Below are 60,948 nucleotides of genomic sequence, written 5' to 3' on the forward strand. Positions count from 1 at the left end.
TGGATGGGAACTAGGGGTTGAATTCACTCTAATTTTTACTGTGTATTCTCCTATAGAAAGTTAAACACAACTATGGTATTATTTCCAAAGCACTAATTGTCTTTCTACAGCACAACTAGTCAAGGGATTATGAATTCAGCTTGAGTTGCAGCTTATCAGCAGCTCATGATCCTAACTACAAAGTATACATGGCATACATTGTGAAAGTGAGGTGATGATGAGCTAAGTTCAAGTTTTTCCTAAACTTGTTTAGCTTTCTAGAGCAATGTGGTCATATACTACACAACAAGACATTAGTGATTCATCAAGTCCCTAGCAAGGTGATTTAGAACATGACAAATATTATACTAAACATGGCATTCACAGTGACACAACAATGAGTCTAACTAACAACAGGAGCATCACACATTAACATTAACAGTGCATTAACAAGAGCACATTTAACAGTAACAAGAGAGTCTAACATGAACACACACAAACAAACATTTAACAATGGCAAACTAACATGACAAAAATGCAATTAAGGGTGAAAATGCAACTAACTGTTGAAACTGAAATTTAACAGGACAATTAACAGTGCAAGAACAATTGAAATTAGGCTAACCCAAATTGGGTGGAAACTTGGCTAGTCCAAGAACAAGTTTTACATCTCATACATCAGTTCTATTTATACCCAAATTAGCAAATTAGGGTTTACACCCATTTTCCCCAAATCAAACACAGTACAATTAGGGTTTAAATTATTACCCAAAATTTAGCTTCCAAACTCCAAAATTTGCTCGACCCATGCTTCTTGATGTCCCTCTGATGCTCTCCTGCTCCTATTGTCCCCTAATTTCTAGCTATTTTACTCACCCCAAAACCTAGGGTTTCAGAGGTTGTGAGATGAAGAAAATAGCTAGGCTAGGGTGTTGGGGATGGGTAGTGGCAGTGATGGAACTGGTGGTGGTGGCAGAACTGTGGAGGTGATGGTGGTGTAAGCGACAGCGGCATGGCAGAGAGGGAGGTGGTGTTGCAGAGCTCTGCAATTTTTTTTGGGAAGAAGGGGAAGAAGAGCTCGATGGGATTAGGATTAGGGGTTGTTTGGTTGGGAATAGGGTATGTGTTGCTATGGTGTGAGGCGGAGACCTCAAATTTAGATGTTGGCGAATCTGAGATGTTGGATCATTGGATCTGAGTGGAATCGAACGGATAGATGGAAGGGTGTGTGAAGCGACCGTCGGATTCTTAGGTGCAACGAAGTTAACGGCACCAGATGGAGTTAGGTGCTGTAGTGTAAGGCGGAGATATCAAACTTTGATGCACAGCAAGGGATCGACCGTTGGATTCAACTACCATCTAATCTGAAGGCTTGGAATTTCAGCGCTGTGGTGCTTGGCAGAGACTTCCGATTTTGATGCTCTATGAAGGAGCGACCGTCGGATGCTTCTGAGAACTGATCTGATGGCTGAGAACGGAGGCGCTTTTGTGTGTAGAAAATGAGGTTGTGCGCACCATTCTTCGCGGCTTCCTTGCGTAATTTCTCCCGGCTTTTCACTACTTTTCTGCTTTTCGCTCCACGACTCATCCGAACTTTATTTATTACCTAAAAATGCAAAATTAATTAAAAAATATTTATTCTTGAAAACAATGAAAATACAGAATATGGGATAAAATGTAGAATTAATGCGCAAAAGATGAGTTAAAATGCCAACAAAAAGGGATAAATATATACAATATTTGGCACTCATCAAATACCCCCAAACCTGAATTTTACTTGTCCTCAAGTAAAACAGAACTAAGGAAATCCTAACTATACCACTGTCGCTGGTCTCTCGAATGCATTTAGCGTATGCACTAAGCCTTTTAAACCACTAAGTGTCCCTAGTGGACGAGTTGAAGTCTCGTGAAGGTTTACCAGAGGTGTGCCTACAAAACCTAAGGACAAAATATAAGCTCATATTCCATCAAACGTGACATGTGCAAAACAGTTTAAGCTCACAGCAAAATGGAGATGTCAATCTAGCTATCAAGGCACAATCCTAGCACTGATAACAAATAAGGACATGTGATAAGAGTGTAAAGTGTATCTACACATGTGTAAAGAAAGATCTGAAGTTATGACTACTAATCACCAAGAGATAGTTTCTCAGGCTAAGAACTGAGGTCGAAATCTAGCTAGCTGTCCGGACTTTACGAGAATTGTGAATGAGTTGGAGGTATTTCACAATTTCTCGCGTTGTACATCAATGGCATACACCCTCCTTGCTTATTACAAGAAACAACAAAATGACTATTTACATGACTCTTATTTACATTGACAAATCTCTTTTTATTTTTGGAACAAGAGATGATGGAATTGATAAATACTTGATTTTTTTTTTTTTTTTTTTTTTTTGATATTTTTTTTTTTCTGAATATATACATCGTTTTTTTTTTTTTTTTTTTTTTTTTTTTGAACTTGAAATTGATTTTTACATAGGTACTCTTTTGATACATAACAAAAGAAACAAAAAATTACATGACACTTTGCAAGAGGTAGCCCTTTTTGATGCACCCAGTTAAATTCGATGGTTGTTTTCTTAATGTAACCTCCATCTTCTATCCCAACCAACCAAAGAACAAGCTAGTCAAGTTTCGTTCAGTATTCTAAAGTGATTGGCAATCGTAACTTCCTATCAACACCTTGAAGATCGAGGCCATACATGTATTGGTAGATCGTGCGCGTGCAAATTTCTTATCACTATGTGAATTGTGCTAGAATCAGGGTGCCTAAATATCTAGACTAAGACTCCTAATAAAAATACATATTTGCACAAGAGTCAACATTTCAAGGTAAATGAGCTCCATTTTTATGATTTTTTTTTTTAATTTTTTTGAATTTTGATTTTTTAATTTTTTTTGAAATTTTTCAATTTTTTCAAAAAGAAGAAGGAGTTCGTTTTCAATTATAGCATATTATCGTGGCATCTACTCTATACCCCCAAACCTAAACTAAACATTGTCCTCAATGTTTCAAAATATGGAAAGAATTAAAATGCAACATATGGAAATGACATGCTGAGTAGAGTAGAAAAGGAGAGAGAATACCCGATTTCGGCGAAAGCAGAATTAAAACTCCGTTATTCAAGGCAAAAATCCAACATATTTCAACCGAGATCATATTGGATTAGCAAAATATATACAAAAGGAACAAAAGGGTTTTTAAAATTTTATCTACTGGATTATATACAAAAAATTCACCATACACTAACAATCTAAAGAGTTGAGGATCAACCCAAAAGACGAAGTGTAGACATTTCAACAGCTTCACACAATAATAACAGGAAAGAAACGCAAGTGAAACTGTGAAACAAAATGAGCTACCCCCAAACCTGGATTTTACAGAAGATATAATTTTGAAAACAAAATCGCGCAGTTTGGGGGTTCATCATGCACAAGGTCTAGCTCAAAATGAACTGTGCTAGGGACGGGCAAACATGCTATTTCCAACTGTGGTTCCTCAAATGTATTATATTTGGAAGCAAAATAGTCCAAGAGGACTTGGGAAGCACACAGTTCCAAACCTAGGTTGGGCATTCTCAGAGAAATTGGTTTTATAATATTGGTACAAACCAAATCTAGGTTGGGTGGAAGGCCATCAGATTGTGACTTAGGTAGAAGAATAGGCATATCATTATCAATCAAATCAAAATCTTCTAACTCATCTACACATGTCACATCATGCTCACAATCATCACTCACATTGGCAAGTTCACACTTAGAATCATCAACATCATCAACAGATTCATTCTCATGCATCGGCAAATCAGGAGAAATATCACAATGTGACCTAGGTAGAGAATCAGACACATCAAATATATTTTCATTCATATTAGTGTCTACAGAAGATTCAACTATTCCTATGTCATGCTCATCTTCACAGAATAATTGTACGAATCCCATGTCAATATCAAAATCATATGAATTACAATGAGTATTAGAAAAAACAACATTCATGAAGGTCGAGGGCGAGAAGCCATATGTTATTGAACCAACAGGTTCCACAATATTTTCATGTTCTTCTAACACATCATCATAATCATCATAATCATCATCATGGTAGCATGCATATTGGTCCTCATTAACAGTGGTGGTGTCGTTAGTCAATTCATGTTCCTCTAAATTAGGTTCATATTCAACATCATTTACATGAATGGGACTAGACACTTCATTAGGGACAACATACATTTCCTCATGAATTTCCTCCTTTTGTAGGTGAAGCAAAATCTGATCTAAATATGCCTGAATTCGTGATGTAGATCTATCGAAGTTTTGCTCACTAAGTCTTAAAGCTTCTGTGGTGGAGTCTAAATTCATGGGAGTACAAAATTCTTCATGTTCAAATTGTGGTGAATGGTACATGTATGCATGGTCATTAGGGTCTACAAAATATTGATCGCAACCCTCAAAGGATTGATTATGGTCCCAATGACTACCATTCTCACAATTTATGGGCATTTCATACCTTGAATTTTCTCTAGATTGCCTAAAATTATGCAAAATATGACAATGCTCAACAGGGTGGTCTAAACTACCACATGCGGGACATGCATAGATTTCAGGTTGCCTAAGAAAATTAGATGTGACAGATTCCTCATGTGATTGCATTTCTAAAGCTGCGATTCGAGCTTCTAATTGATCCATAAGTGATGATTGTGTGAGTGAGGCACTAGCAAAATGTTCATTTTCACGTTGTGGCGAATGATGCATGTATGAATAGTCATTAGGGTTCATGTATTGCGGCTCGGGACTTTGAAAATGTCCATAATAATTCCTATGACTATTGACATCATGGTCCGTGGGAGGTTCATAACGTGAAGTTTGTCCATACGCAAGTTCTCTAAGGGATTTATTGTATTCCCCAACTGTAGAAAAAGATCTATACATGATTGGGCTCAAAAGCTAAGTAACTATGTTACAAAGCCCAAAATTTGGTTTTTAATGGGTTTGGATTTTTGGGAAAAATTTGGTTTTTATGGGTAACATTTGGTTTTTTGTCGGGTTTGAAAAGAAATTTGGTTTTTAATGTTGGGAGCAAGATAAAATTTGGTTTTAAAAGCTGGGAGCAAGTAAAATTTGGTTTTTTTTTTTTTTTTTTTTTTTTTTTTTTTTATTTTTTAAAAAAAAAATAAAATTTGGTTTTTGAATGGGAGCAAGCCCACTGTTTGTTTTGTATCTGCTTTGGCTCCGCTTGGTTGAAAACTTTTGGTGGAACTGAGTCCAAAATCTCGGCCTAGAATTTGGGTACTCGGCCCACTAACGAGTTCAACTAGCGTGATCGGTTACAAGCTCAGCTGGGTTTAAACCCAGAGTCCAAAATACAAGTCCAATGAAAGAATTTAAACAAGCCCACAAATTAAACAAATACAAGCCCACAAATTAAACAACAAGCCCAAAAATAAATTATTACAAACCCAAAATAGAAAAATAAAAAGCCCAAAAAAATTGGGTTAATTATTACAAGCCCACAATAAAAAAATTGGAAGCCCACAGGTTGGGTTCTCTCAATTGAATGGGTTTAGGCTTACCTTTTTAGCACAGCCCAGCTGCTCTGATATTGTTGCAAAAACCCAGTTGGGTTTTGGTTCTTTTCCTTGGTGGCGTCCCAGCAGAGGAAAAACAGGTTCAGAATCAGCAGGTCCAACCGCAAATGAAATGAAGCAGATGCAGATGCAAATGCTATGAAATGAAATACAAAATAGCTAAAGAAAAACACAGATAAAACACAGCACCAATCCCCGGCAACGGCGCCAAAAACTTGGCAGGTCCGGACTAGTGTATAAAAATGATGCGATGAAAACGGGCCTACAGTAATACCGCAAGTGCACGGTTGTCGGTTGTAGCTCGTGCAAGTACGGGTCGATCCACAGAGATTGGGTGTGTTTCGGAAGTGTTTTAGCTAATTGGGTTCCTAGATTTGCTTTGGGCTTAGAAGCCTTTTGGCTTAAATTGGGCTTTGAGTACTAATGGGTTTGAATGCCCTTTGAATGAATTGGGCTTAGTGGGTTTGTTAAAAATAGAATGAACTGAGCTTGGGCTCAGTTTGTCTTTGAAATGCAAATGGGCTTTGGCCTTAAACTTAAGCTTTTGATTAAGCCCACAGTTTGTTGGATTGGGCCTTAACAATGAATTTGACTTGGGCCTTAATGAACTGGGCTTTGGTTTTGGTCTTTACAGGTGGGCTCAAATTGTGCCCTGGGCTTTTGGAAGTGAGCTTTGGAGAGCAAAGCAATCAGCAGCAATGCAACAGCCACAGAAGTGGATTGGCAGCAGCAGCAATGCAACAGCCACAGAAGTGGATTGGCAGCAGCAGCAATGCAACAACCACAGGAGGCAACAGCAGCTACAGGGCAAGGAGTGGCAGCAGCTTGGCAGGGCAGCTGCACAAGCAGTGCAAAGAAAGAAGTCTGCAGCACACAAAACAAGCAGCAACAGCAAGACTGCACAAGCAGTTCAGCAGCTACAGCAACAGTGCAGCAGAAGTGGCAGCAGGGGAAGCAGAAATGCAGTAGAAGAAAATGCAGACAAGCAACAGAGTTGCAGGGCATGGAAGAAACAATCAAGGCAAAAGCAAAACAAAGCAAGAACAAAGCTAAACTAAACAGTTGAAGAATGAATTGTGGTTGAGAATGAAGTAGATTATGGATGGGAACTAGGGGTTGAATTCACTCTAATTTTTACTGTGTATTCTCCTATAGAAAGTTAAACACAACTATGGTATTATTTCCAAAGCACTAATTGTCTTTCTACAGCACAACTAGTCAAGGGATTATGAATTCAGCTTGAGTTGCAGCTTATCAGCAGCTCATGATCCTAACTACAAAGTATACATGGCATACATTGTGAAAGTGAGGTGATGATGAGCTAAGTTCAAGTTTTTCCTAAACTTGTTTAGCTTTCTAGAGCAATGTGGTCAATATACTACACAACAAGACATTAGTGATTCATCAAGTCCCTAGCAAGGTGATTTAGAACATGACAAATATTATACTAAACATGGCATTCACAGTGACACAACAATGAGTCTAACTAACAACAGGAGCATCACACATTAACATTAACAGTGCATTAACAAGAGCACATTTAACAGTAACAAGAGAGTCTAACATGAATACACACAAACAAACATTTAACAATGGCAAACTAACATGACAACAAATGCAATTAAGGGTGAAAATGCAACTAACTGTTGAAACTGAAATTTAACAGGACAATTAACAGTGCAAGAACAATTGAAATTAGGCTAACCCAAATTGGGTGGAAACTTGGCTAGTCCAAGAACAAGTTTTACATCTCATACATCAGTTCTATTTATACCCAAATTAGCAAATTAGGGTTTACACCCATTTTCCCCAAAAATATCAATACACAGTACAATTAGGGTTTAAATTATTACCCAAAATTTAGCTTCCAAACTCCAAAATTTGCTCGACCCATGCTTCTTGATGTCCCTCTGATGCTCTCCCTGCTCCTATTGTCCCCTAATTTCTAGCTATTTTACTCACCCCAAAACCTAGGGTTTCAGAGGTTGTGAGATGAAGAAAATAGCTAGGCTAGGGTGTTGGGGATGGTAGTGGCAGTGATGGAACTGGTGGTGGTGGCAGAACTGTGGAGGTGATGGTGGTGTAAGCGACAGCGGCATGGCAGAGAGGGGAGGTGGTGTTGCAGAGCTCTGCAATTTTTTTTGGGAAGAAGGGGAAGAAGAGCTCGATGGGATTAGGATTAGGGGTTGTTTGGTTGGGAATAGGGTATGTGTTGCTATGGTGTGAGGCGGAGACCTCAAATTTAGATGTTGGCGAATCTGAGATGTTGGATCATTGGATCTGAGTGGAATCGAACGGATAGATGGAAGGGTGTGTGAAGCGACCGTCGGATTCTTAGGTGCAACGAAGTTAACGGCACCAGATGGAGTTAGGTGCTGTAGTGTAAGGCGGAGATATCAAACTTTGATGCACAGCAAGGGATCGACCGTTGGATTCAACTACCATCTAATCTGAAGGCTTGGAATTTCAGCGCTGTGGTGCTTGGCAGAGACTTCCGATTTTGATGCTCTATGAAGGAGCGACCGTCGGATGCTTCTGAGAACTGATCTGATGGCTGAGAACGGAGGCACTTTTGTGTGTAGAAAATGAGGTTGTGCGCACCATTCTTCGCGGCTTCCTTGCGTAATTTCTCCCGGCTTTTCACTACTTTTCTGCTCTTTCCGCTCCACGACTCATCCGAACTTTATTTATTACCTAAAAATGCAAAATTAATTAATAAAAATATTTATTCTTGAAAACAATGAAAATACAGAATATGGGATAAAATGTAGAATTAATGCGCAAAAGATGAGTTAAAATGCCAACAAAAAGGGATAAATATATACAATATTTGGCACTCATCAGTGCTCTAACAATCTCCCTCTTTCTCAATTTTAGTGACAAAACTATCAATACATATGGAATACAAAAATAAATGAATAAACTTTTGTAGCTCCTATTCCACATGCCTAATCTTCAACATTACTCGAAATCTTCGTCACTTCCAAGTACTCCAATGATCCCAAAGGTTGTAAGTTCAACATCATCGTTGTTGAAAATCCGTAGCTATAACAATGAGAAAACAAGAATTCTCAATCATTGTTATACAGTGTCACAGTATCATTATACAGCATCAAAATTCAATTGTATCACAACTTTGACAACAATACTATGGTGATATGTATCACTCCCCCTTAGTCAATACTTCATCTCACATGGAAACCGCTCCCCCTTACATAATGATCCGAAAATCATATGTATATGTAGTGTGAACTACATATTAATTCTCTCCCTTTTTGTCAATAAAATTGGCAAAGGTACGAAAACGGGATCCTAATGAAATTTCCAAAAGAGACATTTTATGACCAAAACAAAGCACATATCAACTTATTTAGATGCAATCATATAGCCGAAGCTAAATGCTTTCATCAAGGAGTTTATAAAGATACAAGATAACCCCTATAATATTCCACAACCGCACTCCCACAAAGATTTGGCAATTAAGCACAAGTTCAATTAAGAACTCTCCCCCATAATATGTCATTCCCGAAAGAACAACAAGAGCGACCTTAATTTCAAAAGAAAAGAACGATTTCTTTTGACATAACAAATCACATACGAGTATGAATTTGAATCCAAAAATACTCAATTAGATTAATCACAAGAGAACCCATAATTAATAAAATCAAAAATATACAATCAAATAAACCACAAAAAGTGATGAATTTAATTGGTCATGCTCGACATAAGAGAACTTACGGAGCCTCACAGTATAAACATAAAAATATGGATCAGGGAAGATCAATACTGCGGAATACACAAGGATTCATTATATTTTCCATCACTATTTGCACAATGACATACAATAGACATAATCCTTGTAAACAAAATATTTTAACCTATCTTCCATCAATAAATGACATAATAGGATTAACTTTGGTAATGTCAAAAGCTCATTCATTCTTTTATCAATACATGCATATCGACATATGAAGGACTTAACTTTTGACAAGGTATGGGACAATCATAGTTTACGGATGCAAACATACATATCCCATAATAAATTGCAATATATAAAACCATAAAGATTAATACTGCAAAAATCATCTTCCAAACTATTTCAGAATTTAAACAAATAAACCTAAAAACATGAAGATGGAAACGTTGGACATAGATATGTGTAATCACAATAATGGCTATTCCAAACTCTAGTTATTCTTCTAAACAAAATAAGAAAATAAAATTCTTATCCGAATATTTACTAGATGTTAAGACCTTTGAAGAATTCTTTATCGTCCACGAACTCCTTGTCGTCAACAGCCATTGGAACATAAGGTTCATGAAGATAGGAGTTAATATCAATAAACCTTCTTGGCTGATGTCGAACCAGGGCCTTCTGAATCTCATGAGTCTTAAACACAAAAGCCTTTATTTGTTGAATCTCCTTTTGCATCTCCTTCAACACTTCAAGAACATCAGAAAACTTCTGAGAATTTGAAGGAACAACTCTAGGCTTCCTCACATTCCTTCTTTTTCTTTTCAATGTCGGAGCTAACAGAGATTTCTCTTTTTCCTTCATGATTGATGGCTTGATAATCATATTAACATCTTTTCCATCAGAAGACATGATACTTGGAGTATCCATAAACGTATGGGTTTGTGAGAGGAAATCACAATCTCAACAAGCGGTCTTAAGATAAAAAGAGGTTTCAAGGAAGGAAAAAAGGAATGTAGGGTTAACCTTTAACAGGTTCGTCCACGCACAATTCTGAACACTAAAGAGAGTAGAATTGTCGAGAATAACCCTCCTTTATTGATAGACAGGGATTCCAAAACCAAAACTAAGAAAAGAAGAGAGCAACCTTTTTATAAAGCTTGAAAGGTACATAATCTTGTCTCTTTTGATCAGGCATATGAGACAAGATTTACAAATCAACACAATCAAGTTGCGTTGCGGTGAACAACAATTTGTCCACCATTTTCCTCTTGAGAGGAATCCACAGACCTCTGCCTATCAAAACGATTTGACCATACTTTCTTCTTTAATGGTATTGTTTTATCCTTGTCAACTAACTTCTTAGACGAAGATAAAATCGTACATACCTCAGCGGTCTTCTAAGCAAGTTTAAGCTTATTTGCTAATCGATTTGCTCTTCGTTGAAGTTTGTTGACATGCCTAAATTTGTGTTTGTACTTGTAACACTTTGATAGTTCATGACCCTTTAGAGAAAAATATGAGAATGTCAATCTTGGATAAAATTCGGGCATGTGAGATGTGCAAGCAGCTAGACACATAGTGGAACCTGAAACATCACATATAGAGTTTTCAAAGATGGGGTCAATTTTTTCTTCCAGATTGGTTGAGTTTTCTTCTGAAATAATATCAAGATTGATGTATGTATTGCTACAATTATCAAACTCAATATTTTCACCAAGAAGTGCAACACTTGATTTCTCATCTTCATTAGAATCATAGCTGTCAGACATTTCATCAAGAGTTGCAGCAAGACCTTTGTTCCCAGTGTATTTTCTACGATTTGGGCACTCGTTTGCAAAATGACCAAATCCCTTACACTTAAAGCACCGAGGAATATCCTCGTCATCAGTTTCATAAGTGTCCCTGTTTTTAGGAGGAATACGATTATGAGGTTTGACTGATGCTTTAGGCTTATCTCTGGAGAACCGTTTACTTCTCTTCAACAGAAGATTCCTGAACTGTTTTGTGATCATCGAGACCGAATTGTCAAGATATTCATCTGATGAATCAGTCTCAGAGTGATTGTCTTCAGAGATATACAATTTTTTTACTTTTATCAAGTAATTTTGTGTCTTTTAGTTCTTTGAACACAACATCCTTAGATTTGGATGAATGCTCATGATCAAAGATCTTAAGCTTCCCAACCAGCGTATTTCTGGAGAGATTATCAAGGTTATTTCCCTCAACGATGGCATGCTTCCTAGAGTCGTATCTAGATGGCAGCGATCTGAGAATTTTCATCACAATGTCCTTTTCAGGAATAGTCCTACCCAATGCAAAATATGCATTAACAATTTAAGACACTTCGTGATTAAACTAACACTACACCAAATTTAGTGATTAGCAACGGTAGGTGGCAGTTGCAAAGTGGGGTCGCAACAGTTCCTCTCCGTCGGAATTTTGCTTTGCAACAAGTATCTCGGCAGGGCTGTATTCACCAATGTTCTTGGGAACGTTTACATTTCCTACTGCCATAAAGGGAGCATCGTAGCCATTAACTACATATACCCATGATTGAAAATCACGTGCTTGAAGAAAAAGTCGCATAGCAATTTTCCACCATAGGTAATTAGAGCCATCAAAGACTGGTGGTACGTTAATAGCAATGTACCTGATGTATAATGACAAGGTTGGGTGATAAACTGAGGATAAACCTCTCTGAGTTCAAAAGAACACAGCCTAAGAACAAAGTTCTGATTAATAATTTGCTTAAGGGTTTCATTACACAGACTTGAGAATATATAACTCACTCACTCTCTCTCTCAATATCCGACGACCACCAACGATCCAGGTGGGCTAATCTAAACCACTCATTACAACTAAATAAATACTACTAAATACCTACACATATATGATATGGGCACTCCCCTCCAATACCGGGTACATGACATTCCTTTCCCCTTCAAAACATCCTTGTCCTCAAGGATGAGAGTTAATTGAACCACTGCGAAAATTGGAGAGTCACGCATCATAAAACCAGAACGTCACTCTTCCAATGCCACTGAAAATCCATATGAGGCCCATAGACACCTGCATAACAAGCCCAACACCCCCCCTCCTTGCAGACTACTTGGATCGCTGACATATTGCAACGACTCAAACAAGAATCGACACTGGTGCCGAACTACATGCCATACCCACCTGCTAACTGACGCAAAGAACTCTTCATAAGGTTCGAGACTGTGATGACATCTCCATAGTATGTTCTCACTGGCACGCCAATAAGAACCAGTCGATATCATGCCACTAAATACCCATACACAGATGCCAGCAGAAATACCTTTTGCATCTGCTATCAACCAGCTGGATGATGTTGAAGGCTCCTCATCAATAAATAATTTTATGATTGATTCTTTATGAGTCAATAGTATATGAAGCTAGGAGGAAATAATCGTTACAGAATAGTTATTAATGACAAAATTTTCATCGAGCGATGTAAATTCAACCACCAGTGGTCAACTCTATCTTTGGCAGTATAATCTCGATGGAGACTCGGTTGCTAGACGCTTTTCCCATAGTCTTCCAGGCTACCTGGCGTGGAAAATGAGAAATATACCTCCCTATAATCATGGGCCTAACAAGGGCCTGCTAATTTAGGTCCTATAGGATTTATCTGGGGATTAGCATTTTCTTCTGCCAACTTATATAAAGGGCTATGGGGTGTCTAATTTGGGAAATAAGACTAATCTACCCTCAAATTAACCATAATTCTAAATCATATAAATATAAATCATTTCTATTTTCATCTAAACAGCAAAAAACCTAAACTTCTAAAACAAACCTTTCTGTATTCTTCTAATCTTTACCAAATCTATAAACCCTAATTAAAATTCTTTTTAATATCTTTGTCCAACTATCAAGGATCCAAGAAAGTAAGGTAAATCCCCATCAAACCCGTTCTATTATTACGATTTATTCATTGATTTACATATTTAAAACGCATTTTTGGAAAACTAAAATCTCTGATTTCCACCCAGAATTGGTTTCCATGGATCCATTGTATTCACCGATTCTGGGTCATGTTCTTCATCTCGTGAAAAACATGCAAACGAATCTGTTTATAAGATGATTATCATCGACCGATTCTGAGAAGAAATCAGAATTTATACAGACATGACCTGAATCGGTTTATAAGTGCATGAACATAAACCGATTCTGAGTACTATTTTTTTTTGAATTTTGTACTCTTACAATAGGTTTTATATACACGGTTCATCTACTAATTATGTAACTTATCTTTTAATATTCCCATATCAGAATCAGGGTAATATTTATATGTCTTATCCACCATTCGTAGGGTTTCCTAGGATTATATATATTATCTTATGCACCGATTGTCTAAATAGATTTTCGTTTTGATTAAAACACCCGATTTCGCTCGTGTTCTTACTTTTTCTAGTTATCAACTTCAGTTAGTTGATCTTTTTGATCGAGATCTCCAACAAGAGGATGTTGACAGGAAACCAGTGTGTACAAGTTCGCCTTTAGCAAGGAGACCAAATTGGAGTAGGCATTGGAACTGGCTGACAAGCTTGCATATGAAGAGATCATCAGATTTTCCAAAAAAAGGAAGGATGCAATTGCAAGTCAGAGGGCACAAGACAAAGAGATGAATATTTTGTATATAGAAATGGATGAAGCTTTAGCAGAAGCTGCTACCACTGCCCGCTGATGGTGTTGCTGCTCCAAATGCTGGTGCTCCAAATATTGCAGCTCCCTGATGTTGATGTTCCCTGGTGCTTAGTGATGCTAGTTAATTATAAGTTTAAGTTCTTAAGACTTTTAATAGTTTGTAATTATCGGAAGACTTGTTTGGATGATGGTTTTCTTTAATTATGGAACAATGAACTTATGGGTTTTAATTATAATTATTGTATGTAATGGGTTTATGGTACAATGAGTTTATGCATGCTTCAAACTATGTTTTATAAATACAAGTACACAATCAGGCTATATGACTATACCTATGAACCGATTCTTTAAGTTTCATCCTTTAACTGATTTATATAGGTATTCGTGTAATCCGATTCTTCAACCCTTAGAAATGTTAGTTTTCTACATTTTTTCTAGTTAGATCGGATTACGTGTGCAACAATATGAACCGATTATGGTCGGTGAAAAGTGTAATTTTTTTGTTGATTTTTAGAGTTACAGTCGGTGAACGTTGACAACTATAAGGACCGATTCTATTTGGCATCAATCAATAGTCGGTTTTCATGGGCATTCACAAGGGCCGATTGTGCTCAATTATTTCACTTTTTTCGAAAAACCTAGTCGTTGGGGTCTTTCTCTATATAAAGAGACCTCATTCCCATACCAAATTTTCCTCAAACTTGCATATTCAGTTCACTCCTACTCCATCCACTACTCAAACAATACACGCCTACTTTTAAATACTCCACAAGCATGGTATCATTTGATTCAAATGAAGACTTTGCCATCATCAAAACATGGTACGCCGAAAGTCGAGTTGTAGATGTCTCTCCAGTAAATGTAGATCCCGAAACCTTTTGGTCGAAGATATATATAAAATTTTTGCGACAGTATGGGAATCACTAGTACAAATCTTCACATTGGCCACACTATCACCGTGTCCATAGGCTTTTGGTCATGGATTTTTTTCACTCCAAAAATGTGGCATCAGGTGCCGAGACAAAAAGGCATCCCTATGGCTACATAAACTTTGAGTGGCTATAAAATATGATTTACCATGGCCATAACTCTAAAACCGTGTCTATATGGTACTTAATATTTTTTTTGTAGTTAAGCATTTTTACTATCACCATGGCCATAGGATCCTTATAGACACACAATTTAATTATATATGGCTAAAGTTTACCTTAAAGTCACGTGAATTTTATTATAGCCGTGGCCTTTGTCATCAATTGGACACGCAAAATTCATTTTATCATGGCCAATTCATGAGTTGCAGTCACACTAATTTTTCTCAACCATGGTCATCTCTATCATTTGGACACACGAAAAATAATTTAACATGGCTAATACATGATTTGTAGTCACGTTTAATCTATGGTACCATGGCCATTCATATTTTTGGACACATGATAAACATTTTACATGGCCAATTAATAAGTTATGACTACTAAAAATTTGTAGCACCGTGGCTAAATTTTTTCGAAAGACACATCAAGTGTTTTGAATGTAGCTATTGTTCACCTTTTGGACACATCAAGTGTTTTCAATGTAGCTATTGTTCACCTTTTGGACACATAGGATACCACAAACCATGGCGATAACCTTTATAAAATGACATAAAACGTATTCAACGTGGCAAATATTAGTTTTTAGTCACTCGAAAAAATTGCAATTTTTATCGCCCAATTTATCTTCACGGACCTATTGGCCCCCTCTTTTATCATTTGTAGCAAAATTCACCTAAATAGCCATCCATAAAAAATTAATCAAGACTACAATTAGAATTGAACCAGTCTAAGATCTCAACAGTTATCGAATCTTAAAATATACCAGCATTCATTAAAATGTAAACCATTAAAATGTGACAGTATTCCAACACTTGAGCTCTTGAAATTTTCTCCTTTATTAGGGTGTAACAAAATAAGACCAGATTTGTACAATGATAAATTAAAAAGAAAATCCAGTCAATAACCTAGATAAGCATTCAGGTAGTTGACCTTCCACCTGCACCTTGCGGATGTTTTGTATAGACAGCACACTTCAGAACTGACCACTCAAAGGAGCAAGCAAGTGATCTGCAGCTGACAATTGACAGTTTCAGCTTGAACCAGGGATTCATCCTTGTCCTTGTTGATCTTCTTTAGACCTGCAGAATTCAAATTACTTGTTTTTTAGCTTAACAAATTGAAAGAAAATTATATCATATGAAGCTATATGCGCTCTAATTTTTTATTTCAAAATTAACGATGAGAGATAAAGAGTAAGTTGTGTTGGCATGTATATGCACAATTAATTTAAGTTAGGTGATTATCATGTAAGAGGGTAAAATCTAAGTTAGGTGATTATCATGTAAGAGGATAAATAAAGATATAAAGTTACACTTAGTTTTGTTCGAACCAAAGCTTAATATTATCTTAGTGTGACCGACAGTATGACACCATGATGGAGATCACCCTTGATTGGCAAGCAACTTAGCCTGGCATGGACAACCTTCCAAACAACAGAACATGCATATGTTATGTTTCTGAATTCCTGACCAATTCTGTATAACAAAGATAACTGGTCTAGGTAAATAAAACTCAAGTTATGAGTCGAACAAAATAACTGATTTAAGTTTTTGGTAAAAAAGCACAATCAGGCATCAGCAACTCTAAAAATTGATTATAAAGACATAGCAAGGGAGGATGATATCATACGAAAAGGACCAGACTCTTCCGTAATCTTAATTAAGAATCATCATGCTAGAAGAAGGAACTCAAATTCCTTTTCACTGAGAAGTGCATATAGGAATATGAGCTTGAAAAGTCATGTTATGAAGGCGAATAACCAAGAATATGAGCCTCAAGTGCAACTAATACCTGAGATGAATCAACACTGTCTCGATGGTACCGGCATATTTTCCCAACAGCTGAAACAACATTGTCATACGCCATAACATTGTCCATAGATAGCGTATTTGGATGCCTAATCACAACATTTAGCCTGGAAAGTTCCTCTATAATGAAAATTATAAATACAAGTCGGTACGCTTTTATATATCTTTATACCAACAATTATTATTGTTCATATCAAGAACCCACAGCCAATAGTTCATAGAATGCGCAGTAAAAGTAAGTTACCTCCTACTAGAGGTTTGAACGCTGCTCCACCAATCTCTATGCAAATACCAAGTCCATATACAGCATCCTGAAGATAGTATTTCATATTATATGACATCCATATATAAAGAAGAGATAGAAACTGCAACAGGACTCAGTAAAGAATGAACCTGGTGAAAATCTGAATTCTCATCATTGCAAGCCTCCAATAGGAAGATAAGTATCATAATATCCGTGTCAGCAAAAGTAAATTAAATAGATTTGAATAAAAAGAAATCTCAACATTCAGAATTGAACCTTATTATATGGTGCTTACTTGAGAGCAGCTTCTTGACACTGCTCGACAACATCATCAAAAATGCATATAGCAACCCTTTTCTCTGCAATCACCAGCTCAAGCTTAGCTTACAAGCCTAGCCTGAAATTATGACAAGCTCTCAGTAGAAACATCTGGCCCCTTGCAATCTCCATCAAGCTCACTGCAACACACCTGCAATTTCACTGCAACCAAACAACAGTATCAGCTTTAGCCAAATTCATTCTTCAGCACCGCTAGAACCTACCTGAAAACCAACTTTTCAAGGCCATGAGGTGCTCAAACCACCTGCAACTTGGATTCAACTCAATCATTTCTTCCCTGTAGCTGTGTGTATATCATTTATCGCATCTTTTCAGATTCATAACCCGACAACCACAAACCCATGGCATCAATATCTCAAACCCTTACGTAAGGACTCAATTCAATCAAACCCTTACACAAAATCTCATGTAATAAGAATTCAAACAAACCCCATCTCTTTATTCTTATCATGTAATACGAATTCAAACAAATCCAATCTCTTAATAAGAATTGACATGTTGAATCAAGAACCAACCATGTTCAATCGAATCACAACAACAAAACTAAACCTGTTACACTATCGTTCAAATACTAAATCAAAACACCAAATCAAACATCTATATTATGAAAAACCCAATTATAAAACCTAGGGATTCATTATGATGAAAACCCCCAAAAAATTGAAACAAAATCGAACCATTACAAACAAAATGAAGTGTAAAGATAAAAGTAATCGAAACGAAATAAAGAGGAGCGGAAAAACCAGTTGAAAAAGAAGAATTAACTGTCTGATCTTATGAGAAGAAGACTTCATATCCTCACAAACAATAACATAAAACATCATATCCCACCACTTAAACCCTAAAATCGTTTCATAAAAAAATCAATAAAACCCTAAATCCAATTAAACAACGTAGATTGAAAATATAAATCAAATTATTATCACCTTATTGTGCTTCTCTGAACTCAGTCATGGAAAACCCATGTTCCTATTTATCTGAACTCCCATTATGTCAAACAAATTCAGGGTTATGCATCAAAAACAAAAGAAGAGAGATCAGGGTTCTTCAAATCGTAAGATGATAAAATAATAAAGATGAAGACGATTTGTTTCTCTAAAATTTTTTTTTTTTGGTAGAGTTAGGGTTTTCTTTGTTTGAGAGGCGGAAGAGATGAGGGAAAAGTGAGAGAAAGAAAATGGGAGAATTTTTTTTTTTTTGGTTATATGTAAAAGAATTTGAACGGCGATAAGAGTTGATTTAAGACTGTCATGCGGATTATGAAACTCTTTGGATGGCCAAGATTTGATTTAAGACTGTCATACGGATTGAGAAGCTCGTGTATTTTTCTTTGTGCTAGTTCAAACTCGTGTATTCGATCTTATTACCAACTTTCGATATGAAAAAAAAAAAATCCGAAAAATATATGGGAATGAAGCAGAAAAATAAGAAAGTGTGTTTTTTTTGTGCTTTCTCTTTGTGTTTTTGTGCTTTCTATTTATGCTTCCGGTTTGAATTTCGACTAGTCACATAGGTCATGAAGCAATTTTGACTAGTCATACAGGTCATGAACTTCAAATGTGGTACAATAATGCACAAACTATGAACCAAAAGCTTTGGTGGGTTCTGATTTCAAAGTTAGCAGGATACATCACCGAAATCGATCAATATGAAGTTCAGTGTCGATTCAAAATTCAAATGTGATATGAAGACATACAAACTACGAACCATGAAGCTCCAGGAGGGTTCTGACTTCAAACTTAGCATGATACATCATCGAAATCGATCAATATGAAGCTTGGTGTCGATTCGAATTTCAAATGTGGTATAACGCCATGCAAACTACGAACCAAGAAGCTATGGGAGGGTTCTAACTTCAAACTTAGCATGATACATCATCGAATCGATAAATATGAAGCTCAGTGTCGATTCAAACTTCAAATGTTGTATGACGACATACAAACTATGAACCAAGAAGATCCAGGAGAGTTCTGACTTCAAACTTATCATGATACATCATCGAAGTCGATAAATATGAAGCTCAGTGTCGATTCAAACTTCAAATGTGGTATGACGACATACAAACTATGAACCAAGAAGATCCATGAGGGTTATGACTTCAAACTTATCAGGATGCATCATCGAAATCGATCAATATGAAGCTTAATTTCGATTCGAACTTCAAATGTGGTATTATAACGTACAAGCTTAAGTCAGAAACTTTGTAAGAACGATGAATCCAACCATTCATATGTAAGATTCCATCGAAATATTCTACGGAACCTTAAGCTAACCCTTTTCTGGCATATTATATGCACACCCTTGCTCTAAGATCGAAACCTGGCCGTGAATGGACTACTATAAGTCAGAAACTTGGTTAGAACGATGAATCCCTCCATTTACAGGTAAGATCCTTCAGAATATTCTCTGAAACCTTAAACAAACCCTATTCTAGCATATTGTATGCATACCCTGGCTCCGAGACTGAAACCTGGTCGTGAGTGGACTACTATAATTCGGAAACTTCGTAAGAACGATGAATCCATCCATTTACAGGTAGGATTCCTTCAGAATATTCCACGAAACCTTAAATAAACCCTGTTCTGGCATATTATATGCATACACTGGCTCCGAGATCGAAACCTAGCCGGGAGTGGACTACTATAAGTCGGAAACTTGGTAAGAACGATCCATTTACAGGTAAGATTCCTTCAGAATCTCTGAAACCTTAAATAAACTCTATTCTATCATATATTATGGACACATAAACAAACCAATGTGTCTAAATAAATCCTCTTTCCGCCACGGATTAATAGGTGTGGCTATTTCCATCCTACACTTTCGACACATACATAATTATTTAATGTGGCCATATAGGCATCTATGGCTACATGTGATGGGATTAGACTGAAAACTATGACCAAACGATACCCTATGGCTACAGTTGATGGGTTTAGGATTAAACCCATGACCAAATGGTGAACTATGGCTACATGGTAACACAAAACGTGGCTATAGTTATACTGATGACCAGTAGCCACACAAATAACCCGAAACGTGGCTTGGTTGTAAACCAAAAAACGTGGCCTATGTGAAGGTTTGTACTAGTGGAATACAATGAGAAGAACTCTTCAAAAAATGGGACGGGATCCGTCAACAAAGGGCTTTAACAAAAGCTTTTGACAAAACACACTGATCGTAGGATTTCATGTATTTAACGCCTCGGATTTTTGATGACATGGAATACAAATATACAATGGTGTGCGTTTGGCTTAACTTGTTATGATCTTCTCTGAATATGTAGGAAAGAAATTCAATCAAACTTTAATATGTTTATACACTGCGTTAATCACAATTATCTTGGTATATATCATAAATGTTGCATATGATTCATAAAGTGGTGATGATTTTTTATATGAAAAAAATCAAGTTCCATTTTTTCTCTTGAATTCAATCTAGATGATGGAGTTACGGAACCGGAACGAACTCCATTTTTTTTTTCTTTTGATGAAAAAGTTAATCAAATCAATGTTTTAGTTTTTTCTGTACAATCTTCTTTGAAACAAGGTATGTATATAATTGATTAAAAATTATCCATTTTTATACGGTGCCGCGCCAAACTGATGATTTTTTAGCTAGTGATTTACATGTTTTTGTCGAGCAATCCAGGTTTAAAAATAAAAAAGGATTAATCTAGGGTTACAAACGTTTTAAAGAAAAACTGAAGAGTTTCATATCATGGTGATGAATGACCAGCAATACAGGTCGTTTTGGAAATTTATTTGAAAGGGAGCTGGTGGTGGTCATGAAACCTATAAGAGAGAAATGTAAGCTGTAGTTCAGTTTCTATGCGAACAAAACTCCTTTAAGTGGTCAACACTAAACACGGTTTTCACTAAAACTCTGGATTTGGCCACAGGGGTCTTTCATATCATATGAAATAAGAAAACTAGTTTGAGGAAACTCTTAGCTGTTCCAGGCTATTTGGCGATTTGATAGGGATTGTTCTCTATCTCTAATTTTCCGTAATGGGTAAGGATTGAAATTTATTATAAAGAGGTGAGTCCCTCTTCTCGTCTAACTTGCAAAAGAAAGGTATCCCATATACATCAGATTTGATAGAGAAGAGAAGACTCAATTCTCAAAGCTAATTGTTGATTCTCATATAGTTGCAGTTACAGATTGGATAAGTGGTTGTTTCAGTTGCAGATTTGCTTCAGGTATGTGTTCAAACTCAAGCCCTTATGTTTAATCATGATTCTAATCTAGACAAGATCTGTACAAAACAGGTTGTTTATAAGTTATATGTGTAAATAGAATTTTCCTACATTGATATCAGGAGCTAGGTTGTGTCTTGGTTAAGGATATGATTTTATTGTTAGACATATTATTGATTGGGTTTGAACCGATTTTGTTAATAACTTCAGGATGAATTTCTAACAAGCTTTCTATACCTAATGATTGCAACTGTTTATATGCATGGAAAGTGTTTGTTAAATTGTCTAAAACAGATTTGAAATAAATATGGATATTAACATGTGTTTGGGTTTGGTATAAAAGCTTAACTATTACTCGTTGATCGTTCATAACTATATAGACATCAATACATATTGATTTGTATGTTGTGTAAGATACTAAGCCATTAAATTGAAATCAAGTAAGAGTTATAATAATGATTCTCTAACACAACAGGGTCTATCCTGTATTGGGTTATGGAGGACCAATGAAGTGATCATCCAGAAGGCATAAGTTATACAAGTTTAGTCTGCCCAAAGGTGACTGTTTTATATTTTTGTGTTTGTTCAGTTGGTTTTGTTTTTGACCCGTTAGATCACAAGTGTGTACCCACAAACAGTTAACTACTAGGACTTCCCAAAGGTGTCTAGTGGCTTAGGTGTGAACTGGGAATGATTTATAGGGCTTAATTAGAAATGAATAACCCTTACCCAAAGGCAAGGAAGTGTTTTTTATCAAAACTAATCCCAATAAGTTAGTTATGTAGGCGATTTTCATCGCATATAGGGAGGTGATATATGTTATGTACTGCCTAAAGGTGTATATTAAATATGTTTTGTTGTCCTGTAGAGTGGAAAGTTAGTTGCAAAATTGTTAATACACTCTAAGTATTTCAGATGTACCCTAAGACTGATTTACAAGTTGTTTTACACAATGAAATTGTATTTTTTTCGATGAATAGATTTCTTAACCCATTGCTATAATGGTAAATTATTTTCAGCTATGGATGGGAGTATTGTTCAACGACATTTGACTGGAATTGAACCACTAAGTGGTTCAACTTTCAAGAAATGGAAGTCGCAGCTTGAAATTGTTTTAGGATGTGTGGAGTATGATATTGCTCTCAGTGAAGACATACCGGAAGTCCCTGAAATAAATCCTACTAAAGCTGCTAAGACTGAGTATCTCAAATGGATGAAAGATGACAAGATGGCGACAATGATCATTAATTCCTCAATAGGAGATGATATTCGAGGAGGAATTCCGACTAAGGATACTGCGAAAGAGCTAATGAAAGATATAGAAGACCAGTTTATAGGGTCTAAGAAGGCTCTTCAGTTTAACCCACCTTATTTCACTAAAGTATGATGGACATGGAAATTTTCGTGAGCACATCCTCAAGCTGTCAAAGCTTATCATTTCACTTAAGGAGTTAGAAATGGACCTAGGTACTGATTTTCTCGTTCACTTAGCAGTTGCATCTCTTCCTCGTTCCTTTGAAACCTTCAAAGTGAATTAAAATGCGCAAGAAAATAAGTGGGCTGTAAATGAGTTGCTTGCTTATTGTATGATGGAAGAAGAGCGCCAAAAGTAGGGTAAGGTGGAATCTGCGAACTTAGCTTATCATGGACCAAATAAGAAAACTTTAAGAAGAAAGGTTTTAAAAGAAACTTTAATAAGAAGTGTGGATCTAATCAAGTGGCTAATGATAAGAAGGGATCCGACCAGGCCTTAACTTCTGTTGCGAAACCACATGAAAACAATTCAAAAGTAGCTGGTGATAAGGAGTGTTTTTTCTGCCGTACGACTGGACATTTTAAGAAAGATTGCTACAAGTATAAGGAATGGTTGAAGAAAAAAGAAGGTAGTAATCTAGTTTTTGTTTGTTTTGAAACAAATTTATTAGTTATTCCTAGTAATACTTGGTGGGTTGACTTTGGTTCCTCTGTACATATTTCGAATTCTTTGTAGGGGTTCACAAGTCAGCGGAAACCAAGGGCTGATGAGAAAGTTTTTCTTGCGAATAAGGATCCAGCTAAAGTTGAAGCAGTTGGAACTTTTAGGCTTGTTTTAGATGGAGGTTTTCTTTTGGATTTGGAAGATACCTTCTATGTTCCTAGTATTAGTCGCAATTTGATTTCTGTTTCTAGATTGGATGATATTGGCTATGGTTTTATGCTTGAAGGTGGTAAACTATGTCTTAGATTTAATATGCAGAATGTTGGATCTGGTTTTTTTAATTGATGGGTTATATAAATTATCTTTGGATATTTGTTATGCTTCATCATTATCATGCATGTCAGTTGATTCTTTGGCTATTTCTTCTTATGAAATTAAAAGGTCTATTCTTAAAGAAAATTCGTGGAATGCTGTGTCACAAAAGGCTAGGACATATATCTAAAGAACGCTTAAAGAAGCTAGTCACAGATGGAGTACTAGAATCGTTAGATTTCAGTAATTTTAATACTTGCATAGACTGCATTAAAGGAAAACTGACGAAAACTAGAAAGTTAAGTGTCATTCGTAGTTCTAATCTTCTGGAAATAATCCACACAGATATATGTGGACCTTTTCCTAATCCTTCATGCGGTGGTCAGCATTATTTCATTTCCTTGATTGATGATTATTCAAGGTATGCATATGTGTACCTTATTCATCACAAGTCCGAGGCCTTAGAGATGTTTAAGATTTATCATTTCGAAGTTGAAAAACAGCTGAATAAGAAGATTAAGATTTTCCGTTCTGATCGAGGTGGAGAATATTATAGTAGAGTAGATCAAGACGGTGTAAATCATGGGAATTTTGTTAAATATATTCAAGAACATGGCATAGTTCTGCAATATACAACTCCGGGTACTCCTGAGCAGAACGGTGTAGCCGAAAGACTAATCGGACCTATCAGAATATGGTTCGTAGTATGATATCTCATTCCAATTTGCCTGAAAATTTGTGGGGAGAGGCTCTAAAGACAGCAGTTTACTTACTCAATCGAACACCTAGTAAAGTTGTACCAAAAACCCCATTTGAGCTCTGGACGGGGAGAAAACCAAGTTTGAATCATCTGCATGTGTGGAGTTGTCCAGCAGAAGCTAGAATTTCTAATACTAACATTAAGAAGCTAGATGCTAGAACCATAAATTGTCGTTTTATAGGATATCCAGAAAGATCTAAAGGTTTCCGCTTTTACTGCCCGATGAGATCTACCCAAATTGAGACAAATGATGCTAGGTTTCTGGAATTTGATGGTGGGAGTCTAGATCATCGAGAAGTGGTGTTTGAAGAAGTAATAGATGATCTACCACCATTTGTGATTCCAAATATCTTAACTGGGTTTCCATCTTCAGAAGTTTTGTTACCTATAGACACTACAATAGATGAACCAAACACTGAAATTGCTGCTCCTGTAGGTCCTCAAGTAGTTGAGACTTTTGTAACCATTCAAGAAGACATTTATCCTACTGAACCTGTAGAGTTAAGAATATCAAGTAGGAAACGGAAACCAGTAATTCCCGACATCTATCAAACTTATTTGACTGAAGGTGATGTGCAAGAAACTAATGACCCATCGAGCTATGCAGAAGCAGTAAGTAGTGAGTTATCACAACAGTGGATAGAGGCTGCGGAAGAGGAAATTGAATCGATGGATAAAAATGGAGTTTGGGAGCATGTTCCACTACCAAAAGTGGCGAACGTCATTGGATGTAAATGGGTATTCAAGACAAAGAGAGATTCCGAAGGGAAAGTGGAAAGACGTAAGGCACGGCTAGTCGCAAAGGGATATAATCAGAAATCAGGGATTGATTATACAGACACTTTCTCTCCCGTTTCAAAGAAATATTTCTTAGAATTGTGCTGGCATTGGTAGCACATTTTGACATGGAACTGCATCAAATGGATGTCAAAATGGCATTCTTAAATGGGGACCTTCAAGAAGATATCTACATGGAGCAACCTCATGGTTTTAAGATAAAGGGAAAAGAACAACTAGTTTGTAAGTTGAAGAAGTCCATTTATGGACTGAAACAAGCTTCACGACAATGGTACTTGAAGTTTGATCAGGCCATTTTTGGTTTTGGTTTTAAGGAAACCCTTATAGACAGATGTATATACTATAAGATCAGTGGGAGTCGCTTCATCTTTTTGGTATTATAAGTAGATGATATATTATTAGCTAGCAATGATATTCATCTTTTACTTGATACTAAGCGTTTTCTGTCTAAGACTTTTGATATGAAGGATATGGGAAATGCATCATATGTCTTGGGAATTAAAATTCAAAGAGACCGGAAGGCTGGAATTCTTGGTTTATCTCAGAACGCTTACATTGATAAGGTGCTTAAGAGGTTTAACATGTAGGATTGTGCACCTGGAGATACACCATCAGCAAAAGGAGATGTATTTAGCAAGAATCAATGCCCTAAAAATGAAATTGAGAAAAGGCAGGTAAATGCTCTTGAGTATGCATCAGCTATTGGGTGTTTGATGTATTTGATGATATGTTCCAGACCCGATATTAGTTATATAGTTGGAATGCCTGGTAGATACCAACAGAATCCAGGTATTTCTCACTGGAGAGCCGTGAATACCTATAGAAAACAAAGGACTATATGCTTGTGTATAGAAGGTCAGATTTTTTGGAGATTAGTGGATTTTCGGATGCAGATTTTGCTGGATGTCGAGATAGTTACAAATCCACTTCAGGGTACATTTTTAAGCTTGTTGGTGGTGCTGTTTCTTGGAGGAGTTCTAAACAATCACTGCAAACATGCTCAACTATGGAAGCAGAATATGTAGCTTGTTTCGAGGCTACCCAACATGTTGTCTGGTTAAAGAATTTCATTACCGAGTTATCAGTTGTGGATTCTATAAACCAGCCAATTAAAATTTTTGCGACCATGAAGGTGTAGTAAATTGTGTGAAAAATGATAGTACAACTACCGACACCAAATATATTATGGTGAAGTATCTATCTGTGAGAGAGAAGTATAAAATGAGAATTATTGTAGTTTCCCATCTTTAGACTCATTACATGATTGATGACCCTTTAACTAAGGGACTTCCACCCCGTATTTTCAAGGAGCATGTATCCCGTATGGGAATTCAAGAATCTTTTGATGTTGTTCATTAGTGGGAGTTAGATTTCCAGTTTTTAGTATTGGGTTTACAGTAAACTAGTAGCTTGTTTTCTTTTTGTTTTGTTTTTAGTACTATAGTTCATATGATGCTATTTATAGTGGGAGGAAGCTTTCCATTCCCTTGTTTTCAGTACTTTAAACTTATAAGTAGCTTTGTTTTGATTTCAGTAAACACTCTGATAGTTTTCTATGGAACCTAGTAAAGTGATCTTGTTTTGGTTCAGTAAATTATATTGAAATTCATATATATATCATCTGATATGCTACAGTTTAATCCAGTAAAATGAGTGTAGTTTTATTAAGCTACTTCTCTTGATGCATAATACTCATATGTTATGAGTATGAATATATACTATACAGTTGCCTAAGAAAGCTTCGCATAAGCTTTAACTGCTTGATCTTAACGTAGGTAGGCACCATTGTTAATGAGCTTTTGTCTTGAATAGTTGGTAACAGTTAGTTACGTGCGGAAGCAGTAAAATGTTGAGATAACATGAACATTTTGTTGCATGAAGCATGGACTAATGTGAATGACACGTAAAAGATTGCAGTAAATTTTGTGTTAAACATTCACAACACCTCAATCACCGCCGTAAAGTATAAAGATGACCTGGGGACTATAACAATGCTAAAACTGTGACCTTGTACTGGCCTTGCATCTTATAGAATGCATTATCTTCTTGATCCAACTTAGTGGTGCTATTTTATCTAGGTAAAGGTTTAACTAGACAATATTTTCTTGTATGTTGCCCTATGTGACTGGTTTTCAAACATAAAGGGTGGCCACCCATTTTCTAAATTGACCAGTGCTATCTTAAAATTTTGTAATGTGTTTTGTATTGACCAGTGGGACAATGTAAGATGTAGTTCAGTTTCTATGCGAACAAAACTCCTTTAAGTGGTCAACACTAAACACGATTTTCACTAAAACTCTGGATTTGGTCACAGGGGTCTTTCATATCATAAGAAATAAGAAAACTAGTTTGAGGAAACTCTTAGCTGTTCAAGGCTATTTGGCGATTTGATAGGGATTGTTCTCTATCTCTAATTTTTCGTAATGGGTAAGAATTGAAATTTATTATAAAGAGGTGAGTCCCTCTTCTCGTCTAACTTGCAAAATAAAAGTATTCTATATACAGCAGATTTGATAGAGAGGAGAAGACTCAATTCTCAAAGCTAATTGTTGATTCTCATACAGTTGCAGTTACAGATTGAATAAATGGATGTTTTAATTGCAGATTTGCTTCAGGTATGTATTCAAACTCAATCCCTTATGTTTAATCATGATTCTAATCTAGACAAGATCTGTACAAAACAGGTTGTTTATAAGCTATATGTGTAAATAGAATTTTCCTACACGAAATGGTTGGTGCTGGCATTGGTTATAGATTAGGTAGCAGTAATGGTGTTGGCTTCAGAGAGCAGGAGTTATGTTGATTCTGGTTTACATTCTTAAAAACTGATTCTAGTTTACATTCTTAAAACTTTGCTCGCAACCAAACATGAACAGGGAAGAATTTATATGCCACGCCACCAAAAATGTTAGTGGTTCGATATAAAAGATCTTATGGTTTGTAATTTTTTGTCAAAACCTTTAGTTAAAACCTTTTGTTCCTTGAACCCAACCGTTAAAAAATTCATGATAGGTATCAAGTTATCCAAAATGTGATAGTTGCTTTTATAGTTATCCAACAATGGATCTTCAACATTAGCTATTTAAGATTGTCGCTGCAACAATTTATAAGTATTTCTAGAGTTTATTTTACATACTCTAAGTTCTTTGATCTTCTAAATGAACAACACTAATAAAGTAAGTTCGTGTTGTGTTTTTGTAGGAGAAAGTCGTAAAAGCACACTACTTGGAGGAAAAGGGAGAAGCATTCACATTTGATGAAATCTATCACTTCATGGTATCCTAAATTCGGGAGTATGGCCCGGACTTTGATATCAACGGTTTTGTAAACTGGTACACAAGAATTTCTTGCTTTTGTAATTGGTTTATTCCTTTGTTTAGCTGAAGAAATATGTATGTGGTTATGTTCTTCAGCATGTATTTGTTCCTAATGTTCTCTTTCAAATTCAGTTGTACGAAGAGATCAATGGCAGAGTAAAACATGCTGTCATCTCGCTGGTATGTTAAGGATAGATCTTTAACTCTCAGGTTCGAACAGTTATTCCTATCTTATCACTACTTATCAAATTTGCTTGGACAGATTAATCGAGAGCGTGAAGGAGAGCAAATTGATCGAACTTTGGTTAAGAATGTTCTCCATATATTTGCCGAGATTGGAGTAGAGAATATGGAATGTTACTTAAATGAGTTCCGAATTCCTTGTCGGGCAAGTTCCGACCCGCATGAAGAATGCTTACAGAGAAAGAAGGATAGGGTTTTTTACATTTAGCATGGGGGAACGAGGACAAACAAATAGTAAGTGACATTCAACTTAATTGACATTCACATTTATGAAATGAACTTAGAAGTATCCTGTCAAATTGACATTACTTACGCTGATGCAGGATTTGGAGCAAGTTAAACAGGTAGAGATAAAATCAAACGTAATTGAAACTCATGCAAATTAGAAAACAAATGAAAATCAATTAGATGGTAGTATTGCTTACTCCGATAACAATTATGATTGCAGCTTAAGGACCATAACCCATGATAAAAGAAGTGTGGATATTGCAGCACTGTTTGTGGATTCTCATGGCTCATGAGAGAAGAATTGAAGAGTTTTAAAGAAGGAAAACTTCCAATGAATTAGTCTTTATTATCCAAAGGACAATTTGAGGAAAGCTAGTGCTTTGTTGCTAAACTGCTTATACTGTTCATTTCGCTTCAAATCTTCGCCATTTTCTCATTTTGCTTTTTCTTTGCTAATTTATTGTAGAATTGCGCCCATAGCATATTAAAAATCTCAAATTTCTTTTTTTCTTTGGTCATATTTTTGCATAACCTTAACTGAAAGATGTCAAACCTAAACTAATTTATAGTGGAAGTAACAGCGGGTGCTGAATGTCCCTTGCATATCTTCTCTATAAACCCTGGCAGCTCTGTTGAGACTAAAGTTAGTTGGTTTACCTATTACTTCCATCTTATTCCAGTAGTCTCTAAGCAACAATGATAGCTTTAGATATTAAAATAAGGACCTTCCTTCTAGATAACACTCTGAAAGTGAATAGCCTCAATAAGACCATTACAAATGGGCAAAGAATATAGCATATGTGCCATAATTTTGATCGCAATTGGAGTTGGTGGCTGCTCTGAGAAGGAGAGACCACTAAGAAATGGTTTCGTTGTTGGACCAGTTTTCAGGGATAGCCTGGCTTTGGTCTGAGAGGCAGTTCAACGTGGAATGAATTTCAAACTCCTTTTTGAGAAGTAGCCTGGCCCGCCTGGCATCAAACTCCTTCTGAGATATGGTCCTGAGTAAAAATAGTCCTTGCCCTGTTACAAGCGGTGGCTTGCTAAACCCAAATCTAAAGCTGAATATAGCTTTTAGTATGGAGCCACGATAAAAGAATCGCATGTGAGTTGGCGGTTTTGATGAACAACAGAACTGAATACATCCCGTTAAATCATCTTCTAAAGAACGATTTTTTGGGGACTACTCAGAAAATGGGGGGACTACTCTCAAGTTTTTGGGATGGTTATTTGTAGTAATTTCCAATCACCCCTTATCTGATTTTTTTTAAAATACCTACTTTACCCTTAATGATTAACTTAGTTAGTGTGATGATTAATTGGTGTTAGTGTTATGATTAATAACTAATTAATTAGTGATTAGTGAGTTACATTAGTGAGATTGTTTTGTTATAACATTACTATTGAGAAGAAGAAGAAGAAGAAGAAGAAGAAGAAGAAGGAAATATGAAGAAGAAGATGGGTGAACCCAAAAAATCTTTTTTTGAGTTTAGTAATTATGATTTGAGTGATTCATGTGATGATATTTCAGAATTAGAATCAGAACCTCCTTCACCACATTGTGTATTTGTCAATACTTCTAATGATCCGGAAATGAGTTATTTGTTAGATGATGAAAGCTTTTTGCCCCAAACTCAAGCTAACCAAACAAATGATGGATTTTATCAGCCACAGCCTGAAGATGAAGCTATGGGTACTCAGGTATGCCTCATATTTAGTTAATGTAGCTTGAATTGTGCAAAAATTTGGCCAAACTCAAAATTTCTGGGGAAAATTTGGTCAGGTCAACCTAGTTCGGCTACCAAATTTAGCTTGCGAGGTAACCGAACCGTTCTTAATGTGTAGTTCGGTTACTAAATTTAGCAGACGCAGGTAACCGAACTACATTTTCATGGTGGTATTTTAGAGTTCGGTTATGTTTTTCCAGAACATGTAACCGAACTATTTTAATAGAGTTTACAGTGCATTGTTCGGTTGAGTCGATATCAGCACTTTTGTTACCGAACTTTCTGTTCGGTAAGGTTGCAGAAAATATAAATACAACATTTCTAACCGAACCTTTGAGTTCGGTTTAGTCGAGTTTTTCAGTTTCATTGGCGAACTTGTACATAGAAAATCTAAAGATAGAGTTCGGTAAGGCCCCAATTTATTTCTGGAAACTACATAACCGAACTTTTTGTTCGGTAGGGTCGATAAAAAAATTTACATTGCCGAACTTGTAAGCAATTTTTTTATGGTATTGACTTTATGCTATTACTTGTAGGTTCCATGTGATCCAATAGAACCAATGGAAAACCAACCTTCCCCAGTTGGTATTTTGTACGATGACACATCCCATCACTACATGAATGACTTGGTATTCACAAATACGGAAGATGCAAAGAGTTGGGCTAGACAACATGCACAAAAAGACATGTGCGTATTAGTATTGAATGGGAGAGAAAGAAAAACTCGCTTTGAAATGGTTTGTGAGAGAAGCGGTGATCCCGATAAAAGCCACAAGAGGAAGGGTTATGTTTATAAAGGAAAGACAAATAGGAAGAACAAAACTTTCTCAAAGAAGATTAATTGACCATTCAAGCTTACATTTAATTACAACGAAGATAAGGGTGGATGGGTTCTCTATAGGGTTATGCAAGGTTGTCATAATCATCCTCGTCCGGAGCATCTTGAAGGACATTTCATGGAGGCAAAGCTAACTTCTAAAGAGATGGACAAGTAGCTAAAATGAGGACAATGGGTATTTCACCGGTTCAAATGCTCCAAATACTAAAGGAGGATAACAAGGATAACCACTCATCTTTGTCCACAATTTACAATGCAATTGAGACAATTAGAAGGAAGGAATGGAGAGATAGACAAGTAATGCAACAAATTTTTTTTTTGGCCCAAGAGAAAAATTACGCGGTTCAAAAGGATGTGGATTCAAAAGGAGAGATAACACAACTCTTTATTGCGCATCCGACGAGTGTTCGATTGGCTTAATGCTTTCATAAAGTTCTAATAATGGATTGCACTTATAAGACGAACAAGTACGAGATGCCATTGTTGAATATTGTTGGGCGTACTTCGACGAAGTCACCGTTTACCGTGGCGTTTTGTTTCTTAAGAGATGAGCAAGAACCTAGTTTCATTTGGGCACTAAAACAAGTTAAGGCAATCTTCCTAGGTTATGATATTCCCGGGGTTATAGTGACGGATAATGATGTCGCATTGATGAATGCAATAGAGGAAGTGTTCCCACTAGCACATAATATGCTTTGTACGTTCCATATATGGTGTAATTTGATGAATAGGTGCAAGCCAATAATTTGTCCACCCAAGAAAATAGGATATGAAGAAATTAATATGATACCGGAAAAAGATCGAGCGGATGAAAAAGAGAAAGTTGAAAAATAATACGATATAAATTACGCTAAATGGGTTGCATTCAACGGTGAATGGGAATCATTGTGTTGGTCCCTTACCGAGGAAGAGTATTATCTAAATCTTGCGGAGTTTATCGCCCATTGGGATACTCCCGATTACCCCGGTGTTGTATCGTATGTTCTTCGCCAATGGTTGGAACCACACAAAGAGAGGTTTGTTTATGCCTATACCAACCAATATAAACACATGGGAAATCAAGCGACAAGTTTAGTAGAGTCGGTTCACCACCTGTTGAAGAAGAATCTCTTTGGATGTGTTGATAACTTTGTAACCGTGTGGAATGCTATGGAAAATTTTTTCAAGCGTGACATTGATAGAATTAAAGAGAAGTTCCAAAAAAGCCGTATATTCAAAATGAACTGAAAAAATGCCGACCACCCATTGTTCAAGGGGATCCATTACAATGTATCTCGGCAAATCGAATGAACAAATCTAGATGATCACGGTTATAAGGGTTTGTTGTGTCGGAGATGAATTTCTCATGAATTTTCCCACAATAACTTTGACTTATAATACCATTCATTCTTCGTTCTTCACTCCTCTTTGGATAGTATAATATGTAGTTTCTGCAAGAAATATCTTCATATAGAGTAAATTTAGGAGTAGTAGCTGCCATTTGTAGGAAATTTTGTAACAAAATGTTAACTATGAAACACCATATATATACCACTTGGGTGTATAACGGCTATAAAATTAGCCATTACTTGATATATAGTACATAATTTTAAAATTATGTACTATATTTATGTCAGTTAAAGGACATTTAAATTTCAAAATTATAAGTTCGGTTAGGAGAGAAAAACTTGCGATCCAACCGAACTCCGAGTTCTACATGACAAATACAAGTGGTCACCGAACTTTTTTGTGGAGGCTCACAACCAAACTAAGCATATATACGATTCCAAAAGCACTCCAAAACAAACCTAAGAATTGGTCTATGTGATTTCTGAATCAAGAGAATGAGTTTTCCAACATGTGCAATGGCAAAAATTTGAGTCTCCAGAGAACATTTCGGTGACCTAAGAAATAATAGTCTGCTAACCGAACTGCGAGTTCGGTAATACAAGTGGTCACCGAACATTTTTGTGGAGGCTCACAGCCAAACTAAGCATATATACGATTCCAAAAACACTCCAAAACAAACCTAAGAGTTGTTCTATGTGATTTCTGAATCAAGAGAATGAGTTTTCCAACATGTGCAATGGAAAAAATTTGAGTCTTCGGTGACCTAAGAAATAATGGTCTGCTAACCGAACTGAGAGTTCGGTTACAAGACAAATTATGTTTTTCTAACCGAGCTAATATCATATGGATGAAGGCTAACTGCTTCAGCCTACAGGAAATTTCAGTGACCCGTGAAAATGTTGCGAGGCAACCGAACTATGACTTCGGTAACCTGGTAGAATTTTACCAGGTAACCGAAAAAGAGTTCAGTGACCAGTAATTTATCACAGGTTAAAAATTTAAAAATTGCAGGTCACCGAAAACATACTGTATTTCAACATTTCAGTCTTATAACATTGAAAACACAAACCCAATAAAAATTGAAAACACAAACAAGGTTCTAAAAAAAATATAAAAGTGTTATACATACCAAACTACGAAATCCTCAAGTAATTGTTTAAAACACACAAACATACCAAATTAAATCATACGAAATCAATAACTAAGATGTCTTTTGAAACTAAAATCATACGAAATCACTAACGACCAGTTTTACGACCCCTCTTGCCACCTCCTTGTTTACCACGAGTTTTAGGTCGAACTTCCTCATCACTTGTGGTATCATCTCCTTGACCAGTTTCCTCCACAACACGACTTGAACCTTCTCCTTGTTGTCGACCCCTTTTACCACCTCCTTATTTATCACGAGTTTTAGGTCGAACTTCCTCATCACTTGGGGTTTCATCTCCTCCACCGGTTTCGTTCACAATGCGACTTGAACCTTCTCCTGGTTGTCGACCCCTTTTCAGTTGCTTATACCTATTTGGATCCACCATTCTTTTAGTTATAAGACCCTCCCACTGCTTGTAGTAGGCGGTTTGTTCCTTATTAGTCTCCATCGGCTCTCCACTTTTGATTTTAGCCATCCATTTCTTCAACAATTTCGAACCCTTCAACACCTAATTCCAATTTTAAGCACAAGTAAATATTTTTTCAATAGTTTGAAACAACCGAAAAGTATAAGAGAAAGAAATTTTCTTACCACATTATCCCATAACATTTTTGCTTCTTCTCCACAAATAGGCATATCCTTCTGAGCTCTCTTAGCCTCCCTCTCCTTTGCTTTTGCCTTTGCCGCATCAGCCTTATCTTGTTGTTCTTTATTTATCACAAAAGGATGACTAATTTCTTAATAAAACTCCATATAATCTTCCTCACATGCATTTACATCTCCCTCACAAGGTACCAAATCACCTCTTGGTATGTGGTAGTGTAGATGGGGGAAACGATTTGATGGTTTTTAAGGAATTGAGGAGACGACCGTACGGAGGAGAATCCTCGAACCGAGGAAAATGTTAAACCTCACACAGATGCACCGCTGCAAAGGGGGTGCTTTAGATTCGAGAGATCAATCTATAGTACTGCGGCCTAAATAAAGACAATGACCGTTCCAGAGTAAATTCGGTCACAAGAGAGGATGGTTGGTCTATAGTAGGGAAGCTGAGAAATGTGTGGAATGGATGGTAATCAAAGATTGTGGGTGTGTGAATTCCGAATACGATAAGCTCTGAGTGATTGAAATTGCTCAATTGAGAGTAGTTGCTCAATTGATGAGTTGATGATCTCGTGTTGTCGATGAGACGTGAGATTGATGATACTGATGATAATTAAATCATGATTTAGAGACTTATTTATATTGCTGGAATTGTAGACACCATGATTCCATGAAGTGTGACAGTTGATAGAATCAAGGAGTGGGGAAGTGAAGATCGTGTTTGAAACCAGTTGCTCAATGTGTGGAGACTTGGTCGACTTTCCACCCACTACCTCGTGAATTCCTTCAACTGATTGCACAACTTTCTCACATTCCATCGTGTGTTTGAACACACGTGTCGTAGACCTCCAGACCAAAACCCTAAGTGATATCCCCCCAAGTGACACGATTGACGTCTCGTGGTTTGTTAGTCAATTGATGACTTCATGGTTTGATGGGACGATGACCATGTAGTCGTTGAGTTGAACATGATGTTCTGAAACTCATGAATTGAACATGTCATGAGACAGAGGTATAGTTCTTACGATGAAGTGAGCAAGTATTGCTCATTCTATGGATCGTTGAATATTGATTGTTGAACTAATATTGAGAAAATATTCCTCATCTGAGCAAGTGCTGCTCATGTGATGAATTGTTGAATATTTGATTGTCTAAGCATGTGTTGCTCATCTGATGGATTATTGACAACGTACCAAAAATATTAATTAGAATACTGGTCGTTGAACCGAGCATAATTAATAAAATTAATGACCATGAGGCCGACGTAAAATTATTAAGGTTGGAATCTGGAATGATGATCCTTGGATTCAGAAACCCTAATTTGATCAATTGATGATCAATTCATGGTTCGTCAAAATTTCAACCATGGGACGAAGGAGGGAGCGACTACATGGGACCCTAGATCAACCATGTAGTGTCCATGTGCTCATGTGAGCAAATACGAAGAACTCTTGAAGAGTTGACGATTTGTTGGTGGAAGAATGATTAAATGCTGGTTTAATCATTTATTCAAAAATGATCGTCTGAGCCTTAGGTGAGAAAACCTAATTAATTATGCCGAGGCGAGGGACCGACCATGGAGTCATGAAACCGGCCCTGGGTTGTCTCGTGACCGCCTGATGATCACTTCATGAAAAATCCAAAGTGTTTGGGAGAGCTTTGGACCTAATACGAGCAATTGTGCAAATTAGGTCAAAACTGTGAAAATTGATGGGACCGGCTTCCGTGAGCCAAAGATCCAATCTTGGTCGGTCAAGATAGCGTCCTCGTGTCCCCAAGGCGTCCGTGTCTCAGTCCTGAGAATTTTGATGTTTTCTGACGTGCGATTGAGCATCCATTCGAGAAAATATGCCAAAATTAGGGTTTCGACGAAACTGAGGAAAACACCATGAGATGATGAAAAATAATTATAAAATAAGGGATGAGGTGGCGTAGGGCCGCCGTGGTCAAGGCAAGGTCGGCCGGTCGTGAACACGGTCCCGTGATGCCTTTCCCTTAATTTTATAATATTTTGATGATTTTATGAAAAATTCATGAATTTTGAGAAATTTGATGAATTTAGGGAGTTTCCATGAATTGAATGAGTTTTCATGAGTTCAGGGAAGCAAAAAATATTAAAATAATAAAAACACGGGCGTGTGGTACCGTGGAGGCATGACCGGACGGCTTGGGCCCGGTCCCACGAGTTTTCATAATTTTTTAATATTTTTTAGGTATTTTTGATGATTTGAGGGAATTTTTCCTAATTTGAGAGAAATACCATGAAATCAAGGAATTTGATGAATTCAAGGAAAACTAATAATAAAATAATGAAACAAAGGGGCGTGTGGGACCGGCTAGGGCATGGCCGGCCGTCCAAGGCCCTGTCCCACAAGTTTTCGTAATTTATTTTGTTTTATTATTATTTGATGATTTGTGCAAAAATACCATGAAATCAATGAGTTTTTTCATGAAATTAGAGAAATAATAATAATAAAATAATAAGGAATCGTGGGTGTGGGGCCGGTTGGGACCAAGGCATGGCCGTTTGGCCAATGGTCACGCCCCACACTCCTTAATTTTATATTATTTTTTATGGATTTATGGAAGTACCATGAAACCGAGGAGTTTCCTCGAGACGAAGGAAATTTGATAAAATGAGAGAATTTTCATCAAATCATGAAAATTAATAAAAATGCAATAAAAATATAAAACTGGCGTGGGATTGACCACGACACGGCCGGTTGGTCGTGTGTCCGTGCTCCCAGCACACTGGTCAATATTTTAATTATTTATTATTTTCTTCTCTATTTTGCATAGGTTCATCATTTCGTTGTATTTTTGAAATACTTGTTCGTGCGGTGACTGTTAGTGTATCATCGTTGAATACACCTTCACCATTTGAATCGGGGCTTACTTAGAGGTAGCTCAGACGCCCGGTTGTTGATTATTTATTACTAATTGTGGAATTCAGTGGAGAATAATTCCCAAAACTGAGTAATAAGATGTGTATTATTAATTCATAGGATCAACTGAGTATTCGACTAAGAATTCAGAATAATAAAATGAGCATTACCATTCCATGGGATCGTAGATTCGACCATAGAATCGGAGTAATTAAGGTTTATCTATTACCATTTATGAGACCAGTTGTGGGTTCGATCATGAAATCGTAGTAATGAGATAATATAGTTATTGTTATTCTATGAGATCAAGTTGTGGATTCGATCATAGAATCAGAACAATTTTTATTGTCATTCCATGGGACCAGTCGTGGATTCGTCCATGGAATAGGAGCGGTTGTAATTAGGAATAATTAACTTTGTGGCTCTATACTAGCAGAGCAAGCTGTCTAGGAGCATTAATTATCCTGATATGAGCCTTCCGGTAAGTCATATCCTTTATATAGTCAGGGTAAACTTGTTGTTTGTTCCTGAAGACGTTATCGCTCTATACTAGCAGAGCAAGCTGTCTAGGAGCCGTCCATCTCGTGATGCTATATAGAAATAATCACTGAAAGTATTCAGTATTCTTGAGATATGCCGTTGTCCAGTCGTGAGACTACATATCTACATGTACTCTGAGAGAAAGTACTATCCGTTGAGAATTCGATGAGAGACCCGTGTCTCGATACTCACGTCTGATTGCTGAATCAGAGCTTCGTATAATTATGAGTTTATGAATTTAGACCTTGTTGAAAATCCACCATCTATATTAAGTCCCCTGCTTACTGAGTAAAGTGGTGTTCCTCAGTCAGCATTAAATGGTGATTTTCCGGTCATAACTAATAATACCAGTAATTGAACTTAAACGTAAGTTGAGACGTTACCGGATTTAAAGAGCATGAGAAAACCACGACTTGATGAATGCTTCAATGTCATGATTCGAGCATCATTTGATGAGCATAAATTGGTGTTGAACCGCTGGTTTGGACGACGAGTCCGTGGTCGGTTAGGATTCGCGGGTCGGGCTCAATAAGGAAATCCTTAGAAAATTAGGTTTTGGAAATAAAATTGATATAAAAGGGATTAATCCTTTTTTTTATTATTTTCCTTCACACACGGCCAGCACCTTCATCACCTCTCCATCACCTTCACGTCAGCAGCGAGTGGAAGAATTTTTTTGCCGGAGCTTCGCCGCCGTTGCCGCCGGCCAACTTCCGGTCGATTCGCCCAGGTGCGTTTTTTTTTGTTTGCTGATGTTTATGATCCTCATGAGTTTTTCATGCTTTGATCATGATGAAGTTATATACATGTGTGTATATTAGTGTGAGTTTCATGAAAAAACCCTCGTTTTTGAAAAACGTATGTTCGTTCAATCGTTAGTTTTGAAAACTAACTATAATCCCTGATTTAGGAGAGATTTTTTTTTATATGAACCTAGGTCCAGTGATAAAACTTAGTGTATGAGCTTTCATGTGCCAAGGTTTTATCATAAAAGAAGTGAATTTTCATGAAATCGGAATAATCCTTCGTTTTAAAGACAAATAACGATGACACGAAGGAAAATATGTATGATGAACTTGTGTCCAGTGATAAAATTTTGCTTATGAGCTTTCATGTAAATACAAAACTTTATCATATGTATGAGATGTGAGCTTTCACAATATTTTTGAAATAAACCTTCGTTTTAAAGACAAATAACGACGATACGAAGGAAAAATAATTTTTTTTTATATATATATATATGAGCCGTGACATATATTGTGTAAAATATGATGGTATATTTTATTTGCATGAATTTGTTTTCATTAGATAAAATTCTTGAGAATTTATATATGCAAGTTGCATTAATTGCTGTTTTTTCGAAAAATCAGAAACGTGGGTTTTGAGGAACCTTCGAAGATAGACAATATATTTGATGAAATATTTTATTGTTGAAACTTCATAGGTCAGTTGTGTGAATGTTCACATTATGAAAATTGTGTCCGTGATTTCATGAAAAATCAGTTTCGGAAATTAAATAAAGTTTCGTTCGTTTTTGCAGTTTTCGAAGAACGAACGATTTTGGGTGTTAACTCTAGCATTACTATCACTATTGTTAGTGGAAGTATAAAAGGTAAGAGTTAAGAGTTACCATTTTTGCTTGTATTTCCTTGATTTATATCTGGACGGCATACTGAAGTAGAATGTAGTGTGAACCTTTTCAGCTACTTAGCAAAGATGTCCAATTCCCAAGCTGACGACGCCTCGAGGGAAGAGATGTGCGTTGATGATGGTATCTCCAGAGATGAGACATGCATGGATGAAACTTCCGTTGGGGGAGACGAAGACGAAATCCCTGGGATTAAGAATGTCCCGAACATAGATGATGCATTCTTTGAAAAAGATATCCCAGGAGCTGAGCAACATTTGAAATCCCCAGTGTATCGTCTTTTGATAAATCCCAGAACTGTTACTCAGAAGAAATTGGTGACTCCTAAGACAGTGATTCGATTTTTTCTTGAACGAGGGGTCTTCACCTCATCAATCATAGAGTTTAAGCTTTCTCGAAGACCTTTGGAGAAATTTTCCGGCTGGGTGAGGCATATGTTGGGTTTTCCTCATGTGAGGACCATGCTCGACTAGGCGCAGGTGACGAGAGCTATTCAAGCTTCTGGAGAGTTGTTCATTTATCATGACGCAAGTGGTATTGTGGATCTGTTTACTCGCTGGTGCATTCCCACTCACACTTTCATATGTAGATGGGGAGAGTTTACCATTACTTTGGAAGACGTGGCGGCTCTGATGTATCTCCCGATCACGGGAAATCTTCCTGGGGATCTTTCAGATGAGGAGACCGTCGTTTCTCATGTCTTGACAGCTGCAATGGAGAAAGCGAATAAGGCTGGTAGTAAAGAATTCTATGCTTCCTGGTTGACACACTGGTAGACCAAAGACGAGGTTTCTGATAAACCCATCGAAGATACGTTACTCATTGCTGCTTTCTTATGTTTATGGTTGTCCAGGGACGTTTTTGAAGACAGTGGAAACTTGTTGAAGCCTTTTGTGATTCCCTTTGCTATTAATATGGCTCAAGGTGAGCAACTTCCGATAGGTAGTTTATTCTTAGTCTCCTTGTATTACAACCTGGACTCCTTGATTATAGACTCCAGTGTGTCGAACGGCTCTATGAAGATTGAGTGTTATGCCAACACGATGTTTCTTCAAGCTTTGATGTGGGAGCATTTTAAGAATTATGCACCTACTCCACGTAATGTTCTGTAAGGACCGAATACTGATGCGCGCCATACTTTACCTGAGAAATATAATGCTAGGATCATGCGTTGGTCCACCAAGCAGCCTCGTTCTAAAATACGTTTTATTGATGTGTTAGATGAAGAATCTGAGTTCAATTTTCGCCCGTGGGTGTCAGTCCCGATTATGTTTCTCAGCGAATGACTTTCAATACTGGAGAAGGCACGAGTTTGACGTCTGGTGCGCATTTGAGTGATGGTGAAAGATCTTTCATGTTGAGTTGCACTCCTGGTCATTTGCTATCAGTCACGTTTGGAGAGCTTTCAGTGGAGGAGTATAATATTTATAGAGCAACTCGACAAATGGGTATGGAACAGTGTGTTCCAACCATACGGACAAGGAATCCATTAGTTGAGAAACTCAGGACTCATTTGGATCATACTCACGTGGAAGGGAGTAGCTACTGGTTTCCTGGTTCTGATAAATTCGTCTATGTAACCCCCGGTTATGTAGAATTCTGGGACCAACAACTTGGGCGTTTGCGTGGCTTTGTAAGATTTCCCAGACCTCCATTCAAGGATCTTCCTTCGGCTGAGATGATTTCCAGTCGACCAAGATTGAAGTATCTTTCTGGTGATAAACGAAAGTTGTCTCCAGGATGCTCTCAGGTATGTTTCTTCATATAATCTTCACAAAATTATAAGAAATGTATTATGATTATATTACTGGATTTCACCACAGGACGGTCGTAATATACGACCTCGAATCGGTGTATATTTCTCAGAGACTGAGTCGTTTATTCATAGCGGAGAAGGCAGGCATAAAGGTTATAAGTTGTTACCTAATACCGTAAAGTCTCCAGTTGGTGCTTTGGTGAGTTCCCAATATTTCTCACTGTGACTTTCATTGCTATTATCATTAGAATCATGAAGCCGACGTTGTTAATTTTGTTGCAGAGTTTTACTCCATCAAGTCTTGAAGGTCTTCAATTTTCTGTTACTGAACAAGCAATCGCTGATTTGAGTGACGAAGAAACTGTAAGTATTTCTCCATATGTTCAAATGGGGTGCTTCATAGATGAAAATATTGATTGTAAAAGACGTGTACAGGAGGACGTCGTCATGGAGATGGAGAATTCTAAAACTCAATCATCCTCTGGGAATAGGAATAGAGGTAATTCCCAAGATTCGGAGCCAGATGGAAGTGATGTTCCTCTTGTCGTTGATGTGGACAATTCCAACCCCTTGGACACTTTGGAGACTCCTCAAGTAAGTATATATCCTGTACATTCTTCGTAGAATTATAAAAGTGTTGACTTGTGGATGAATGAATGGGACCCATGTGAATATATGAAAACTTAGTCGAATTTCATCGTCAGAAAATTCAGAACCCAACTTTTTAATAGAAACGCTGTAGAATCTTCGTCCGGAGTCCGATTTTGACGATCTGCATGTGAAAATTCAAGCCCAGAAAATTTCCAAGCTTTAGAAAAGAAGTTTTTGTGTTTTGAGCACGTTAAGAGCCTGAAAAAGGCGAAATAGTAAACTTCCAGGAGACTTCCAGAACTTTTTCAGATTGTGCGTTACTTGATATTTTGGCCACATCTACTCGCTCGTTCATCGGATTGTCATGAAAATTTTACATGTCATAGAGGACATCCATACGAAGAGAATGGAATATGACCCATCCTCGGATTCCTTGTAGATTGCTCCCAGTTAGTCTCTTAGTACAGGGCAGAGTTCAGTTTCTTCAGACGGACTCATCGTAAAATGTGTTTTTATGACTTTCATGTTATTTGCTTGTGACTTGAATGTAGTATGATGAAACTTGTTGATGTTCCCTTGCTGGTATACCGTGTTTCATAATCTCCTTTGGATTCGTGACTCTAACCTCATGTAATCTTCGTATTAGGTGCTAAATACCAAAGTTGAGGATACTGGAGCCAACGATGATAACCCTAACCATTCCGGAGTTATTGATGAGGAGACAACCATCCCTGTATTTCAAGGCCATGAGAAGGTCGTTACCGCTGTTATGGAAACCCAGATGGTTGTTTCCTCAGTGATAGAAGAAACCGAGACAGCAGCGGAGAATACCGAAGGAACTGTTGCTTTAGTCGTGGGAGCCACTCCAGTGACCGAGAACCGTATAATAGTGTATGAATATACAACTGCAGGGGTCGTTTTCGATCCTCCCTTTAAGACTTCACTCCCGTATCATGAACTGGTCGGTTGATTCAGCGTTCCCATTGGATATGCACGCTTGTATGAGACGATATGGAAGAAGTTTGGCCATATGATCGTTGACAGGAATCCTGGGCGTGCTTACGCTTTAATAATGCAAGTAGGCGTTATCTTGCGTATCGTGAGTGATATGCATACGAGACCCATGAATACCGTGACTCCATATATACTCTTTGATTGGGAGTTTAACTTGGAGATTTCAGAAAGACTTGGCCTCAACGTGAAATGGCTTAGTAAGCAAATAAACATTATCAAGGATTCATGTGAGAAGAACATACCCTTTCCGAACAATATTGTGAAGGAGAAGGAGGACAAGATTGCCAAGCTGGCCGAGGAGTTGAATAAGGAGAGGGCAACTTTGCAAATCTTGAAGGATGTTGATGAGCGAAAGCCTTTTCTTGTTGATCTCTTGAACTTCTGAGAGATGTGAGGTTTATACTTGGGTTTTTGATATTTAGATGGTTTTGGATTGACTGATGGTTGAGGATTTTCTTGTAGATTTGATAGAGATTTTCCTTTACGAAATATGAAGTGAATTTTGATAAATTGCTGAATTCAAATACTGATTGCAAGTATTGCAAATGTTTTGGAGGAATTGAAATACAAATGAAAGAAAATCCTAAATGTTAAATCCCAACGCCATGAGTGCTTCAAACGCCCAATACCTTAAATGTCCAATAATTTCAGATAAACGCCTTGAGCCAATTTTCGTGAATTACTGGTAGGGTTCTGCCATCTGTGTTGGTGAATTTGTAGTATCCTCCGGCCACGGATTCAGCGACCATGAATGGTCCTTCCCAATCGGAGTTCTTTGTAGAATGAAGACCGCGCTGAACTGCTTTGAGAAACAGGTCTCCTTCATGAAACTTGTTAGGCTTAGTCGATCGTGCCTTGAATATCTTCCGCTGATTCGGAATTCCCTGTTTGATGGAATTCCTCGATTGTGACCCGTATGGACACTCGCGCGGAAGAGAGTATCCAGCATAGCGTTGATCATGCTTAGCCAAGTCTTCAGCAATAAATCTCTCGATGGAGTGACTGATTTGAAGAAGTTCTGAACCCAACCATTCAGTGTAATATTCCTGAGGTGAAGTTACCCACTCGTAGTTTTTGATGACTACTAAATTATTCATGGGGAGAAGTCCTTGGACCATAGTAGCGTATTTGAACATTGGTAATATTGGAGCAAGAGGACGAATAAGACTTTCCTGAGCTCGAAACCTTCTGACAAAGGTATGTGGATTATCTCCAAGTTCCTTTGTAAGTCCCATCAGAGTTTTTACTTCTTCCAGATGCTCAAACAGTGGTGCGTCCTCTGCTTCGTCTTCCTACTCGGAATCCTTGTCGATGACAGGATGTATTGAAGGCATCGTTGTCCTTTCAGCATGAATACAAGTTCTCCCAAGGACCATGTCGTATCCAGGGTCTTCCAGGATTATGAAAAACTTGGCCTCAGTGCATATCGATCTTTCCGTAACTTTGAGAGTGATGAAGTCGTATGCGTTTCTAGAGATTCCTTGGTGATCCCTGATTGCTATGGGAGCGTGGGTGGCTTCCGTCGAGTAATACTAGCAGCTCTGAGAGTTTTCAAAGGGATGATGTTGACGGCGGTACCAACATCGATGAACGCCCTCTTGAACTCATTTCCTTTAATGTGCACTGTGATGAGCAGTCCCCAATCATACATTTCTGAGTCAGTGGATGAAGGTCCGGTGATAGTCTCTTGGATTAACGGACGTCTTCCGGACACGATGTGGTTCAGTGCAGCAAACATGTCTTTCCTTTGAGATTTCGAAAGATACAACAGCTCGCAGACATGTTTGATCATAGATTGGACCGTTTCCTTGACAGGAGGTTCGGAGATGGTAAAAGTTCTGACTGGGAGGGGTTTTTTGTGCACCCCCTCAGTCCCCAGGTTGAGCTCTCCTGTTTCGACCTTTTCTTTGAATATGCGCTTCAAAATTTTGCAATCACTCGTGGGATGGATGACGTATCTATGGAAGCGACAATACCGAGAATTTTCCATGGCCTCTTCAGTTGGTTCCTTCTTGACATAAGGAAATTTGATTGCACCGTCTTGAATCCAGGCATCGAGTATTTAATTAACTTCTTTCATTGAACAGGGAAAATCATGTGCTTCTGGATCTTCCATATGCTGAGGAGGGATTTTCGAATTCTCCTTCTTGTGTGTTTTTGAAGGGGTGGAGGAAGTCTGCTTGTGTTGTGGTTCTGCTTTTCGCTTACTCCCTTCCGTGATAGCATTTGTTGAAGGTTGCATGTTATACTGCTTGTTGATCAGACGTCTGCTTCCTCGAGTGTCTTTTGAATCTTCAGTCTTTGTTGACTTTTCTCTTTCCAAAAGAGCGGGTGCAGTGGTTGCCGACCTCTTCGCAGCTTCGTGAAGCTTTGAGAAAGTCTGGAATCGAAGGTTTTATAGCAATGACCTGTAGATCGGGAGCATGCCATTGATGCACAAGTCCACCAGTTGTTGCTCCGTGACGTTTGTGTCATGAAAATCCAGGGCTTGGACTCTGAACCTTTTCATATTATCATTGGGATTTTCACTGAACCTCTGAAACATTCTTCCAAGGTCGGAGAGTGTGACTTGTTCTGACACGAAGAAGTATTTCCTGTAAAATGCGTTAAACATTTCTCCCCAGTTGTTGATGGTCCCTGGTGTGATGCTGTTATACCAGGTGTATGCCCTGCCTTTCAGAGATTTTGAGAATTCCTTGAGACGGAAGACATGATTATGTCATGTTCTCCCAAGGCTTCGAGAAAACGAGAGACATGTTCCCGAGCATTGCCAGTTCAATCATACAAGGTGAAAGTTGGAGAAACGTAACCTTTGGGGAGTAGAATCCTCTGCGTAGCGGCAGGATAAGGAGGTTGATGACGATGGTCATGCGATGTCTTGCCTTTTCCATGGTTCTCTAAGAGGTGCTCCAGATCCTCGCGAGTGATGAAATTCGGTGATCCCTTCGCTGATGAGTTGTCTGCAGCAGTTTTGTGGACTTCGTCGTCTTCTACAGTATGGATTGGAATTACTTCAGGACCGTCGTCCGAGGATTTCTCCTTCTCCTTTCCCTTCTCTTGAGTCTTCTCTGACATCTTTTCAGTAGGAGTTTTGAGATAATTACACAACTCCTTCTGTGTAGCACCCATGTCAGTCTGGTCCTGTCCAAGAGTCTCCCGCGCTTCACGAATTTCCCCCCAATAACTTTGACTTATAATACCATTCATTATTCGTTCTTAACTCCTCTTTGGATAGTATAATATGTAGTTTCTGAAAGAAATATCTTCATATAGAGTAAATTTAGGAGTAGTAGCTGCCATTTGTAGGAAATTTTGTAACAAAATGTTAACTATGAAACACCATATATATACCACTTGGGTGTATAACGGCTATAAAATTAGCCATTACTTGATATATAGTACATAATTTTAAAATTATGTACTATATTTATGTCAGTTAAAGGACATTTAAATTTCAAAATTATAAGTTCGGTTAGGAGAGAAAAACTTGCGATCCAACCGAACTCCGAGTTCTACATGACAAATACAAGTGGTCACCGAACTTTTTTGTGGAGGCTCACAACCAAACTAAGCATATATACGATTCCAAAAGCACTCCAAAACAAACCTAAGAATTGGTCTATGTGATTTCTGAATCAAGAGAATGAGTTTTCCAACATGTGCAATGGCAAAAATTTGAGTCTCCAGAGAACATTTCGGTGACTTAAGAAATAATAGTCTGCTAACCGAACTACGAGTTCGGTTACAAGACAAATACAAGTGGTCACCGAACTTTTTTGTGGAGGCTCACAGCCAAACTAAGCATATATACGATTCCAAAAACACTCCAAAACAAACCTAAGAGTTGGTCTATGTGATTTCTGAATCAAGAGAATGAGTTTTCCAACATGTGCAATGGAAAACATTTGAGTCTTCGGTGACCTAAGAAATAATGGTCTGCTAACCGAACCGAGAGTTCGGTTACAAGAAAAATTATGTTTTTCTAACCGAGCTAATATCATATGGATGAAGGCTAACTGCTTCAGCCTACAGGAAATTTCAGTGACCCGTGAAAATGTTGCGAGGCAACCGAACTATGACTTCGGTAACCTGGTAGAATTTTACCAGGTAACCGAAAAAAGAGTTCAGTGACCAGTAATTTATCACAGGTTACAAATTTAAAAATTGCAGGTCACCGAAAACATATTGTATTTCAACATTTCAGTCTTATAACATTGAAAACACAAACCCAATAAAAATTGAAAACACAAACAAGGTTCTAAAAAAAATATAAAAGTGTTATACATACCAAACTACGAAATCCTCAAGTAATTGTTTAAAACACACAAACATACCAAATTAAATCATACGAAATCCATAACTAAGATGTCTTTTGAAACTAAAATCATACGAAATCACTAACGACCAGTTTTACGACCCCTCTTGCCACCTCCTTGTTTACCACGAGTTTTAGGTCGAACTTCCTCATCACTTGTGGTATCATCTCCTTGACCAATTTCCTCCACAACACGACTTGAACCTTCTCCTTGTTGTCGACCCCTTTTACCACCTCCTTATTTATCACGAGTTTTAGGTCGAACTTCCTCATCACTTGGGGTTTCATCTCCTCCACCGGTTTCGTTCACAACGCGACTTGAACCTTCTCCTGGTTGTCGACCCCTTTTCAGTTGCTTATACCTATTTGGATCCACCATTCTTTTAGTTATAAGACCCTCCCACTTCTTGTAGTAGGCGGTTTGTTCCTTATTAGTCTCCATCGGCTCTCCACTTTTGATTTTAGCCATCCATTTCTTCAACAATTTCGAACCCTTCAACACCTAATTCCAATTTTAAGCACAAGTAAATATTTTTTCAATAGTTTGAAACAACCGAAAAGTATAAGAGAAAGAAATTTTCTTACCACATTATCCCATAACATTTTTGCTTCTTCTCCACAAATAGGCATCTCCTTCTGAGCTCTCTTAGCCTCCCTCTCCTTTGCCTTTTCCTTTGCCGCATCAGCCTTATCTTGTTGTTCTTTATTTATCATAAAAGGATGACTAATTTGTTAATAAAACTCCATATAATCTTCTTCACATGCATTTACATCTCCCTCACAAGGTACCAAATCACCTCTTGGTATGTGGTAGTGTAGATGGGGGAAACGATTTGATGGTTTTTAAGGAATTGAGGAGACGACCGTACGGAGGAGAATCCTCGAACCGAGGAAAATGTTAAACCTCACACAGATGCACCGCTGCGAAGGGGGTGCTTTAGATTCGAGAGATCAATCTATAGTACTGCGGCCTAAATAAAGACAATGACCGTTCCAGAGTAAATTCGGTCACAAGAGAGGATGGGTTGATCTGTAGTAGGGAAGCTGAGAAATGTGTGGAATGGATGGTAATCAAAGATTGTGGGTGTGTGAATTCCGAATACGATAAGCTCTGAGTGATTGAAATTGCTCAATTGAGAGTAGTTGCTCAACTGATGAGTTGATGATCTCGTGTTGTCGATGAGACGTGAGATTGATGATATTGATGATAATTCAATCATGATTCAGAGACTTATTTATATTTATGGAATTGTAGACACCATGATTCCATGAAGTGTGACAGTTGATAGAATCAAGGAGTGGGGAAGTGAAGATCGTGTTTGAAACTAGTTGCTCAATGTGTGGAGACTTGGTCGATTTTCCACCCACTACCTCGTGAATTCCTTCAACTGATTGCACAACTTGCTCACATTCCATCGTGTGTTTGAACACACGTGTCGTAGACCTCCAGACCAAAACCCTAAGTTATATCCCCCCAAGTGACACGATTGACGTCTCGTGGTTTGCTAGTCAATTGATGACTTCATGGTTTGATGGGACGATGACCATGTAGTCGTTGAGTTGAACATGATGTTCTGAAACTCATGAATTGAACATGTCATGAGACAGAGGTATAGTTCTTACGATGAAGTGAGCAAGTATTGCTCATTCGATGGATCGTTGAATATTGATTGTTGAACTAATATTGAGAAAATATTCCTCATCTGAGCAAGTGCTGCTCATGTGATGAATTGTTGAATATTTGATTGTCTAAGCATGTGTTGCTCATCTGATGGATTATTGACAACGTACCAAAAATATTAATTAGAATACTGGTCGTTGAAGCGAGCATAATTAATAAAATTAATGACCATGAGGCCGACGTAAAATTATTAAGGTTGGAATCCGGAATGATGATCCTTGGATTCAGAAACCCTAATTTGATCAATTGATGATCAATTCATGGTTCGTCAAAATTTCAACCATGGGACGAAGGAGGGAGCGACTACATGGGACCCTGGATCAACCATGTAGTGTCCATGTGCTCATGTGAGCAAATACGAAGAACTCTTGAAGAGTTGACGATTTGTTGGTGGAAGAATGATTAAATGCTGGTTTAATCATTTATTCAAAAATGATCGTCTGAGCCTTAGGTGAGAAAACCTAATTAATTATGCCGAGGCGAGGGACCGACCATGGAGTCATGAAACCGGCCCTGGGTTGTCCCGTGACCGCCTGACGATCACTTCATGAAAAATCCAAAGTGTTTGGGAGATTTTTGGACCTAATACGAGCAATTGTGCAAATTAGGTCAAAACTATGAAAATTGATGGGACCGGCTTCCGTGAGCCAAAGATCCAATCTTGGTCGGTCAAGATAGCGTGCTCGTGTCCCCAAGGCGTCCGTGTCTCAGTCCTGAGAATTTTGATGTTTTCTGACGTGCGATTGAGCATCCATTCGAGAAAATATGCCAAAATTAGGGTTTCGACGAAACTGAGGAAAACACCATGAGATGATGAAAAATAATTATAAAATAAGGGATGAGGTGGCGTAGGGCCGTCGTGGTCAAGGCATGGTCGGCAGGTCGTGACCACGGTCCCGTGATGCCTTTTCCTTAATTTTATAATATTTTGATGATTTTATGAAAAATTCATGAATTTTGAGAAATTTGATGAATTTAGGGAGTTTCCATGAATTGAATGATTTTTCATGAGTTCAAGGAAGCAAAAAATATTAAAATAATATAAACAAGGGCGTGTGGGACCGTGGAGGCATGACCGGCCGGCCAAGGTCCGGTCCCACAAGTTTTCATAATTTATTTTATTTTATTATTATTTGATGATTTGTGCAAAAATACCATGAAATCAAGGAGTTTTTTCATGAAATTAGAGAAATAATAATAATAATAAAATAATAAGAAACCGTGGGTGTGGGGCCGGTTGGGACCAAGGCATGGCCGGTTGACCAATTGTCACGCCCCACACTCCTTTCCTTAATTTTATATTATTTTTTATGGATTTATGGAAGTACCATGAAACCGAGGAGTTTCCTCGAGACGAACGAAATTTGATAAAATGAGAGAATTTTCATCAAATCATGAAAAATAATAAAAATGCATTAAAAATATAAAACTGGCGTGGGATTGACCACGACACGGTCGGTTTGTCGTGTGTCCGTGCTCCCAGCATCCTGGTCAATATTTTAATTATTTATTATTTTCTTCTCTATTTTGCATAGGTTCATCGTTTCGTTGTATTTTTGAAATACTCATTCGTGCGGTGACTGTTAGTGTGTCATCTTTGAATACACCTTCAGCATTTGAATCGGGGCTTACTTAAAGGTAGCTCAGACGCCCGGTTGTTGATTATTTATTACTAAGTGTGGCATTCAGTGGAGAATAATTCACAAAACTGAGTAATAAGATGTTTATTATTAATTCATAGGATCAGCTGAGGATTCGACTACTAATTCAGAATAATAAAGTGAGCATTACCATTACATGGGATCGTAGATTCGACCATAGAATCGGAGTAATTAAGGTTTATCTATTACCATTTATGAGACCAGTTGTGGGTTCGATCATGAAATCGTAGTAATGAGATAATATAGTTATTGTTATTCTATGAGATCAAGTTGTGGATTCGATCATAGAATCAAAACAATTGTTATTGTCATTCCATGGGACCAGTTGTGGATTCGTCCATGGAATAGGAGCGATTGTAATTAGGAATAATTAACTTTTTGGCTCTATACTAGCAGAGCAAGCTGTCTAGGAGCATTAATTATCCTGATACGAGCTTGCCGGTAAGTCATATCCTTTATATAGTCAGGGTAAACTTGTTGTTTGTTCCTGAAGATGTTATCGCTCTATACTAGCAGAGCAAGCTGTCTAGGAGCCGTCCATCTCGTGGTGCTATATAGAAATAATCACTGAAAGTATTCAATATTCATGAGATATGTCGTTGTCCAGTCGTGAGACTACATATCTACATGTACTCTGAGAGAAAGTACTCTCCGTTGAGAATTCGATGAGAGACCCGTGTCTCGATACTCACGTCTGATTGCTGAATCAGAGCTTCGTATAATTATGTGTTTACGAATTTAGACCTTGTTGAAAATCCACCATCTACAGGTAGTTAGTAAGTGCATTCCAATGTGCTACCGCAGGAGTTGGTTCATGATTTGGCTCAAAATACTTCTCAGTGTTCTTTGTTCCTTGAACCATCAAAGTGAAATTTTCTTTCTCTACGTCGGGATCCATTTGGACGCAACAAAGTTGTCTTAGTATTCTCCTTGGATTATATATTGTGTAGCCGTTAGGATACCAAATTGGTCCATAGTAAGGTGTGACGCCAGAGAAAGCATTCAAGTCGTCTTCACCTACAGAGACATCATCGGGTACGGCGTATGGGTGAAATACCACATCGTTCACCGTAAGTTTATCCAATTTCTCCCTCAACGAAGTCAATTGCTCTTCTTTAGACTTCTTTTGTGCATCCAAAAACAACCATTTTCTTATTGTAGGTTGGTCATAGGGATAAGGGTCTTTTGCCCTAGGCAATCCCAATTTACGGAAGTGGTCGTAAATCCAAACCTATGCGAAAATACAAAAATATCCACGTACATGAAAATTGAATTGGAAGTAGAAAAGCTTTGCGAATAATTTGCTAATTAACAATGTAGAAAAACTCACCTGAACAAGAGTTAAGTAACCTCCAATTTGATTACACTTAATCCTCGACCCTTTGCTCATCTCTTCTAAAAAAAAAAGCAAGCACACCAGTGGCCCAAGAGTATTTGTTCATCTCATCGAGATGCTCCAAAAGTTTTAGATAATGTGCATCCACCCTATTTCCAGAAGTGCCGGGGAAAATGACAGTTCCTAGCATATATAACCAAAAAGCGGTGACATGATGCCTAAGGGTCTCCCTGTCCATCACCAACTTTCCTTTCTCTACCTTCTTTTTTGTCCCTCCAAATGCTTCCTTCAACTTTACCAACTTGAACTTCTTGACATTCTTCTTCAATGGTCCATTTGCCTCTCTTGGATTATACTCATCTCCACGTTGAGGGGACCTCACAGCACGTCTAAACTCACATTGAGACTTTCTTGCATCCCATCCTAGACATTTTAGAGCAAAATATTCAAGAGCTTCATAACTCATTGAGGGGTTGCAGCCTTCTCGAAGACATTTACCTTCAACTGGTAAGCCGGTGATATTATGGCAATCATCGGGAGTAATTCCCATCTTGCCGAATGGAAGATGCATAGTATATGTCTCGGGATAATGCCTCTCGAGAAATGCGGATACGGCAACAGTGTCAAATTTCACATGTGCTAACTCAATATCTCTCCATAACACACATTCTTTAACCTTGTCTACAAACTCGTCACACTCCAAAGAAAGATACCATGTGGACGCTTTTTGACGTTTAATAAGACGAACTGCATCGTTATGATCCTACGAAAAGAACATAAAACTATTAATACTTGATGAAACACTATTAATACGAAAAGAACGTAACACTATGAACTTAAAGAATACCTTTGTCGCATAGATCTTCGCAGCCCATGAGTGTTTGTAGCCAAACAATGTTTCCCCTCCATCATTTGGAGTATCATAAGTTGGGTACACTGGTGGCAAACACAAATCAGGATGGGGAAGGTGTGAGTATCTTTTACTAGGCGGCTTCGGCTTCTTTTTCTCTTTAACAGGAACAATTTCTTGCTCTTCTTCATCATCATCCTCTCCCTCTTCTCCATCCTCTTCCTCTTCTTCTTCATCATCATCCTCTCTCTCTTGTCCATCCTCTTCCTCCTCTTCATCGTCTCCCTCCTCTTGTCCTTCTCCTTCTTTGTCGGGTTCTAGTTCTTCTTCTTCTACATTTCCTTGGTCTTCATTTCCTTGCTCTTGTTCAACCTCTTCATTTCCTTGGCCTTCATTTCCTTGCTCTTCTTCATCATCATTCTCTTCTTCAATAACATTATCAATTGTATTCTCCATTACCTCTTCATTGATATCTTGGATTACATCACGAACACTATCTTGGTTGACTTCCGGTAACAAGCCCCCTCCATGTTTAGCATTAATTTGTGGCACCAGCTTTTCGGAAATCTAAATGTTTTGCTCCACGAGGGGTGGGAGTTTTCAAATCCTCATCTAGTTGTAGTCTCAATCTTTTTCCTTTATTCCTAATGAACAAAAACCAAAGTAATAGCTAAACATAAAAGAATATTGTGTTATCAAGTCAAATAGAACTAAAGAATAAAGTAAACACAATACTTGTGATTAGCAGACTATAGTTCGGTTACCAATTTTATTTTATTTTTGCATCGTAACCGAACTACATATTTCAAAAGTTCGGTTAGCCATAAAAACTATCGACAAAACCGAACTCATTCTTAACTTTTAAAAATTTAGTTCGGTTACGAGAGTTTTTTTTGCGAGCACACTGAACTAAATATTTCAAAAGTTCGGTTAGCAAGAGAAATTATCGACAAAACCGAACTCATTCTTTCAAAGGAAAAATTGAGTTCGGTTACGAGAGATTTTTTTGCGCGCAAACCGAACTATGTAGTTCGGTCACCAGATATTTTTCAAGTTTTGCGAGCACACCGAACTGTTCTTATTTTTGGAAGTTCGGTTAGCAATTCTAGGGTTACACAAAAAATTCTCCTAGCCGAAATATCTACTGTAACTACTATTTTTAATGGGTTTTGATGATTTCTAATCGATTTCTTCAAAAATAACGAATTGAAAAGAATGGGTATGAAGGAAATTACCCGCGGATTTGCATTTCACTTGAATCGGACTTCTTGGTTGCTGTTGGATGATTGATTTTGCCTCTGAACGGTGGTTCAAGTTCTTTTTGAATTAGCAATTTTTTTGGGAGATTCACTATATGTGGGAGTCCCGGACTCAATCCTGGAAGTCTGGGTGTTTGCTTGGCACGCATTGCTTATAAAGATTGATTAATCGACGATGAAATTTTTTCGAATTGACGATTAACGTCGATGTCTACGAAGAAGAAGAGGAAAAGAAGAGAAGAAGATGAAGAAAGAAAAGAATAGAATCAGTTTTGAAACTGATTTTTTTCTTTTAATTTAGGTTTTAATTAGTGGGTTGGATTAGTGAGTAGTGGGTTAGATTAGTGGGTTATTAGGGTTAGTTATAACCTTAATTAGAATAAGGACAAATTAGTCTTCCCTAATCTTTTAGGACACCCCTTATAATGTAGGGTGAACATTTGTATCACAAAGTAGTCCCCACCTTTTTTGAGTAATCCCAAAAAATCGTTCCTTATAAAGTCAACTGGATGCCTCATTTATCGAGAATAATGACAATGTAGGACTGGGTCTCATTGTGCGTGATTGTGCAGGCACTCAACATGGAAATAGATACTTCCCCACCCAAGCTCCAGAGCAAGCAATGTTTGAGGCAGTCAACTGGGCTCCAAAGAAAGGTTTTGTGAATACTCATCCCGAAAGGGACAGAACTGTTGAAGAAAGTATAAACCAAGCTTTTGACAAATGTTAGGTAGAGTTGAACAAGTAGTGAAAGGATGCAAGTATGTAAGACACTGTATGTACCCTTTGTCTTGTTTGTGTCAATGGATTTCACATACGTGCATCCCAAACTGTATTAGGTTTAAAGATCGTGTCTACATGTAGTAAGCTCAAATCCCATTTTCCAAATTTTAATAATATACAACATGTCAAAACCCAAGCATCTCGACCAAATCTATATATTTCTATGACAGTTCATCTTTCAGACACAAACAGAAAAGAAAAGAGAAAACAACATTTCATACAACTGAAACCATGGCTGTTCTCAATTTCAACTCTAGCCATCTTTTAGTATTCTCTCTTGTTTTTATGTCTCTTGCACTTTACAGTGCTGATGCTACTCCTTGCGGTTCAACAAATGATCAGAAGCCAGGTCCACCGACGAATTACGGGTATGGAAGAAAGTTGAGAGAATATGTTGCTCCAAAACCTGATAGCAAGTCGCCATATGTTGCCTTGCCAAAACCATCACCAAAACCAGAGCCTTACTCAATAAAATCACTTACCTACTCTACCCAGGGTATTCAAGGATACATTTACTGCAAGTCAGGAGCAAAATTGACCCCCCTTGAAGGTATTAATCATCATACTAAACATTCTTTTTATCAGTAGTATCTGATTTGAACACAACATTCTAATTCTAGTTTCGTCTGTGTTTGTTGTGTAGGTGCTGTTGCCAGGGTGACCTGTATAGCTACAGATCCATATGACAATAAAGCTCCATTCTCAACCCTAAGTCCTGAAACAGATGGCAAGGGTTACTTCTTAGCTAAATTGCCTCTAAAGGTTAAAGGAAGCTTGAAGCTAATCAAGTGCAAGACATTCCTCTACAGTTCCCCATCAGAAACTTGCAATATTCCTATCGTCATAGCGAAGGGTGATTATCAAGTTCCCAGTGCATGTAAAGTCGTTCCTGAGTCGAAGATGAACTTGTGTTCGGTAGGTCCTTACGCTTACACCACCCCCACCATGTATAAACGCGCCGACCACAGCCGCCATTACTAGAAAGTAAATGGAAGACAGGGAGAGTGATTTTATATCCTTGATTAAAATGTTTGGGTGTTCGTTGAATATGCTGTTTACTTTTGGTTTTGATGTTCTTCTTTTTCCCCGTTGATGATCAAAATTAAATGATATCATTGATGTTAATGTGTTACAAGGGATAACCAAGCTTCCCATGATTATGAGTTTGACATTTACATTTGCACCACTAATGTTTTATTAAATACTTAATAATAATAAAAAAAAAAATCTCCAACAAATAATACAAACATCTGATGAAGACAACCTTACAGAACCATGAAGATATGGTATTACAATCTTACAGAGTCATCAAACGGATACTCGTTGTGCGCCATTTTCCCTAACAAGCTGCACATAAGAATCCTCCAAGTGACGTGCAACATCTGATATGCTTTCGTTGTGGTGAGACTTGCACTTGAAGTAGATCACCGTTTGAATAACAAAATAGAAATGGAGTAGAACTGTCATCAACAAATAACAGCCTATTGCCACAAATACTTTCCCCACCAAACTCAACCTGTTTCCGTTCACCACCAACAAGGAATACGCGACCAGTATACCGACAAATACGATATCAAGAATCAGATAGACAAAGAAAGAAACCCACCGCTTACCCTTGATCAATTTCCTACTCCTTCCAAAGGCTTTTCTACCATAATCCTTCTCCAAAACGCAAACCACTGTCGCGACGTTGTAAATGAGGGTTACGTAAACCAGTCCAATAAAGTAAAACACTGATAGAAAAAGAAGAAGAATAGCTATTTTGTTTCTCCCTTTACCAGTCGTGGTCCCAAACCAAATTAGCAAACCAATAGCCACACCCAAGTATATAACCATGAAGAGTAAATACCACAAGAAAGTCACAATGAGCCTCCCCCATACTTTACTAAACGCTCCGCTGACATTCTTGAAGGTAACATCTTTGGAGGTATAGAAACAAGCAACAGCAGTAACCACAATAGAAGTCGAGTACAGAGTGAAGAACACTATTACCAGTGCGTAGACAAGTTCCGTTATACTCAAAGCAAGGCGCCTGGCATTTTCGTTGGTTTCGATGAAATGACTAATTTGGATTTCGTTCAAGTTAAGGGCTGCAAGTGGCAAGAGTATACCTATGGCAATATGTGAAAATAGTTTCTTCCATGTGAACGACACTTTACAAGCTTCCTTGATGATACTGAAAAAACCCATGGATCTTATTCCGGTAGTAAGATTTTGCAGTTCTAGCTTTAGAGAAAGAGAATGAATAATGAGATGCAAACTACTGAAAAGAGAAGCGGCAACTGGATCAATAAGAAATAAGAGGATGGGAGGAAAGTTGATGTGTTTGGAAAAGACAAGTAAGATGGATATTTATATAGCAGTAATGGTACCGACGTTAGCTACGGTAGATTGACTTTGAATTTCACACCAAGTTCAAAATCTAATGGACAGAAAATGAATAAGACGCGTCCCCCGAAAACAACAACAATTATAATGATTGTTAAATGATTCGCCCCCACGAGGCTGTTTCTCCGTCTTGTGGACTTGAGTTTACTTTTTAGTTTCACGATGGCCAAAAATGACTATTTTGGCTTGAAATTTATGTTATTTTATTTATCGGTGGGATTTTAAAGCACACCTTTGGTGCGATGTAGAAACGTTGATGGCTTTTAAGGAACTAAGAAAAAGTTAGAAGGTTGGTAGTTGACGTGAAAAATCAGGAGACTCTCCAGGAAAATATCTCCCTTAAAAAAGAAAACTCTTTATCCAACTATTTTTCTTAATGGCTAATTTATTTTTGATTAATTAATGTTAATTCGGATAATTAGTAGTAAAAATATTGTGTTAGATGTGAAACTAACTTGTATCAATGAATCATCAAAACATGAAAAAACTTAAAATTTTGAATTTTTTTGAAGAACAACAACCCAGAATCGGTTTATGTTGACATTGGTATCAACCGATTGTAACTTCAAAAACATATAGTAATTTTTTGAAATTTGCTTTTACCCAGAATCGGTTTATATAGACATGAAATCAATCGATTATCCAGAATCGGTTTATATGGACATGAACATGAAACGATTCTGGATATTTATTTATTTTTATCGGTAAATTATGTGTTGTTAAACATCAAATAAAATTAAAATTCATTCTACTCCATATATATATACCCGAGTTAAGAATGAGTATGACTTAATACTCATTTTCAGATCATAGAAGTCATACTCGTTTTCAATTCGAGTATAAAATTATACTCGTTTTCAATTCGAGTATAAATTTTATACTCATTTTCAAATTGGGTAAAATCATACACATTTTCAATTCGGGTATACCACTATTTTCATTTGTACTCGAACTGAAATCGAGTATGATTTCATACTCATTTTGTGATCGAGTATTAACTGGAAAAAATGGGTTAACCAGAATCGGTTTACACGACACATACACAAAAACCGATTCCTGACATAATAGGAATCGATTTATAAAAGTGTTCATGTAATCTGATTCTAACCAAAAAAAAAAAATCGGTGTATAAAAGTGCTCATGTAATCCGATTCTAAAAAAAAAAAAAAACATAAAAACAGTTATCTCTTTCATACCAGAATCGGCCTATGTGGGCATTATAACATAGACGGATTCTGGTTCAATTTTCTACAACCAGAATGACCATCCAGGACAATCGGGATATGTCGGCATTATCATAGACCTCTGGTTCAATTTTCTCCAACCAGAATGTCCATCCAGAACAATCGGTCTTTGTGGGCATGAACAACAACGATTTCTAAATGAAATCGGTTTACAAATGCATTGACGTAGACCGATTCTTATAAACCCATATAACTTTGAGTTCAATAATTTGGATTTTTGAGTGATTGCATGTTATTAAAATCTACTCTAGGGGATTGAGTTGATAGAAAATTACCTGATTAGAGCTAAAATGAAAAAGCACCCACTTTAGGGGATTTGGTGATTATCGACAATGTTTTTGTTTAAAAATGGAAAAAAAAAGGGAAAAGAAGAGAAGAAGAATCGGTTGAAGTGGAGATGGAGATGGAAATGAATTGATTTTTTTTTCTTTTGGATTTAATGGGGATAAGTTGGTAATATTAAAAATTTATAGGGGAAAAACATGTAGATTCATCAAATTTAGACACCCCTTATCCTTTTCTATCGGGTAGATGAGGAAATTCATAGGCCCCAAATAATATGTATATGCCCCAAACTAGCCAGGATTTTCTGTAGTAAGCAAAAACGAATAAGGCCAACCTATTATGACGTTTAAAAAGTTCGACCTAACAGATATGGGTGCTCAATGAAGATGTTTCCCGCACTTAAAATCAGTATACCATGACAATGTGAGATCACTAGACGGATGAAAAATGTGAGATCGCTAGACGGGCAAAAACAAAAATGGCGCTATGTTGAAATTTGTGCCCCATACTGAGTATGCATGAAGGAATCAATTTTTTATTATTTTTTTTATTTATTTTTTTTAGATAAGAGAAAATTACCGACCCAAAAGTTGAAAGTAAAGATACCGGAGGAAAACTCAAAGTCCTCAATTGTGGGAGGCGCCTTTAAAAAGTAAAGGTGCCTCCCACAATCAAGGACTTTGAGTTTTTCCTCTAAATATAGCTAACCTTTGGAGTTCAAGAAAGTTACTACTTTTAATAGTTTTACAAAAGAGCTGAGATTCAAAATGAGTCGATTCATTCTATCATTTTTCCTCTAGCTGGTTTTCCTTATACCACATTGCGGTTGATTACATCCTAGAAGATCCAAGATTCTGCATTGGCGTTGAGCAGTGTTTTAAAATCGGACCGGACTGGCCGGTCCAACCGGTAAACCAGTGAACCAACAGAAAAAATGGGCTGGTTCTCCCTTAACACAGTAACATGTAAAAAAACCCAGAAAACCAGTTGACCCGTACGGTTCAACCCCTAAACCAGTCGACCCAGCTGGTTTTTATCCGCATCACCCGGTTACTTTTCTATTCAGTGTTTTAGATTTTTTTCTAAAAATATTTCTGGAAACACTTTTTTACTTCTCTAAAAAATTATTATGGTAAATCAAAGAAGAATTATGCTGGAAAAAAATCAGATTGATTATGTGTGGTCGGATCTATGATGCATCAGATAGATCAATTGAAAAAAATCAGATTGACTATGTGTGGGTCAGATTTATATATGCATCGGGTATATCAATTCATTTATCAATTTACATATCACGAACGAATTCTCGCCATTATAAAAAACGATATTAGGAAGAAAGCTTAAAACTTATAATCGGAGGAGACAAATAAACTGAAAAGAAAGTAAAAAGGAAATAAATCATCCATAGTTAAATCTGTTGAATTATTTCCTTATCTGTGTGTGATAATAGCTGTGGTAATCAACAACCTAAAAACTCAATACCATCCCTCACTCCAGAATAAAAGTAGTACTGGTGGAGCTTACCCTCTCTCCTATTGGTCGGTGAGCATAGCCTCGCGTTCTCATTGGCTAATTGGGAAACCATTCGTGTCCATCGGATGAAATTTCGTTAGATATGGTGCGTTGGTCTGACAATGTGCGGTGTAGATTGGGTGGATTGTTGGGACACACGCGACGGACGACCCTCATTATCTAGAAAAATTGTTATATTAATTTCGTGTATTTATTGTGAAAATCCAGAAAATAAAGAACACTATTATATTAATTTGGGACATTTATGATTAAAATAAAATAAAAAATCAATTCAACATATTTATGGAATAAAATAATAAGATTTATATTTTTTTGAATCTTTTATAATTTCATGTATTTATTATAA

The 60,948-nt window shown here is 37.4% G+C and overlaps 3 protein-coding genes and 1 long non-coding RNA gene across 4 annotated transcripts; 2 read left to right on the forward strand and 2 right to left on the reverse strand.

Annotated features, from left to right (window-relative positions):
* The first annotated feature begins 28,611 nt into the window (after positions 1 to 28,611).
* On the forward strand, positions 28,612 to 29,744 carry LOC113360898. The gene is made up of 5 exons (XR_003364853.1): positions 28,612 to 28,730; positions 28,848 to 28,895; positions 28,978 to 29,192; positions 29,282 to 29,302; positions 29,407 to 29,744. It is a non-coding gene; the product is annotated as an uncharacterized LOC113360898 (long non-coding RNA).
* A 21,943-nt stretch (positions 29,745 to 51,687) lies between these two features.
* LOC113358975 lies at positions 51,688 to 54,518 on the reverse strand. Its single transcript, XM_026602680.1, has 6 exons — positions 54,346 to 54,518; positions 53,663 to 53,754; positions 53,108 to 53,196; positions 52,426 to 53,023; positions 52,255 to 52,319; positions 51,688 to 52,155 (listed from the first exon to the last, which is right to left on the reverse strand). Exons 1-6 carry the CDS (start codon positions 54,516 to 54,518, stop codon positions 51,688 to 51,690), a joined length of 1,485 nt encoding a protein of 494 aa, XP_026458465.1.
* Positions 54,519 to 55,354: 836 nt separating this feature from the next.
* LOC113360899 (proline-rich protein 1-like) lies at positions 55,355 to 56,312 on the forward strand. The gene is made up of 2 exons (XM_026604327.1): positions 55,355 to 55,702; positions 55,796 to 56,312. The coding sequence occupies exons 1-2, from the start codon at positions 55,384 to 55,386 to the stop codon at positions 56,131 to 56,133; spliced, it is 657 nt and encodes a 218-aa protein (XP_026460112.1). The 5' UTR covers positions 55,355 to 55,383; the 3' UTR covers positions 56,134 to 56,312.
* Positions 56,313 to 56,460: 148 nt separating this feature from the next.
* On the reverse strand, positions 56,461 to 57,342 carry LOC113358976. The gene has a single exon (XM_026602681.1). It carries the CDS (start codon positions 57,340 to 57,342, stop codon positions 56,461 to 56,463), a length of 882 nt encoding a protein of 293 aa, XP_026458466.1.
* Between the last annotated feature and the right edge of the window lie 3,606 nt (positions 57,343 to 60,948).

The sequence above is a fragment of the Papaver somniferum genome, chromosome 3 (genome assembly GCF_003573695.1).
Source record: "Papaver somniferum cultivar HN1 chromosome 3, ASM357369v1, whole genome shotgun sequence".
Lineage (NCBI taxonomy): Eukaryota > Viridiplantae > Streptophyta > Magnoliopsida > Ranunculales > Papaveraceae > Papaver > Papaver somniferum.

Bases quoted from the DNA above. Each gene is read 5' to 3' on its own strand.
- LOC113358975 (XM_026602680.1), bottom strand. From the start codon at position 54,518: ATGCGTGCCAAGCAAACACCCAGACTTCCAGGATTGAGTCCGGGACTC. The intron at 52,320-52,425 runs GCACTTCTGGAA...TTTTTTTTTTAG, and splicing joins AGGAACTGTCATTTTCCCCG to AAGAGATGAGCAAAGGGTCG. The intron at 52,156-52,254 runs GTGAGTTTTTCT...ATTTTCGCATAG, and splicing joins GTTACTTAACTCTTGTTCAG to GTTTGGATTTACGACCACTT.
- LOC113360899 (XM_026604327.1), top strand. From the start codon at position 55,384: ATGGCTGTTCTCAATTTCAACTCTAGCCATCTTTTAGTATTCTCTCTT. The intron at 55,703-55,795 runs GTATTAATCATC...TTTGTTGTGTAG, and splicing joins AAAATTGACCCCCCTTGAAG to GTGCTGTTGCCAGGGTGACC.
- LOC113358976 (XM_026602681.1), bottom strand. From the start codon at position 57,342: ATGGGTTTTTTCAGTATCATCAAGGAAGCTTGTAAAGTGTCGTTCACA.